Genomic DNA, 56409 nt, shown 5'->3' on the forward strand with positions numbered 1-56409 from the left:
GTCGATTAATCTTTGAGCATTGTCCTCACAGGCCACTGTACATCAGTGATGTGATCCAGCACCATCTAGTGCTCATTACAGGAAACATCATCATCATCATCAGTTTATCAAACAAACCTCATGGTCATTAAATGTGTTTCTGAGCTGAAAGAGGCTCAGGAACAAAGACCAACACACATTTACTGGAGACTGAAACAGCAGCTGAGGATCCAGTGAAGACACTGGGACCAAACTGATTCATGAAGCAGAGATTTTATTCAGGATTCACAGGAAACTGCAGCAGCCAGGATCTGGTTTCATGGGCAACAAACAACAGGATCCATGAAAAATGTCAAAGTGAACCAGGAAAACAACCAACCATTTTACTTGATGTCAAAAATATGAGCACACATGTCATTAATATGCTGATCCACAATTTAAATGCATTGATAACACACCATCTGTGAGCTGAACAACCAATCAATCAATCACCAATTCATCAATCAGCTACAAGTAAAAATGAACCATAGCAAGAATCAATGAATATTCCAAGACAGATCAATAATAAACTGATATACAAAATATGATGAAGTCTCCATCAATAATCAATCATAAACAAACTGAATATATCAATCATCCAATCATGAAGCAGATCAAAGATATTGATCAAAGGTTTAAATTGAATCTAAAAATGAAAAAGGTCCAAATGTGCTGAAAAACAGTGAGAACAATGAAAGTGGATAAAGTTGTCAGGAGAACGCAGAGAGAACGTCAGAGAAACGTTGAGCTGACAGAACATAAAGACAGATCCATGGATGTTGGTCCAGCTCAGTGGGACTTTAGTTGGTCACATCAGGGAGGGAGCTGCTGTCACTGACTGTGGTGCTGAGCATCAAACACCAGGGGGGCCCTCACTCTGGCTCCCAGTCCACTCCTGTTAAAAGCCCATAACAATCTGTTTATCGTCACCGACACTTTGTTGTCCAGGAGAGTCAACATGTGTATTCAGGTTTCTGTGACCCCTACTGTCATTACTGAAAACCTTGTCAATACTCTTTAACTGCTTCACCAGCTGCTGTTAGATTACTGCTCATGTACTGCAGCACTGCTCTGGTTCCATCATCCACTCTCCTTTCTATCTCCTCCAGCTTCCTGACCTTCTCTGTGTCTCCTTTCTCCCTCATCCCCTCGATCAGGAAGTCCAAGTGGACATAAGTGGACACTGAATTCACATTCAGAGCGAACTGCTCCAGCCTGACAACATGTTGGTAGGCCTCTTCAAGCAGCTGGTTCTTCTCTGTTTTCAGTGTTTCCATTTTCTCTTCAAGAGTTTCCAACAGGCTCTTCTTCATTTCCCTCTGTGACAAATTCTTTTCATACTCGTACTTCACATGTTGTAAAGTCTTTTTAACTTTCCTGGTCTTGGTCACATAGATCCTCTTTTCTTTAACATGATCTGACACAGGACACTGCCTACTACATGAAGTACAGTGACCTCTTTTCATGACCTCACAGTGTTTAGGACTCTGGGCCATTGTGCATCCAGGATAGTGACAGTTCTCCTCACAGACAGAACAGGTAACAGCTGCTGCTGCATAAAACTGCTTCAACCTCCACTTCCAACATCAATATCTTCTTTATCTTTGTAGACCTCATCCACTTCTATTGTGAACTTCTTGTTCTCTTCATCTCTTCTTCATGTTTCTTCAGAGCTTCCTGAGTCTGTTTGATTTCTGTCTGTTTGAGTTCGATCGACTTGATTCTGTCCTGCAGGTTTTGGATACAGGCTGTCAGTCTGATGCGTGAATTCAACACTTCCACTGTCTTCGTCACCTCTGAGGTCCACATGTTCCACAAACTTTGTGAACTGGTCCATTCCTCTGTCTGTTACTCTCCATGTCGTCTCTAATCCAGTCATCTTCCTCTGTTCTCTCTTCATTCTGACAGTTATCAACACAAAGTGAACAGGCTGATTCTTCTCATTTCTGACACATTTAATTTTTGCATCTTCAAGAGCTTGAAGAGCATTTTGAGGTTTTCTTCCATCACAGTGTGTGATCAGAGCTACGATCTTGTTCTCCAGGTCTTTTCCAAACAGAGACGTCACTGAGTTGAGACGTACATCAGTCGGTCACTCAGTCGATTATCAGTGGCCTTCATCACCAGACCCACTGCATTTAGTTCATGAACTCCCCTCTGAGCGAACAAGTCCAATAACCTTTGACTGATACATCATGTTCGATCCCTCTGGTGTCTCCATATCCAGGAGTATCGATGATGGTCAGAGAGTACGGCAGAGTTTCACCTTCAAAACCAAAGATCTCGTACACGATCACATCTGATGTCTGACTTTCTGTCTGACGTCTGTTTTCTTTCTCCACGATCTCAAACCAGATGTTGTGGTCAAACTTCACTCCAATGGTGTAATTGAACAAACTGTTGATCAGAGTAGATTTTCCTGCTCCTGTTTCACCAACAAGTAAGATGGTTTTGTTTACTTTGTTGAAATTTCTCTCACCAACAGTTTTTCTGGTCAGAGTTCCAAACTTCTGTTCCTGTGGTCTCAGCTGGTAGACAGCAGGAGATCCTGGACAGCAGAGAACTTTGGGAGATGAGCTTCTTGTAGTTTTCTGAGGTGTTACTGATTCTGGAGGAAAAACAGAGAACTTACTCAGGACATACAGTGTTTAACACTAACACTTGTTAGATGCATATAAACATCCTTATACAACTTCAACAATCATTTGACACCAAGACAAAAGAAAATAATCCAGATTAGATGTAATTTCCATTAAGTCTTGAGAATTTAATCTGTACATTTTTAATCTGTAAATGGTCATTTTTCAAAACACTATAGGCAGCTTCATAAACAGTCATTATCTCAGAAGACAGAATAGGAAATACAATATAGAATAATATTAATATAATAAGAGTAATATAATTTCTGTTCATAAAGTAAGTAAACATAACATTTATTTCCCAGTGTACCTGATAAAGTTTATATTTCTAATGTACAGTGCTGCTCAAGTTCACATAGCCTTGGGAAAATTGTGAAATACTGGCCACTTTTGGAAAACTTTGTGGATTGTGCATAAAGCATAGTGGTCAGATAAATCTATTTATCATCATTTATTATTAGTGTCTTTTAAAATCACAGTGATAACTGAAATCTGACAGATAGTCCTGTTCAAAACTTTGCATTTCCTTGTACGTTTGGGCTGACAACATATACACAAGTTGACAAACAGATTTAAATGGCCTTTAAGTTTCCACACGTGAGTTGTCTGATGGTGATTAGTGTCTGTGTATAAATAGTCAGCGAGTGTCTCAGCTCTTGAGAGACCTGTTTACATTTCATCATCCAGAGATGCACTGACTTTGCTGTGACTCAGGAAAAACAACAGAACTGTCAAAGTACCTGCAAGAAAAGACTGAGACTCAGTCAGTTATTTAAAAGTCAGAAAATTATATAAAAGGATATACAAAGTTTAGCAAATGCCAATCAGTACTGTTCAATGTCTGATAAAAAAGTGGAAAATGAAGGGATCTGTTGATAACAGGTAGACCAAAAACATTCACTGTAAATTTGTATGGATGCAAAGAAAAACCCACAAGCAACTTCAGTTGAAATAGAAGCTTCTCTGCAAAGAAGCTGTGTGGCTCTTTCACAAGATGCACAATAAGAAAGTACTTCATGGTTGAGAAAAAAAAAAAATCACTGCTGCACAAAAGACAACACAGCACCTAAAACACTTTCAAGCAAGTGAGAACGTACACCAGAAACTGAAAAATACATGTAAATTCTTGACACGTTGACATAAGAGATTGTAGATGAAAATTATGAACAGAACGTTAAGCTTTTGAAAAAAAAAAAAAAAAACAGTCAGGATGAGATAAATGTATTAATTTAATTATTAATTAATTAATTAATTGAAACAGGATGTCCACCAAATGCTACGACATAATCAGCAACAGAAGAAAAAGTACAGGGTGAGTGTCCAAAACCCTTAGCTAATTGAGTGCACTATATTAGTCCACTATGTGGTGCTGCACTATATAGTGATTGAGGGGTTGGGCTCTAGGTTGGACATTCAGACACAGCCCTCGATTTAAAAAGACACAAAAAATAATCAATGTGATGATAAATTGATTAATTGATTTTTCTGACAAGTTGACACCTGCCAACCCAAACACTAACAGCAGTAATCACTGCTCACTGCTCCTTTAATGTGGTTACTGTGCAAAGTGTGAACCACTCCACTGTTTTGCAGTCAAGTATGGATGGACACCAGCATCTCTAGTGTTTTTTTTTTAAGTTCATCCTTATTTGTACATCACTAACTGAATTTTCTTGTACAGGTGTAAGGGAATGTAGGTCATGCTAAGGTAATATCAGTGTAGAGCAGAAGTAAAACAATTTACACTTTGTTATATTCCCACAACATGAGGCTGCCGCTGAATAAAGCAGGTAACTCATGAAATCAGCAAGTATTTTTATTTTAAGGTGCAATGTATGAGATGTGAAAGATTTAGCAGCATCTAGTGGTGAGACTGCAGATGTGTGAGGGAGGGTACAGTCGCTGTCACTTTCATAACAAAGCACTATTTTCTGTCTAGAGCCAGTGTTTGGTTTGTCCATTCTGGGATACTGTAGAAATATGGCAAGAAAACATGGCTGCCTCCATGAAAGGAGACCTGCTCTCTCTGTAAATTTAATGGCTCATTCTTAGATTAAGATGCAGCTTATAATGTACACAACAAAGAAATATAAATCATAGGGACTAAATAACAACAGGGTAACACCTAATGAATATACAGACTAATACATTGACAAGCTAAGAAGCTAACAAATGAGCAGGCTAACACACAACAGGCTAGCATGTCGTATCTATTGGAAATCCTTCTTCTTCTCCTCTTTCGGCTGCTCCCTTCAGGGGTCACCAGAGAGAACCTCAACATCTTCAGCTCTGCTACCTCAGCTCTGCCTCCTGTCTTTTTCTCAGTGCCACTGTCTCTAAACCAGACAACATTGCTGCTCTCACCACTGTCTTGTCACCTTTCCTTTCATTCTTGCTGACACTCTTTTGTCACACATCACACCTGACACTTTCCTCCACCGTTACACCTGCTTGCACACGTCTCTTCACTTCTTTTCCACACTCTCCGTTGCTCTGGACTGTTGACCCTAGGTACTTAAAATCCTCCACCTTCTTCACCTCTACTCCCTGTAACCTCACCGTTCTACTGGAGTCCTTTCCATCCCTGTCCCTAATCACCCTAACCTGCTGCACATCCTTCCTGTCTCTGTGTCTCGCCAACCTGTACAAATCCACCTCTCCCTCCTTAGTGTCCCAACCTTTCATACAAATCCTCATACCGCCCTTTGTTTGGCCTTTGCCACCTCTACTTCACCTTACGCTGCATCTCCCTGTACTCCTGTCTGTTCGCTTCTCGTCCTCTCAGTGTCCCACTTCTTCTTAGCTAACCTTTTCCTCTTAACACACTCCTGAACTTCCTCATTCCACCCACCAAGTCCCTCCTTATCTGCTTTCCTCATTCCAGATGACACACCAAGTACCCTCCTACTGTCTCCTTGATCACTTAGCTGTAGCTGTCCAGTCATCTGGAAGAACCTCCTGACCTCCAGAGCTGTTTCAGCTCCTCCCGAAAGCCACACAACACTCTTCCTTTTTCAACTTCCCCACTTGGTCCTCTGCTCTGCCCTTGTCCTCATCATCTCTTACTCACCACCAGAGTCATCATCCCACACACCACCATCCTATGCTGTCTGGCTTACACTCTCCCCAGCCACTACTTTGCAGTCACTGATCTCTTTCAGGTTGGAATGTCTGCACAAGATGTAGTCCAACTTGTGTGCTCCTGCCTCCACTCTTATATGTCGCCCTATGCTCCTCCCTTTTCTGGAAAAATGTGTTGACTACAGCCATTTCCATCCTTCTTGCAAAGTCTACCACCATCTGTCCTTCTGCATTCCTGTCCTGCATACCAAACTTACCCATCACTTCCTCGTCACCTGTTTCCCTCACCAACATTGAGGGAAACAGTTGAAGTCTGCCCCAATCACCACTCTCTCACCACTAGGGATACCCTGGATCACCTCATCCATCTCCCTCCAGAATTTCCTCCTTCTCTTCTAACTCACATCCTACCTGTGGGGCATAACCACTGACAACATTCAACATCACACCTTCACCTTCCAGCTTCAGACTCATCACCCTCTCTGACACTCTCTTCACCTCCAGAACATTCATAGCAAAATCCTCTTTCAGGATAACTCCTCCTCCATTCCTCTTTCCATCCACACCATGACAAAACAGCTTGAACCCTGCTCCTAATTTATAGGCCTCGCTGCTATTTGTGATTTGCATGTTTGATTTGGCTAAAATTTTACATATCGGATGACCTTCCTGACACAACCCTCTGCATTTACACCCGGACCTTGGGACCAGCACATGAAGACAGTGGATTGTTGCCCCCCTGTGGTTGCATTTCATATCTATTGGAAATATTCCTACAATAGTGTATATAATTCTTCTTCTTCTGCAGTTAACACATTAAATTAGACATTTCTCTGACATCACTGTTGTTTTATCCTTCATGATTATCCATCGACTACTGTGATTAGTTTATTGGTTAAGCTGAAAAGTAGTTCCCACAAGTGTAATGGTTAGGACTCTGGACTCTGAACCCTGAGGTGGGCTACTGGCTAGGGGAGTCGGACTTGTAACCTGAAATTGCAGGTTTTACCTCTCAGGTCTGCAGTTAATTTTCAGTGGCACAAAATGAACAGCCGCGTCCTGTACCACCTTCAATTGAGTTGAATGAGGTGAGACCCTTGAGCAAGGCACCGGACCCCAACTGCTTGGTGTGTGTGTTCAATGCTATGTGTGTGCACTTGGAATTGGGTTAAATGCAGAGCACAAATGCTGAATATGGGTCAACATACTTGGCCATATAAGTCACTTTCACTAGTTGTGTTAATGTTACTCACTGTGTTGCCATGGTGATGCCTGCTGGGAGGATCAAACTGATGGCGTCTGAAATATCAGAAATCTTCATCACAGCTTCAATCCGTCTCAATGAAATTATCTTAAAAACTAAGATTATAATAATTACAGTTTGAATCTGAAACACTGACTTGAATTATTTACAGGCAATCAGTCACTTTCCAGGGGACTTTTACAGTCCATAGTCCTCGTTTTATTCTTGAGCCTTCAGTTTCTGCCGAATGCACAGACACAGACACAGACACAGACACAGACACAGACCGACACGACACAGACACAGACACAGACACAGACACAGACACAGACACAGATTTATTCATTGCTCTCTGATTTGGAAAATTATCATTGGAAAGCTCAGAAAAACAAATACACAAAACATTGTGTCATAAGGAAATGTTCCCTTTAAACATCAGTCAAATGTCAATGACAGACTTCAGTTTTTGATTTTGAAAAATTTACAAATATTTTTTAAAATAGTTTTTAATTTGATAACAATTTAAAATTCAATCTACAACGTAACTATGCAAAAGGTGAAGGGCTCTGAATATTTTCTGACGCAGCTTGTAACAACTACAGTGCAAAGGTTTTAGTCACTAAAAATACACAGGTGGTGCTTTCAATATAAATTAAATACATTCATCAAAACTGACCTTCATCCAAGGAAGTGAAGTAAGGGAACATACCTCAATCTAATCAGTATCTCAGCTCTCCCCCGTAGATCCAGACTGCCCCAGTGTTCTGTCTCTACATGTGGTCCCAGACTGACTCCTCTGTGGGGTCAGACCATCTGCTGCAGGACTCCTGCTTCTTCTTGCCTCTGAAATAGTTCGTCATGAACTCTAGTGGGCACAGTTCTCTTAAGTTTGTTATGTTCCATCTCCTGCTTTGTGGCCTATGTTAGTGTCTGATCCTTCCTGCTTCACAGAGATCTTACCTGGTGCTGTTGGTTTGGTGAAGCTCAGTGAGCTGAGGAGCAGAAGGAGCAGAGAGGAGTCAGGTCAGAGTCACAAGCTTATATCAGCAGCAGGGACGGTCACATGACTCTGTGTCACGTGATTTCCCTGAAACTGTCCTGACCTCTCCTCCCTCCACCACTGCCTCATTCCTTCACTTTCCTTTTCTACCTCTGCCAAACACACAACAGGCAGCAGCAGATAAACCAAATGTCCATGGAGCTGAAACTCTGCAGGTTTCCTACAGTGTCTGTGGAAACCATCAGGGACAACTGTGAAGCTGCTGCTCACAGACAGAAGCTCCAACAGAGCACAGTTCACCTGCACAGACTCTTCACACACAAACTGCTGATGGACTGATGGTTGGAAACCCTCCAATTCAAACTGCTGCAGCTTCATAACCACAGGGGGGACTCAGCTACAGCTGCACCATCAGCTTCTTCCTCCACTTCATCTCACAAAGGACCTGGACTCTGGGTCCCACAGAAAATGATCATCAGTCACTGATCACTCAGGTTCTCTCCCTGCATTTCATCTGCCTGGAACAGAACCATTGGACCTGACACACCTTCCACTGTTCTCATGTCTCTGTAAACACACCACGGTGATGTTATGTCTCCTCTTTGGGTGCAGCTCATAATTACTCCCTGAGATTCCTGAAGAACCAGACGATCGACATATCAGGAACTATATTTGGTTCATTTCCAGCCCATGCTTGTCCACACCTGTTTGTTCTGATGTTCTGCTCTGACGGAAGCTTCTGATACAAATGTCAAATGTTTTTCTTTGTTGGAGGAATTTAACCAGTGAAAACCCCTAAAGACATGAGCTGAACCACGTCCATGAGTTTCTGTTTCACCTGGTCTCTGACTCGGTTTAGACTGCATATGGAAACATTCATTCTACACTGGTCGGCTGTTGTCAGACCATAGTCATACCTCAACAGGTTCCTACTGCACCTACCAGGATATAGGTCAGGATTATTATCACGCTATAATGTCTTTATTGTCAACAGTTACAGAGATAAACACAGAGCGTTCCAGCTTCTCACACTAAAACTACAGGCTGAGTTTAGGAAACGACTGTGGCTCATCAATGAAACACAGAATGATTCAGTGGACACGTCTCTCCTGTGGGAGCTCTGATGGTTCCTGAGCCTCCCGTCCACCCCGATCTCCTGAGGACTCTAAACCAGGTTCTAGCCTGGACCCTTAAACCAGCTCCAGGTCCTCAAACAGGCCTTTGGATGTGTAGACGTGTCCCTCACATCAATGGTACTGAACCACAGAAACACACGTAAACAAACACACACTTCATATTTCATTCTATATGTGTAGTTTAAACAGAGTTCACAGTCTAATCTATCATCTAATGAAACACAACACCTGCTACAGCTTCATTTGCCTTCATGTAGAAAAGAAAAGCCAACACATCTGACTCCCTGTTCAGGTAAACACCTGTCCAGGTGCAACACACAGACTGCCAGGAGACTGGCTAGGTACATGCATCCATCAGCTGCAGCTCTGATCCAGTACAGGCTGTTACCTACAGCTGCTTTAGAGCTGAAACCACATTAGTCCTGTTCTCAGATCTCTGCACTGGCTTCCTGTCCCTCAGAGAACAGACTTTAAAACAGTCCTGCTTGTGTATAAGTCTCTTCATGGCTCAGCACCACAGAACATCTCTGACATGTTGGTGCCATATAAACCATCATGGACTCTGAGACCATCAGGGACAGGCCTTCTGCTCGTGCCCAGAGTCAGGACTAAACAGGGAGAAGCAGCGTTTCAGTTTTATGCAGCTAAAACCTGGAATAGTCTCCTGATGATGTTAGACAGGCCTCATCTCTGACAATGTTTAAGTCCAAGATAGAAACTTTTTAGTTCAGCATATGAGAACTGAAAGTTTTTTTATCTGCACTCACTCTCCTTCAATTTAATTTTCTACTATTTGCTGTTTTCTTATTTTGATTTTTACATTTGTACTTTAACTTGTCTTTTATTTCTGTAAATCTATACATAGATAAATAGATATGTAAATAACTTTCATATTCCTCTGTCTCAAACAACAAGTCTGAGGCCAAACCAATGTCTGTGGTAACTTCCACCCTCCACCCTTGGGAGGAGAACAAAGCAGAAGTCACTGTCAGAGTGTTGATGTCACACACCCATATATATTTTTACCACATAAGCCATAATACACTGTGGAGGGTGGTGATGGTTTCACTTTGAAATGAAGTCGTCACAACTCCAGAGGAGTAACCAGGTCAGCAGCCAAATGCAGACAGACCAGAGGCAGGATGGCAGAAACACTGGGTTTATTTCAGGCCTCTGGTTACTCTGACTCCTGTTACGCCCCAGCCTAGGGGTTGCCGGAGCGTAACACGATTGTGGAGTTTTCCTCCAAACCTCTTCCACTCTCAACAAACACGAACTAGACGAACTACAATTAACAAGAATATTTATTCTGTCAAAATACAGAATACAAAACAGAATGTACAAAACAAACAAAACGCTAATTTAGCCCTACTCAAACAAAAACGCTCCGTGAGCCCTACGATCTCACAATCAAAAGAAACAACACAAAATCACAGGTCGCTAGCCTGGAAACTCCTAAAACAAACAGGAGAAAACAAAACACAAACGTAACCTAAGTGTCTAAATATTTCTAATCGAAAACAACGAAAACTACTACGAACACTAAACCTACAAAACGAAACAAAACCTAATCTCTAACTAACTAACTCTAAATCGAAATCTCTATCAAAATAGCTGGGAATGGCAAAGGTGGGAGAATAGCTCTCCTGAGCAGCAGTCCGTGGGCTTCTTATCGTTCTTCCGGGAAGTGTTGGACCAATCGCGGAAGTCCAATCCACGGGATTCCTACGTCCACGCCCACTCCATCCTCTGTCACACCCACACACATGTAATGGGGAGGGCCAATAACCCACAACACACACACACACACACACATAATGACCCTAGGGTCATAACACTCCGCCTCTGTCCTGCTGTCCATCAGTGCTGAACTGAGCTTCTTCCTGCCTTTACAAACTACATTTCCTCTGACTTAACTTCTGAGGATATTTCAGTAACTCACAGACCTTGGCACGCTTTGTGTCGGTGCACACAGCAGCAACATGCACCCACCACACCAAGGAGACGCCTCCTACCTGGAAACACTTTGGCTGCAACAGTACGGTGACCTCAGCAGGTCAAACATCATGTTGGCAGAGAGAATGATTTCCCTGAAACTGTCCTGACCTCTCCTCCCTCCACCACTGCCTCATTCCTTCACTTCCCTTTTCTACCTGTGCCCAACACAACAGGCAGCAGCAGATAAACCAAATGTCCATGGAGCTGAAACTCTGCAGGTTTCCTACAGTGTCTGTGGAAACCATCAGGGACAAACTGTGAAGCTGCTGCTCACAGACAGAAGCTCCAACAGAGCACAGTTCACCTGCACAGACTCTTCACACACAAACTGCTGATGGACTGATGGTTGGAAACCCTCCCATTCAAACTGCTGCAGCTTCATAACCACAGGGGGGACTCAGCTACAGCTGCACCATCAGCTTCTTCCTCCACTTCATCTCACAAAGGACCTGGACACAATAAAAACCCATCAGTGATGCCAAACCCAAGAGTTTGTTCTGATTTCTCAAACATGTCCGACAGTCCCAAACTGTCAGGTTCTGTGTATGTGTGATGACAATTCTTCTACAATGAAACACGTTATTGATGACTTTTTTTTTTCAATTCAAATATCCGTCCATCCATCATCTATATCATCCGCTTTTTCCTAATCAGGGTCCCAGGGATCTGCTGGAGCCTATCCCAGCTCTCTTTGATTGAAAAGCAGGGGTAGACCTTGGACAGGTCACCAGTCCATCACAGTCAATGCAAACAGTTAATTAATTAGTATTCAACATTTTAGTAGATTACCCAGATTTATGTGTTTACTTTGAAAAGGCAACTGGACAGTGACAGCTTGAGTCAAGTGGGTACATGGATGGATCACAGAACAGGCCCACCAGGGGCCCAGGGGGACTGGAGGCCTGTAGACCAGTCACAAAGGGATGGTTAACCTTTAATGAGGGAGTCAATCAAATGAGAACAAAAAGCCATAAAATAAGAAAAAAATAGAAGCAAGCAACTGTAAACAGAGAAAAACAAACCCCAAACACATCAAAACGACCACAAACATATGCAAAATGACATGAAGAGATAGAAAACATAAAAAAGAAGATGCAAAGAAACTTAAAAAGAGACAGAAAAACAAATAATAATGGAAATAAATGAACGGAAAGAGATGCAAAGCAAGCACAAGACGACATAGTTTAACATGAGGCGGAGAGCGCTAGCTAAAGTTATTAACATGGGCTCCAGGATAGCTTAGAAGAGAGCGACCACTTACGGTGTTCTACTGTGACTTTATTAAAAACTGAGAAAACCATACAAAGCCAGGTCTCCACGGCGCTAAGTCTATTATTCATACATGAACATATAGAGTATAGTCCGTTTATCGTGTACCAAGAGCACAGTGAAGCGTGTACACACGTCTCTCTCCGTGGCACTACTACATTTTACAGTCAGTGACCTATAACCTTACAGTGTAATCACAAAGAGTCTGACTACAAATCATGTGGTTTGCTCAATATGTGAGTCCTAGAGGGTTGGAGGCCTTTTACATGTCTCAGTGGCAGCCCTCATTCAGGGGCCCATTGTCTAGGAACCTGCCCGTTTGGGCATGGTCTCCACTGTGTTGGAATCACATTACTGAAACAGAAGGACACATGTACATTGTGGAAACAGTGCATACTGAAGAACATATATGGCAGTTGAATCTAGATGGAAGAGACACTCCACTGTCTCTAACAAAGCTTTACACCCAGTTTAATGGTATATGTCAAAGGAACTCCACTACCTGAGTTTTAATGTCATAGCAGCTGCCAGGTCCAGCCACAATAAGCAGCACACACACAAAGGGAGCTCAGCCAAGCATTAAAAATCCAGTTTTTTAGTGGAGACTGTTTACTTAAGACGGTACATCTTGAAAACTGTCCACAGTGAGTCTGTTGGATTTCCTACTGCATTCTTTTCATATCCTGCCCCCATTTGGGTCAAACAAGGTGACACAACATGCACAGAAGATGGATGATTTTCCAATTTGGTTTTGCTAGTTACGTGTTTTAACGCATTTATTCATCTATCAGTTGTAAAGAGACAGCGATAATGGTCCATATATGATCCTCAGGATCATATGTTGCTGAATCCACCAACACTTCCTTGAATATGGTTTCCATCACAGAAGAAAAATATTGTTTGATGGTTTTGCAATACAAGATTAAGAAAACATGTTGTAGGTGTTTTCAGTGACAACTACAATTTTTAGAAGATATTGTCTTGTTTTATTACTTTTTAATAAAATTTTATTTACATTATTTAAATCTGTAAAAGATAACTTTTCTATTTTCAATTTACAGTTCTGGCATGTTTGCTCAAGTCATGGTTTGTTTTTGCACTTTTCCTTTTCCTCCTCTGAATATGACAATATTGATGTGTGACACCTCCAAAGTAATAAATGTTGCTATTTTTAACAATAAATGTCTGTTATACTTACACCCAGTTTGCACTGGTTTGGAAATGCACTGCCCCTTCGTTGCCTTGGGAAGTGTGGTCTGCTGTCCAATACATCACAGTTCATCTTCCAACCTCTTCATGATTCCCAGGATGAATTAATAACAATTGATTAAGTCATTTTATAACTGTTCATAATATTTCATGTATTTTAACAAGTAATTATTAAGAACAATATCATTTACTGATTTAGGTCACTAATTTATTTACTAATAATATATTAAGATGAGTTTGAAATGAAATGTTGAAATGTTTTGGGAGAATATTTAAGGTTTAAACTATAAAAATAGACATTTATAGGTTTTTTTAACACATCAAAAAAAAGCAGTCTCCTAACATGACTACTGTACATCAAATATGTCATTTTACAATTATTATAACAACAAGAACGTGGATGACATTATTGGAATTACATTCTAACACCTTGTTAAACAAATATCCAGTGTTTTTGTGCTCTACCATGAAAAACCACTGTCTGTCTGACGCTAAGTCACATCCAAACAGGATTCTGCTTTGCTGTTTACAGTGACAGACTCCTGGTTATATCAGCAAACCAACAAGTGTTTGTCACCAAGTCAACCAGACACAATTACCACACAAACTCTCTCTGATCCTTTCAATTCTCCTGTAAAGCAAACAGCCAACCTGTTTCCTGTTTCAGAGTAAACACGAGGCTGTGAGTAGCCAGAGGACGTTAGCCGGGCAGCATTAGCGCTAACTATGCAGCTAACGTGGCTAACGTCAACACGTCCGTGTTATAAGGAAACAGAAATAAAATTAATTAAATTAATAATATAATAGAAATACTATTTTATATATCTACTAAAGGATACAGGTCAGTTTAACCTGTTTAGGGAATACTGCTTTATAAGTTGGGTTTTTTCACCGTAATTCTGGAGCCTTCGACCAGTTGGACGGCGATGCTAACTCTGCCTAGCATGGCTAGCTTTACCGTATTCTCCACATGCTCTTGTACATTTGTGTTTCTTAATGTTTTCAGATAAATGTTTAACGTCCCTAATTCCTGTCACAGTCCTGCTGTGTCTGTCCCTCCCGTGTTAGAAAGCAGGGGAAGCCAAACACGGAGTTAGCTAGCCGAGCCTTTCTGCTGGACCAGTTACGACTCAACCTTCTCACAGACGTTTGACCTTTTTCTCTAAATTGTTGTTTGATTGTGATGTCGGGTCGATCTGGACCGAGCTCTTTAACCTGTCAGTTCTTCTTTCAAACGGATTCTGAAGAACAGATTTTACTGAATTAGGACAAACCTGAAGTTGCGACTCTCGGGTACCGGCGGCCATCATTGGCGGTCACTGTCGCTGCTCTGATTGGCTGGGCGGTAAAATTGCCGCCTCAAATTAGCCGACGCTGATTGGCTGAATCCTGTTGCTATGTGCATATCTGAGAGTTTTGATTGGCTGTTCTGTGTCAGTGACTGGGCGATGTTTAGTTCAGCTGCTGCAGGTTTTTACCACAAATACTGATTTATATTTAATATATTACACGTTTTTAACACAATATTTTCTAATACTCATACTTGAAATAGTAATAATAACTTTTAATTATGTTTATTTAACAAACAAATGATTTTTAAAAAGTTTCACGTGTGGGCAGGACCAGCCTCCACTGGCTGATGGTGCTGAGAACAGACTCCTGTTGTTACAGTCAACACCAGAGCAGCTTCTGTGCTCAGCTCGTCTCCTCTGGGTTCATCCTCTCGGTGCCGGAGCCAGGGTCCAATAATGGCGGACAGCGGAGTTCTGCGGAACTTTTCCGTTGGCGGAGTCTGGGTAGAGGGACTCGTCTCTTGTCGGCGTAGACAAGAGCAGAAAGTGAAAAACCGGTCGTTTCTCAACTTGTTTTCAAAAACCAGGAAAAACAGGAGGCACATCTCTGTAGACACCAGACAGACATATGAATGGACCAAAACGTCGATTAATCTTTGAGCATTGTCCTCACAGGCCACTGTACATCAGTGATGTGATCCAGCACCATCTAGTGCTCATTACAGGAAACATCATCATCATCATCAGTTTATCAAACAAACCTCATGGTCATTAAATGTGTTTCTGAGCTGAAAGAGGCTCAGGAACAAAGACCAACACACATTTACTGGAGACTGAAACAGCAGCTGAGGATCCAGTGAAGACACTGGGACCAAACTGATTCATGAAGCAGAGATTTTATTCAGGATTCACAGGAAACTGCAGCAGCCAGGATCTGGTTTCATGGGCAACAAACAACAGGATCCATGAAAAATGTCAAAGTGAACCAGGAAAACAACCAACCATTTTACTTGATGTCAAAAATATGAGCACACATGTCATTAATATGCTGATCCACAATTTAAATGCATTGATAACACACCATCTGTGAGCTGAACAACCAATCAATCAATCACCAATTCATCAATCAGCTACAAGTAAAAATGAACCATAGCAAGAATCAATGAATATTCCAAGACAGATCAATAATAAACTGATATACAAAATATGATGAAGTCTCCATCAATAATCAATCATAAACAAACTGAATATATATCAATCATCCAATCATGAAGCAGATCAAAGATATTGATCAAAGGTTTAAATTGAATCTAAAAATGAAAAAGGTCCAAATGTGCTGAAAAACAGTGAGAACAATGAAAGTGGATAAAGTTGTCAGGAGAACGCAGAGAGAACGTCAGAGAAACGTTGAGCTGACAGAACATAAAGACAGATCCATGGATGTTGGTCCAGCTCAGTGGGACTTTAGTTGGTCACATCAGGGAGGGAGCTGCTGTCACTGACTGTGGTGCTGAGCATCAAACACCAGGGGGGCCCTCACTCTGGCTCCCAGTCCACTCCTTGTTAAAAGCCCATAACAATCTGTTTATCGTCACCGACACTTTGTTGTCCAGGAGAGTCAACATGTGTATTCAGGTTTCTGTGACCCCCTACTGTCATTACTGAAAACCTTGTCAATACTTCTTTAACTGCTTCACCAGCTGCTGTTAGATTACTGCTCATGTACTGCAGCACTGCTCTGGTTCCATCATCCACTCTCCTTTCTATCTCCTCCAGCTTCCTGACCTTCTCTGTGTCTCCTTTCTCCCTCATCCCCTCGATCAGGAAGTCCAAGTGGACATAAGTGGACACTGAATTCACATTCAGAGCGAACTGCTCCAGCCTGACAACATGTTGGTAGGCCTCTTCAAGCAGCTGGTTCTTCTCTGTTTTCAGTGTTTCCATTTTCTCTTCAAGAGTTTCCAACAGGCTCTTCTTCATTTCCCTCTGTGACAAATTCTTTTCATACTCGTACTTCACATGTTGTAAAGTCTTTTTAACTTTCCTGGTCTTGGTCACATAGATCCTCTTTTCTTTAACATGATCTGACACAGGACACTGCCTACTACATGAAGTACAGTGACCTCTTTTCATGACCTCACAGTGTTTAGGACTCTGGGCCATTGTGCATCCAGGATAGTGACAGTTCTCCTCACAGACAGAACAGGTAACAGCTGCTGCATAAAACTGCTTCAACCTCCACTTCCTAACATCAATAAGTTCTTTATCTTTGTAGACCTCATCCACTTCTATTGTGAACATCTTGTTATCTTTCATCTCTTCTTCATGTTTCTTCAGAGCTTCCTGAGTCTGTGTAATTTCTGTCTGTTTGAGTTCGATTAACTTGATTCTGTCCTGCAGGTTTTGGATACAGGCTGTCAGGCTGATGCGTGAATTCAACACTTCCACTGTCTTCGTCAGCCTCTGAGGTCCACACTGTTCCACAAACTTTGTCAACTGGTCCATTCCTCTGTCCGTTACTCTCCATGCCGTCTCTAATCCAAAGTCATCTTCCTCTGTTCTCTCTTCATTCTGACAGTTATCAAACAGAAAGTGAACAGGCTGATTCTTCTCATTTCTGACACATTTAATTTTTGCATCTTCAAGAGCTTGAAGAGCATTTTGAGGTTTTCTTCCATCACAGTGTGTGATCAGAGCTACGATCTTGTTCTCCAGGTCTTTTCCAAACAGAGACGTCACTGAGTTGCAGACGTACATCAGTCGGTCACTCAGTCGATTATCAGTGGCCTTCATCACCAGACCCACTGCATTTAGTTCATGAACTCCGTCCTCTGAGCGGAACAAGTCCAATAACCTTTGTTTGACCATCTCATCATGTTCGATCCCTCTGGTGTCTCCATATCCAGGAGTATCGATGATGGTCAGAGAGTACGGCAGAGTTTCACCTTCAAAACCAAAGATCTCGTACACGATCACATCTGATGTCTGACTTTCTGTCTGACGTCTGTTTTCTTTCTCCACGATCTCAAACCAGATGTTGTGGTCAAACTTCACTCCAATGGTGTAATTGAACAAACTGTTGATCAGAGTAGATTTTCCTGCTCCTGTTTCACCAACAAGTAAGATGGTTTTGTTTACTTTGTTGAAATTTCTCTCACCAACAGTTTTTCTGGTCAGAGTTCCAAACTTCTGTTCCTGTGGTCTCAGCTGGTAGACAGCAGGAGATCCTGGACACAGCAGAGAACTTTGGGAGATGAGCTTCTTGTAGTTTTCTGAGGTGTTACTGATTCTGGAGGAAAAACAGAGAACTTACTCAGGACATACAGTGTTTAACACTAACACTTGTTAGATGCATATAAACATCCTTATACAACTTCAACAATCATTTGACACCAAGACAAAAGAAAATAATCCAGATTAGATGTAATTTCCATTAAGTCTTGAGAATTTAATCTGTACATTTTTAATCTGTAAATGGTCATTTTTCAAAACACTATAGGCAGCTTCATAAACAGTCATTATCTCAGAAGACAGAATAGGAAATACAATATAGAATAATATTAATATAATAAGAGTAATATAATTTCTGTTCATAAAGTAAGTAAACATAACATTTATTTCCCAGTGTACCTGATAAAGTTTATATTTCTAATGTACAGTGCTGCTCAAGTTCACATAGCCTTGGGAAAATATGTGAAATACTGGCCACTTTTGGAAAACTTTGTGGATTGTGCATAAAGCATAGTGGTCAGATAAATCTATTTATCATCATTTATTATTAGTGTCTTTTAAAATCACAGTGATAACTGAAATCTGACAGATAGTCCTGTTCAAAACTTTGCATTTCCTTGTACGTTTGGGCTGACAACATATACACAAGTTGACAAACAGATTTAAATGGCCTTTAAGTTTCCACACGTGAGTTGTCTGATGGTGATTAGTGTCTGTGTATAAATAGTCAGCGAGTGTCTCAGCTCTTGAGAGACCTGTTTACATTTCATCATCCAGAGATGCACTGACTTTGCTGTGACTCAGGAAAAACAACAGAACTGTCAAAGTACCTGCAAGAAAAGACTGAGACTCAGTCAGTTATTTAAAAGTCAGAAAATTATATAAAAGGATATACAAAGTTTAGCAAATGCCAATCAGTACTGTTCAATGTCTGATAAAAAAGTGGAAAATGAAGGGATCTGTTGATAACAGGTAGACCAAAAACATTCACTGTAAATTTGTATGGATGCAAAGAAAAACCCACAAGCAACTTCAGTTGAAATAGAAGCTTCTCTGCAAAGAAGCTGTGTGGCTCTTTCACAAGATGCACAATAAGAAAGTACTTCATGGTTGAGAAAAAAAAAAAATCACTGCTGCACAAAAGACAACACAGCACCTAAAACACTTTCAAGCAAGTGAGAACGTACACCAGAAACTGAAAAATACATGTAAATTCTTGACACGTTGACATAAGAGATTGTAGATGAAAATTATGAACAGAACGTTAAGCTTTTGAAAAAAAAAAAAAAAAACAGTCAGGATGAGATAAATGTATTAATTTAATTATTAATTAATTAATTAATTGAAACAGGATGTCCACCAAATGCTACGACATAATCAGCAACAGAAGAAAAAGTACAGGGTGAGTGTCCAAAACCCTTAGCTAATTGAGTGCACTATATTAGTCCACTATGTGGTGCTGCACTATATAGTGATTGAGGGGTTGGGCTCTAGGTTGGACATTCAGACACAGCCCTCGATTTAAAAAGACACAAAAAATAAATCAATGTGATGATAAATTGATTAATTGATTTTTCTGACAAGTTGACACCTGCCAACCCAAACACTAACAGCAGTAATCACTGCTCACTGCTCCTTTAATGTGGTTACTGTGCAAAGTGTGAACCACTCCACTGTTTTGCAGTCAAGTATGGATGGACACCAGCATCTCTAGTGTTTTTTTTTCTAAGTTCATCCTTATTTGTACATCACTAACTGAATTTTCTTGTACAGGTGTAAGGGAATGTAGGTCATGCTAAGGTAATATCAGTGTAGAGCAGAAGTAAAACAATTTACACTTTGTTATATTCCCACAACATGAGGCTGCCGCTGAATAAAGCAGGTAACTCATGAAATCAGCAAGTATTTTTATTTTAAGGTGCAATGTATGAGATGTGAAAGATTTAGCAGCATCTAGTGGTGAGACTGCAGATGTGTGAGGGAGGGTACAGTCGCTGTCACTTTCATAACAAAGCACTATTTTCTGTCTAGAGCCAGTGTTTGGTTTGTCCATTCTGGGATACTGTAGAAATATGGCAAGAAAACATGGCTGCCTCCATGAAAGGAGACCTGCTCTCTCTGTAAATTTAATGGCTCATTCTTAGATTAAGATGCAGCTTATAATGTACACAACAAAGAAATATAAATCATAGGGACTAAATAACCAACAGGGTAACACACTAATGAATATACAGACTAATACATTGACAAGCTAAGAAGCTAACAAATGAGCAGGCTAACACACAACAGGCTAGCATGTCGTATCTATTGGAAATCTTCTTCTTCTCCTCCTTTCGGCTGCTCCCTTCAGGGGTCACCAGAGAGAACCTCAACATCTTCAGCTCTGCTACCTCCAGCTCTGCCTCCTGTCTTTTTCTCAGTGCCACTGTCTCTAAACCAGACAACATTGCTGCTCTCACCACTGTCTTGTCCACCTTTCCTTTCATTCTTGCTGACACTCTTTTGTCACACATCACACCTGACACTTTCCTCCACCCGTTACAACCTGCTTGCACACGTCTCTTCACTTCTTTTCCACACTCTCCGTTGCTCTGGACTGTTGACCCTAGGTACTTAAAATCCTCCACCTTCTTCACCTCTACTCCCTGTAACCTCACCGTTCTACTTGAGTCCTTTCCATCCCTGTCCCTAATCACCCTAACCTGCTGCACATCCTTCCTGTCTCTGTGTCTCGCCAACCTGTACAAATCCACCTCTCCCTCCTTAGTGTCCAACCTTTCATACAAATCCTCATACGCCCTTTGTTTGGCCTTTGCCACCTCTACCTTCACCTTACGCTGCATCTCCCTGTACTCCTGTCTGTTCTCTTCTGTCCTCTCAGTGTCCCACTTCTTCTTAGCTAACCTTTTCCTCTTAACACACTCCTGAACTTCCTCATTCCACCACCAAGTCTCCTTATCTGCTTTCCTCATTCCAGATGACACACCAAGTACCCTCCTACCTGTCTCCTTGATCACTTTAGCTGTAGCTGTCCAGTCATCTGGAAGAACCTCCTGACCTCCCAGAGCCTGTTTCAGCTCCTCCCTGAAAGCCACACAACACTCTTCCTTTTTCAACTTCCACCACTTGGTCCTCTGCTCTGCCCTTGTCCTCATCATCTTACTCACCACCAGAGTCATCCCACACACCACCATCCTATGCTGTCTGGCTACACTCTCCCCAGCCACTACTTTGCAGTCACTGATCTCTTTCAGGTTGGAATGTCTGCACAAGATGTAGTCAACTTGTGTGCTCCTGCCTCCACTCTTATATGTCGCCCTATGCTCCTCCCTTTTCTGGAAAAATGTGTTGACTACAGCCATTTCCATCCTTCTTGCAAAGTCTACCACCATCTGTCCTTCTGCATTCCTGTCCTGCATACCAAACTTACCCATCACTTCCTCGTCACCTGTTTCCCTCACCAACATTGAGGGAAACAGTTGAAGTCTGCCCCAATCACCACTCTCTCACCACTAGGGATACCCTGGATCACCTCATCCATCTCCCTCCAGAATTTCTCCTTCTCTTCTAACTCACATCCTACCTGTGGGGCATAACCACTGACAACATTCAACATCACACCTTCACCTTCCAGCTTCAGACTCATCACCCTCTCTGACACTCTCTTCACCTCCAGAACATTCATAGCAAAATCCTCTTTCAGGATAACTCCTCCTCCATTCCTCTTTCCATCCACACCATGACAAAACAGCTTGAACCCTGCTCCTAATTTATAGGCCTCGCTGCTATTTGTGATTTGCATGTTTGATTTGGCTAAAATTTTACATCGGATGACCTTCCTGACACAACCCTCTGCATTTACCCGGACTTGGGACCAGCACATGAAGACATTGGATTGTGCCCCCCTGTGGTTGCATTTCATATCTATTGGAAATATTCCTACAATAGTGTATAATTCTTCTTCTGCAGTTACCACATTAAATTAGACATTTCTCTGACATCACTGTTGTTTATCCTTCATGATTTTATCCAATAGATTAATGTGATTAGTTTTATTGGTTAGCTGAAAAGTAGTTCCCACAAGTGTAATGGTTAGCACTCTGGACTCTGAACCCTGAGCGTGGGCTAATGGCTAGGGAGTCGGACTTGTAACCTGAAAATTGCAGGTTTGACTCTCAGGTCTGGCAGTAATTGTCAGTGGCACAAAATGAACAGCCAGCGTCCTGTACCACCTTCAATTGAGTTGACTGAGGTGAGACCCTTGAGCAAGGCACCGGACCCCCAACTGCTTGGTGTGTGTGTTCAATGCTATGTGTGTGCACTTGGAATTGGGTTAAATGCAGAGCACAAATGCTGAATATGGGTCAACATACTTGGCCATATAAGTCACTTTCACTAGTTGTGTTAATGTTACTCACTGTGTTGCCATGGTGATGCCTGCTGGGAGGATCAAACTGATGGCGTCTGAAAATATCAGAAAATCTTCATCACAGCTTCATCCGTCTCAATGAAATTATCTTAAAAACTAAGATTATAATAATTACAGTTGAATCTGAAACACTGACTTGAATTATTTACAGGCAATCAGTCACTTTCCAGGGGACTTTTACAGTCCATAGTCCTCGTTTTATTCTTGAGCCTTCAGTTTCTGCCGAATGCACAGACACAGACACAGACACAGACACAGACACAGACACAGACACAGACACAGACACAGACACAGACAGACACAGACACAGATTTAATTCATTGCTCTCTGATTTGGAAAATTATCATTTGGAAAGCTCAGAAAAACAAATACACAAAAACATTGTGTCATAAGGAAATGTTCCCTTTAAACATCAGTCAAATGTCAATGACAGACTTCAGTTTTTGATTTTTGAAAAATTTACAAAATATTTTTTAAAATAGTTTTTAATTTGATAAACAATTTAAAATTCAATCTACAACGTAACTATGCAAAAGGTGAAGGGCTCTGAATATTTTCTGACGCAGCTGTAACAACTACAGTGCAAAGGTTTTAGTCACTAAAAATACACAGGTGGTGCTTTCAATATAAATTAAATACATTCATCAAAACTGACCTTCATCCAAAGTGAAGTAAAGGGAACATACCTCAATCTAATCAGTATCTCCAGCTCTCCCCCGTAGATCCAGACTGCCCCAGTGTTTCTGTCTCTACATGTGGTCCCAGACTGACTCCTCTGTGGGGTCAGACCATCTGCTGCAGGACTCCTGCTTCTTCTTGCCTCTGAAATAGTTCGTCATGAACTCTAGTGGGCACAGTTCTCTTAAGTTTGTTATGTTTCCATCTCCTGCTTGTGGCCTATGTTAGTGTCTGATCCTTCCTGCTTCACAGAGATCTTACCTGGTGCTGTTGGTTTGGTGAAGCTCAGTGATGCTGAGGAGCAGAAGGAGCAGAGAGGAGTCAGGTCAGAGTCACAAGCTTTATATCAGCAGCAGGGACGGTCACATGACTCTGTGGTCACGTGATTTCCCTGAAACTGTCCTGACCTCTCCTCCCTCCACCACTGCCTCATTCCTTCACTTTCCTTTTCTACCTCTGCCAAACACAACAGGCAGCAGCAGATAAACCAAATGTCCATGGAGCTGAAACTCTGCAGGTTTCCTACAGTGTCCGTGGAAACCATCAGGGACAAACTGTGAAGCTGCTGCTCACAGACAGAAGCTCCAACAGAGCACAGTTCACCTGCACAGACTCTTCACACACAAACTGCTGATGGACTGATGGTTGGAAACCCTCCCATTCAAACTGCTGCAGCTTCATAACCACAGGGGGGACTCAGCTACAGCTGCACCATCAGCTTCTTCCTCCACTTCATCTCACAAAGGACCTGGACTCTGGGTCCCACAGAAAATGATCATCAGTCACTGATCACTCAGGTTCTCTCCCTGCATTTCATCTGACTGGAACAGAACCATTGGACCTGACACAGCTTCCACTGTTCTCATGTCTCTGTAAACACACCACGGTGATGTTATGTCTCCTCTTTGGGTGCAGCTCATAATTACTCCCTGAGATTCCTGAAGAACCAGACGATCGACATATCAGGAACTATATTTGGTTCATTTCCAGCCCATGCTTGTCCACACCTGTTTGTTCTGATGTTCTGCTCTGACGGAAGCTTCTGATACAAATGTCAAATGTTTTTCTTTGTTGGAGGAATTTAACCAGTGAAAACCCCTAAAGACATGAGCTGAACCACGTCCATGAGTTTCTGTTTCACCTGGTCTCTGACTCGGTTTAGACTGCATATGGAAACATTCATTCTACACTGGTCGGCTGTTGTCAGACCATAGTCATACCTCAACAGGTTCCTACTGCACCTACCAGGATATAGGTCAGGATTATTATCACGCTATAATGTCTTTATTGTCAACAGTTACAGAGATAAACACAGAGCGTTCCAGCTTCTCACACTAAAACTACAGGCTGAGTTTAGGAAACGACTGTGGCTCATCAATGAAACACAGAATGATTCAGTGGGACACGTCTCTCCTGTGGGAGCTCTGATGGTTCCTGAGCCTCCCGTCCACCCCGATCTCCTGAGGACTCTAAACCAGGTTCTAGCCTGGACCCTTAAACCAGCTCCAGGTCCTCAAACAGGCCTTTGGATGTGTAGACGTGTCCTCACATCAATGGTACTGAACCACAGAAACACACGTAAACAAACACACACTTCATATTTCATTCTATATGTGTAGTTTAAACAGAGTTCACAGTCTAATCTATCATCTAATGAAACACAACAACCTGCTACAGCTTCATTTGCCTTCATGTAGAAAAGAAAAGCCAACACATCTGACTCCCTGTTCAGGTAAACACCTGTCCAGGTGCAACACACAGACTGCCAGGAGACTGGCTAGGTACATGCATCCATCAGCTGCAGCTCTGATCCAGTACAGGCTGTTACCTACAGCTGCTTTAGAGCTGAAACCACATTAGTCCTGTTCTCAGATCTCTGCACTGGCTTCCTGTCCCTCAGAGAACAGACTTTAAAACAGTCCTGCTTGTGTATAAGTCTCTTCATGGCTCAGCACCACAGAACATCTCTGACATGTTGGTGCCATATAAACCATCATGGACTCTGAGACCATCAGGGACAGGCCTTCTGCTCGTGCCCAGAGTCAGGACTAAACAGGGAGAAGCAGCGTTTCAGTTTTATGCAGCTAAAACCTGGAATAGTCTCCTGATGATGTTAGACAGGCCTCATCTCTGACAATGTTTAAGTCCAAGATAGAAACTTTTTAGTTCAGCATATGAGAACTGAAAGTTTTTTTATCTGCACTCACTCTCCTTCAATTTAATTTTCTACTATTTGCTGTTTCTTATTTTGATTTTTACATTTGTACTTTAACTTGTCTTTTATTTCTGTAAATCTATACATAGATAAATAGATATGTAAATAACTTTCATATTCCTCTGTCTCAAACAACAAGTCTGAGGCCAAACCAATGTCTGTGGTAACTTCCACCCTCGGGCAGTAAAACAAAGCAGAAGTCACTGTCAGAGTGTTAAATGTCACACACACATTTATATTTTTACCACATAAGCCATAATACACTGTGGAGGGTGGTGATGGTTTCACTCTGAAATGAAGTCGTCACAACTCCAGAGGAGTAACCAGGTCAGCAGCCAAATGCAGGCAGACCAGAGGCAGGATGGCAGAAACACTGGGTTTATTTCAGGCCTCTGGTTACTCTGACTCCGTCTCTGTCCTGCTGTCCATCAGTGCTGAACTGAGCTTCTTCCTGCCTTTACAAACTACATTTCCTCTGACTTAACTTCTGAGGATATTTCAGTAACTCACAGACCTTGGCACACTTTGTGTCGGTGCACACTGCAGCAACATGCACCCACCACAACAAGGAGACGCCTCCTACCTGGAAACACTTTGGCTGCAACAGTACGGTGACCTCAGCAGGTCAAACATCATGTTGGCAGAGAGAATGATTTCCCTGAAACTGTCCTGACCTCTCCTCCCTCCACCACTGCCTCATTCCTTCACTTTCCTTTTCTACCTGTGCCAAAAACAACAGGCAGCAGCAGATAAACCAAATGTCCATGGAGCTGATCGTCTTTTCCAGGATATTGGATACTAGAGCTGCTGAAAACGACTCATTTTGGTGTCAATTGGTGACGGAAACTTATATGAACCTCAGGATCACATGTTTCCGAATCCACCAAAACATCCTTGAATATGGTTTCCATCACAGAAGAGAAGGAAAAATATTGTTTGATGCTTTTGCACTATAAGATTAAGAAAATATGTGTTTACAGTGACAACCACAGTTTTTAGAAGATATTGTCTTGTTGTTTTATCACTTTTTAATAAGAGTAAAATTTTATATACATTATTTAAATCTGTAAAAGATCACTTTTCTATTTTCAATTTACAGTTCTGGCATGTTTGCTCAAATCATGGCTTGTTTTTGCACTTTTCCTTTTCCTCCTCTGAATATGACAATATTGATGTGTGACACCTCCAAAGTCATAAATGTTGCTATTTTTAACAATAAATGTCTGTTATACTTACACCCAGTTTGCACTGGTTTGGAAATGCACTGCCCCTTCGTTGCCTTGGGAAGTGTGGTCTGCTGTCCAACACATCACAGTTCATCTTCCAACCTCTTCATGATTCCCAGGATGAATTAATAACAATTGATTAAGTTATTTTATAATTGTTCATAATATTTCATGTATTTTAACAAGAAATTATTAAGAACAATATCATTTACTGATTTAGGTCACTAATTTATTTACTAATAATATATTAAGATGTATTTGCAATGAAATTAAAGTGTTTTGGGGCATATTTAAGGTTTAAACTATAAAAATAGACATTTATAGGTTTCTTTAAAACATCCAAAAAAAGCAATCTCCTAACATGACTACGATACATCAAATATGTCATTTTACAATTATTATAACAACAAGAACGTGGATGACATTATTGGAATTACATTCTAGCACCTTGTTAAACAAATATCCAGTGTTTTTGTGCTCTACCATGAAAAACCACTGTCTGTCTGATGCTAAGTCACATCCAAACAGGATTCTGCTTTGCTGTTTACAGTGACAGACTCCTGGTTATATCAGCAAACCAACAAGTGTTTGTCACCAAGTCAACCAGACACAATTACCACACAAACTCTCTCTGATCCTTTCAATTCTCCTGTAAAGCAAACAGCCAACCTGTTTCCTGTTTCAGAGTAAACACGAGGCTGTGAGTAGCCAGAGGACGTTAGCCGGGCAGCATTAGCGCTAACTATGCAGCTAACGTGGCTAACGTCAACACGTCCGTGTTATAAGGAAACAGAAATAAAATTAATTAAATTAATAATATCATAGAAATACTATTTTATATATCTACTAAAGGATACAGGTCAGTTTAACCTGTTTAGGGAATGCTGTTTTATAAGTTGGGTTTTTCACCGTAATTCTGGAGCCTTCGACCAGTTGGGTGGCGATGCTAACTCTGCCTAGCATGGCTAGCTTTACCGTATTCTCCACATGCTCTTGTACATTTGTGTTTCTTAATGTTTTCAGATAAATGTTTAACGTCCCTAATTCCTGTCACAGTCCTGCTGTGTCTGTCCCTCCCGTGTTAGAAAGCAAGGGAAGCCAAACACGGAGTTAGCTAGCCAAGCCTTTCTGCTGGACCAGTTACGACTCAAACTTCTCACAGACGTTTGACCTTTTTCTCTAAATTGTTGTTTGATTGTGGTGTCGGGTCGATCTGGACCGAGCTCTTTAACCTGTCAGTTCTTCTTTCAAACGGATTCTGAAGAACAGATTTTACTGAATTAGGACAAACCCGAAGTTGCGACTCTCGGGTACCGGCGGCCATCATTGGCGGTCGCTGTCGCTCCTCTGATTGGCTGGGCGGTAAAATTGCCGCCTCAGATTAGCCGACGCTGATTGGCTGAATCCTGTTGCTATGTGCATATCTGAGAGTTTTGATTGGCTGTTCTGTGTCACTGACTGGGTGATGTTTAGTTCAATAATGGCGGACAGCGGATTGTGCCGAACTTTTCCGTGGGCGGAGTTTGGGCAGAGCCAGAGGAGGGACTCGCCTCTTGTCTACGTAGACAAGAGCAGGAAGTGGAAAACCGGTCGCTACACTAAAACTTGTCTACAAAAAACAGGAAAAACAAGAGATGGCACATCTCTACCTCGCTTGGTGTCTCTGCAGACACCAGACAGACATAAATGTACCAAAACGGCCAAAACGTCGATTAATGTTTGAGCTTTGTCCTCACAGGCCACCATACAACAGTGATGTGGTCCAGCACCATCTAGTGCTCATTGCAGGAAACATCATCATCATCATCATCATCATCATCATCATCATCATCACCAGTTTATCAAACAAACCTGATGGTCATAAAATGTGTTTCTGAGCTGAAAGAGGCTCAGGAACAAAGACCAACACACATTTACTGGAGACTGAAACAGCAGCCGAGGATCCAGTGAAGACACTGGGACCAAACTGATTCATGAAGCAGAGATTTTATTCAGGATTCACAGGAAACTGCAGCAGCCAGGATCTGGTTTCATGGGCAACAACAGGATCCATGAAAAATGTCAAAGTGAACCAGGAAAACAACCAACCATTTTACTTGATGTCAAAAATATGAGCACACATGTCATTAATATGCTGATCCACAATTTAAATGCATTGATAACACACCATCTGTGAGCTGAACAACCAATCAATCAATCACCAGTTCATCAATCAACTTCAAGCATCAAACACCAGGGGGCGCTGTCACTCTGACTCCCAGTCCACTCCTCGTTAAAAGTCCATCACAATCTGTTTATCGTCACCGACACTTTGTTGTCCAGGAGAGTCCACGTGTATTCAGGTTTCTGTGACCCCCTACTGTCATTACTGAGACCAGGTTTCTAGTTTACATAGTGTTTAAGAGAATACGAGCTGATTACATTTCTTCATTACAGTGACATCACACTGACTGACAGGACAATGAATGAACCTTTGTGGTGTTTAAACATCTGTATGGACAGATCACATCTGGTTGGTTACACTGATGATTCATCAGGCTGTTTTAGAAAACCATGTAAAAACCCCTTTAACTGCTTCACCAGCTGCTGTTAGTCTACCCCAAATGTATTTAAACACTGCTTTTATTTTGTTATCCACTCTCCTTTCCATCTCCTCCAGCTTCCTGACCTTCTCTGTGTCTCCTTTCTCCTTCATCCTCTGGATCAGGAAGTCCAAGTGGACATAAGTGGACACTGAAGCCACATTCAGAGCGATCTGCTCCAGCCTGAAAACATGTTGGTAGGCCTCTTCAAGCAGCTGATTTTTAACTGCTGTCAGGTTTCTCATTTCTCTTCCTAGAGTTTCCAACAGGATCATCTTCATTTGCCACTGGTTCTTCTCTGTTTTCAGTGTTTCCATTTTCTCTTCAAGAGTTTTCAACAGGCTCAGGTTCTTCTCACTTTCAGCTTTATTCTCTTCATACTTTGCGTTCACCTCTTCTAAGGTTTTCTCAACTTTCCTGGTCTTGGTCACATAGATCCACTTTTCTTTAACATGAGCTGACACAGGACACTTCCCACTACATGAAGTACAGCGACCTCCTTCCATGACCACACAGTCTTTAGGACTCCAGGTCATTGTGCATCCAGGATAGTGACAGTTCTCCTCACAGACAGAACAGGTAACAGCTGCTTGATAAAACACCAAAAACAAGAACATCCACATCCCACCATCAATAGGTTCTTTATCTTTGTAGACCTCATCCACTTCTATTGTGAACTTCTCCTTCTTCTTCATCTCTTCTTCATGTTTCTTCAGAGCTTCCTGAGTCTGTTTGATTTCTGTCTGTTTGAGTTCGATCAACTTGATTCTGTCCTGCAGGTTTTGGATACAGGCTGTCAGGCTGATGCGTAAATTCAACACTTCCACTGTCTTCGTGAGCCTCTGAGGTTCACATTGTTCCAGATATTTTGTAAACTGGTCCATTCCTCTGTCTGTTACTCTCCATGCCGTATGTAAACCAATGTCATCTTCCTCTGTTCTCTCTTCATTCTGACAGTTATTGAACAGAAAGTAAACAGGCTGATTCTCCTCATTTCTGACACATATAATTTTTGCAGCTTCAAGAGCTTGAAGAGCATTTTGAGGTTTTCTTCCATCAGAGTGTGTGATCAGAGCTACGATCTTGTTCTCCAGGTCTTTTCCAAACAGAGACGTCACTGAGTTTAAGACGTACAGTCGGTCACTCAGCTGATTATCAGTTGCCTTCATCACCAGACCCACTGCATTTAGTTCATGAACTCCGTCCTCTGAGCGGAACAAGTCCAATAACCTTTGACTGATGATGACGTCATGTTCGATCCCTCTGAGAGTACGGCAGAGTTTCACCTTCAAAACCAAAGATCTCGTACACAATCACATCTGATGTCTGACTTTCTGACTGACGTCTGTTTTCTCTCTCCACGATCTCAAACCAGATGTTGTCTTCAAACTTCACTCCAATGGTGTAATTGAACAAACTGTTGATCAGAGCAGATTTTCCTGCTCCTGATTCACCAACAAGTAAGATGGTTTTGTTTGTCTTCTTCTGATTTTTCTCACCAACAGTTTTTCTGGTCAGAGTTCCAAACTTCTGTTCCTGTGGTCTCAGCTGGTGGACAGCAGGAGATCCTGGACACAGCAGAGAACTTTTGGAGATGAGGTTCTTGTATGGGTTATCAAAGCTGTAGAAGAAGAAGAGATTTGATCAAGACTCACATCTTCTGGTTTGATTTAATTTTGTGATTATATCATCGATCAATCAATCAACTTCTAATGGAGACCATTCCAATTCATCACGTTTTAAACTAAATATTAGTTGTTTTAATAATTTGGTATTAATCTAAATGTCTGTGGAGATTCTCAGTTGTCCAGGTGAAGTTATCTAGAGGTTGAGTCTTGGCAACTGGATTTCTAGTTTTTAGGTCAAAATGTTTCACTGCTCATCCAAGTAGCTGCATCAGTCTGAGAGGAAGCTGGTATGGATCCTAAAATTCATCTTTCAGACCAGGTGTGAAGTGAAACCAACTCAGGACTGTGGGTCTAATGACTCTCACCTGATTTCCATAGCTCACCTAGTGAGCCTATGGGACTAGGGGGGAGTGAATCCAACCTGGAAGATAAACTGGAGTTTAAACTTCAGTTTTTGTATCAGTTCATCCTCGTTGCTCTGCTGTTTTTCCTGCTGATATCATCAGTTCTTCTCTCAGTCCAATATTCATGTTACAAACTTTAGAGCTGACCCTTTGCTTCTCTGTAACTGAGTCACTGTAAATAACTAACGTTCATCTTCATGAGCTTGATGTGTTGATGACCTGATGTTCTCAGTGAATGAAGAACTGGTGGATCTTTGTCCAGTCAAACAAGTGGCAGAATGAAGTGAATTGATTCCATGAGAAAAATCAATAAAGTTATTAAATATCATATAAAGGGACGAGTCTCTGAGTCTTAGTGGGAGGACAAAGCAGGTTTGATCAGTAATTTAAGAATCAAAGTCACAGTCATGATGAATCTTCATCTCACCACACAGTCGTCAGACGGCAGCTACTGGCCAGATCCTTTCCCGCTCTGCCCAGCTTGTTGTTCCTCAGGTCCAGGTGTCTCAGACTGGAGGACTGGGAGCTGAGAACTGAGGCCAGAACTTCACAGCTTCTCTCTGACAGGTCACAGCCGCGCAGCCTTAAACAGGGAGATATAACCACATGTTACTTCACAATACAAACAGGGGCAGGATTTCATCTCTACCATACTGACAATCTGCTGCTGGACTGAAATACCAGCTTTGAACTTTGATATTCTGACTTTACAAATCACTGGATCCTGACCTGAGGGTTTCCAGTTTACAGTGTGGACTCTTCAGTCCAGAAGAGACCAGCCTCAGTCCTGAGTCCTGCAGGTTGTTGTCACTCAGGTCCAGGTGTCTCAGTCTGGAGGACTGGGAGCTGAGAACTGAGACCAGAGCTTCACAGCTTCTCTCTGACAGGCCACAGCTGCTCAGCCTGGAAGAGATGTGGTGAAGAGAAATGGGAACTTAAAAGACATTTTTGTGTTTTTTGTCACATTATTTCCAGGTTCACTTACACAGCTTTGGTGGAGACCTGGACCACTGGCAGTAGATTCAGAAGAGCCTCCTCTGAAGCACAGTATTTCTTCAGGTCAAACACGTCCAGATGTTTTCCTGGTGACAGCAGGATGAAGACCAGAGCTGACCACTGAGCAGGAGACAGTTCACATTCGGAAACGGTTCCTGATCGCAGGAACAGTTGGACCTCCTCCACTGGAGAACAGTCCTGCAGCTCATTGAAACACTGGATCAGGCTGATGCTTCTCTCTGGAGATGGATTTTCTCTGATCCTCTTCTTCACATGTTCCACTATCACCTGACTGGTCTGTGGGCTAATTTCTGTCTGTGTCAGCTGATTGTTCTGCAGTGAAAGACCAAGGACAAAGCAAAGGAACAGGTCCAGGTGTCCATCTGGACTCTGTACGACCTCGTCAATGAGTCCGGTATTAATATTGGAGCAGACCATAAAGACAGCAGCCAGAAACTCCATGATGCTCTGATGGACGAAGCGAAACGCCTTGTTCCCGTCCTTCTTCATCTGATGCTCCTCTCTGAAGATCTGTGAGAAGACCTCTGCAGACACTAAGACTTCTTTTAAATCACTGCTGCTGTCTGTCAGATCTTCCTCCCAGAAAACCAGGTTGCCTTTGTCCAGCTGCTGAAAAGCCAGTTTCATAAGTGTCTTCATGTACCAAGAGCTTTTTTCTGTGCCGTACTTTGGTTTCATGTGTCTGATCTGGCCCAGCAGGAGTTCTGTGTACATCTCAGTCAGGGTCCTGGGCAGCTGCCCCCCCCCCTCTGGTTTCCAACAGATCCTTCAGAACTGTAGCAGTGATCCAGCAGACGACCGGGATGTGGCACATGATGTGGAGGCTTTGTGAGGTCTTGAGGTGGGAGATGATTCTGCTGGCCCTCTCCTCATCTCTAAACCTCTTCCTGAAGTACTGCTCCTTCTGTGGGTCGGTGAACCCTCTGACCTCTGTCACCATGTCGACACACTCAGGAGGGATCTGATTGGCTGCCGCAGGTTGTGTGGTTATCCAGAGGCGAGCGGAGGGAAGCAGATTCCCCCTGATGAGGTTTGTCAGCAGCACATCCACTGAGGTGGACTCGGTCACATCAATAGCCAGCTTCTCCTTGGCAGTGAAGTCCAGCTGCAGGCGGCTCTGGTCCAGTCCATCCAGCACGAACAGAACTTTGTATTCACTCCTGTCAAAGTTTGAGTTTCCTGACGTCTGCAGTGTTGTGAAGATGTTGTTAAGAACTTCCTGTTGCATGTGCACAGTTTCAGGGACACATCTGTGAATAAGTTCTGCAAAACCACAGGGTTCCCCCCTCAGTGCATTCAGGCTGGCGAACGTGAGGGGGAACACAAGATCCACGTCTTCACTGTCTCTTTTTTCAGCCCAGTCCAGCACAAACTTGTGCACCAGAAAGGTTTTCCCGATTCCTGCGACCCCAGTGGTCAGCACTGTCCTTACATTCTTCTTTCCAGACGGGTGTGTGAGGATGTGGCTGATTCCAGGTTCTGCAGGTGTTCCAGATGTCAGGTCCATCTGCCAGGGCTGCCTGCTGATGTGTGTGTCTTCCCCAATTGTGACGTGCAGCTCAGCATAGACGTCGTCCAGACCTTTCTCATCCTTCTTTAGTGTCCACCCTTCCTGAACACACCTGAAGCTGCTCTGGAGGTTGGACTGCAGCCGTGTTTGGTCCCGTCTGATGGTTTGGAGACACTTTGGCTGTTGCACCACGTCTGTGTCCAACAATGAAACACACAGAAAAACTGTGTTGAGCTTTTCTACCAACCAGGCTTAAATAGAAGCTTTAAGGAATATTTACAATTATGCATGACAGGGACCAGGAGAGTCAACAACAAACCAACAACCCTATAGAGGACAAGCAGTAACTAATGGATGGTTAATAGTAAACCTCTGATTCTCGTGGCTTCAGTGCAACATGAATGTTGATCACTGATGTTCCAACCAGTTAACCAGACTTCAAGCCTGTCTAACTGACAAAGGCCTGGATGACCAGTAACTTTTTACTTTTAAACTCAGAGAAAACAGAAGTCATTATATTTAGGCCAAAAAATCTCAGAAATAACTTTTCTAAAATTATAGCTACTCTAGATGGCATAGCCCTGGCCTCCAGCACTACTGTAAAAAACCTTGGAGTTATTTTTGACCAGGACATGTTCTTTAACTCACACATAAAACAAATCTCTAGAACTGCATTCTTTCACCTGCGCAACATTTCCAAAATTAGGAACATCCTGTCTCAAAATGATGCAGAAAAACTAGTCCATGCATTTGTTAAATTCAAGGCTAGATTACTGTAACTCATTACTATCTGGATGTCCCAATATCTCCATAAAAAGCCTCCAATTAATCCAGAATGCTGCAGCCAGAGTCCTGACAGGAACTAGCAAGAGAGATCATATTTCTCCTATATTAGCTTCTCTTCACTGGCTCACTGGCTAAAATATAGAATAGAATTTAAAATCCTTCTTCTCACATACAAATACCTTCATAATCAAGCTCCTTCATACCTTAAAGACCTCATAGTACCATATTATCCCAATAGACCACTTCGCTCTCAGAGTGCAGGTCTACTTGTGGTTCCCAGAGTTTCCAAAAGCAGAATGGGAGGCAGAGCCTTTAGTTATCAAGCTCCTCTCCTATGGAACCAGCTCTCAGCCTGGGTTCAGGAGGCAGACACTCTCTGTACTTTTAAGGCTAGACTTAAAACCTTCCTCTTTGACAAAGCTTATAGTTAGGGCTGGCCTCAGGTAACCCTGAACCATCCCTTAGTCATGGTGCTATAGGCCTAGACTGCCCGAAGACCATCGGTGCACTGAGCTCCCCTACCCTAACCCTCCCCTCCCTTCCCTTCTCCTCCCCACTCACATGTGTATTCCACCATTGAATGTCTCTAACCTTGTGCTCTCTCTCTCTCTGTTCTCTCTGTACCTTCTGCAGGTGTCCCTGGTCCTGGAGCTGTTTATCACTGATGTGCAGTTACTGGTCCCACCAACCTGCAGTGTCTATTTGATGTTTATTGTTGCTGTTCTTTTCTCTCTGCTCTATCCACTCACCCCAACCGGTCGAGGCAGATGGCCGCCCAAACTGAGCCCGGTTCTGTTGGAGGTTTTTTCTTCTGGTAAAGGGAGTTTTTCTTCTCCACTGTCGCCAAGTGCTTGCTCATAAGGGAATTGTTGGGTTTTTAGTTTTAGTTTTTGTAAAGTGCCTTGAGATGATTTGTATTGTGATTTGGCGCTATACAAATAAAATTGAATTGTATTGAATTAACACTGACACAGATGTTAAAACAGCAGCTCACCTTGTGCTCCTGTGCTGATGATCGACAGTTTCTCCACCAGGTCGTTCCTGTTGATCTTCTTCAACATCGTCTTCATCACCTCCACAGACCCCTGGTTGTGGTTCTGGACCATCTTGTCCACCGTTTCCTGTCGGTCTGCTTTGTCCAGATGACTCTTTGGTATAGCTGAGGAACCTTCCAGGATGTCCGGCTGCTGCAGGCACCACTTGAACTTCCTGAATTCTTCATCTCCCAGCTCTTCCAGTGTGTTTAAAAGCAGCTCTTTAACAGCCATTGGTCATTCAGTGCTGTGTGGACTCAGCTGCTCTCTGCAAACGTTCTGTCTTAGAGAACCTGCAAGTTCTTGTATTGTTTCACCTGCAAATGATCCACAAACTGTGAAGCCCCAAACTTGTCCTCTAGAGCAATAAACTAAAAGAGACTTGACCAAAAGTCAGTAATGTAGGGGGTGGATGAGTGGGCTGCATGGATGTGGGGTCATAGAGACCAAAGTGAAACTACAGCCATGATGCAGAAGGCTGTGGGCAGGGGAACGTCTGCTGCTGACTGCAGTGTAACAGTCTGCAACCCTGCAGATAGAAAAGGACCAGCCCACAGCAGAGGGACCATCAAAGCCCCGTCTCCTGTGGATTCTTACAGTCCAGAGTCTGAGCGGTCTAAATCTGAGCATCAGCTTCTTCAGGACAGTGTGTGTCTCTGCTTCTGTTTTAGTTTTACAGGAATGAAAAACTTCACTGTGTATTTTCATGAAATTAACCAACTTGAAGCTGAACTGTGTGTGTTGTGCTGTGCTTCCTGTTCATAATCATGACATCACTTCCTGCTGTGGCTGTTTGGCTTTGATGGAAAATGCAGTTTAACAAAGACGTAACAGCAACAGTCCCACAGTGCACAAACACACAAACAGCCGAAGCTGTTTCCTAAAGAGAAACATGTCAGAGACAATAATTCTCTGCTGTAAAACACAAGTTTCACTTACCAACATTATTTCATGTCCTCACACCAGCAGGGAGCTTGTTTCTTTAAATCCATCTTATAAAAGCTAAAACACTAAAGAGTCGACAACTAAACCTCTTTCCTCAGTCCAGTCAAACATGTTTCCCTCCAAAGTTTCTACTTTACTGCAAAATGATGTTTCCTCTGTTGGTGTCACTTCCTCATTGTTAGTCAGTGTCAACAGTCTGAGGTCAGACCAACAGGACCCACCCTCATCTGATTTAGAGCGTCAGCACTTACCTGCCTACCTGCTGTCATGTGACCACACAGGTGTGACACACTCCAGAAATATGCAAACACACAGTTTAATGTATGGTGTGTTTTTACTTCATGCATCATGCTAGTTCTCTGAAATCATGTGACCACAGAACACACCCACTTTCCCACCTCACACGTCTGCATGTTACATGATTTCTTCTTCTTCTCCCCTCACATGTATATTCCACCATTGAATGTCACTAACCTTGTGCTCCCTCTCTCTCTCTCTGTTCTCTCTGTACCTTCTGCAGGTGTCCCTGGTCCTGGACCTGTATATTGCTGATGTGCAGTTACTGGTCCCACCAACCTTCAGTGTCTATTTGTTGTTTGTTGTTGCTGTTCTCTTCTCTCTCCTCTATCCACTCACCCCAACCGGTCGAGGCAGATGGCAAGATGCAGATAAAAGCAGGAAAGAGGAAGTGAAAACACAGAAATGGGAGAAGACGCTCATCAATAGAGCCGAGAGAAGGAGATGAGCTCTGCAGAAAACCAGCAGAACCTTCCTGGTTTAACTCGTCAGCATGAAGCCAAACACACTTCACCTCTTCTGACTCACATAGATGGGACCACAGGGAGAGTTTGCTCCATCACTCACTGTAGGTAAGAAAACCCAGACTGTCTGATCTATCACACTGGTTCGGTCTTTGGCATACTCGTCACCTCGGTGTGTCGGCCAGAACACCACTTAAAGCCCAGATATCCCCAAGGATAAATAAGAGTCGCTGAGTTGCAGTTAAGGCGCTTTAATAATCCAATGTTAGTGACATAGTCTGGATGGGTGTACTTGTGGTTTTCCTAAGAACAAAGGAAATACAACTACAGTGAATATTAATAATGAGACATACGTAGCAATATGTACATTATAAAGTACCAACCAGTATACATAAGTGGTGAATACAAAATAACAGGTTAATGGATGAATAAAGCGACAGAAGTGGTTGCATGTAAAGTGGTTCGAAGTTACCATACAAACACCGTGATCACTTCCTGTAACTTATACAATTAAACGAAATGCTCTTATTTTGAAGGACTAACCGGATATGCCACTTCCGGTGGAAACAAACTCTAGCTTAGCAGTATGTAACGATTAACTCGTACTAACATCGTCAATTATGAAATATATCCAGAAAAACACCACACATTTTGTAGAAAAGCCCCAACAATTCGACCAGGGAAGCTTTAAGCACGTTATGAACCGTGCACAATGGAAAAGGAAACTGAAATCAGTCCGTACCAAGTCAACCAATCAGCCTGCATGAAACCGAAAATAACTTGCACGGCGAAACGTGGACTAAACCCTGTAAACTATTAACTAACGACTTTACAGGTTTCCACATACAGCTGCTTTATAATAACAATAGTAGAGCCAACAATAATACTTACAGACAATAATACTTACAGGTCATTTCGCACAAATCAAATATCTCTACCACAACTGCAGACATGGACCGCTCCACAACCAAACTGCACACCTGATGAGTGACGTCAGCACATCACGCGTGACCTTAAAGAGCCCTTACGTGGTTGTTGAGCCCAGAGCTGAGCTTGACTCCATGAGCTGGACTGGTCTGTGTTCAGGCAGACTAGAGGTGAGGTCTAACCAGTCTGACCATCATGGAGCTCAGTGTGTCAACCTGACTTTGACTGCAGGCAGCTTGGCTCTGGGGCTCCATCAGTCCTCCAGGGGGTTTTTGGTCAAACACAGAGACACAACATGCACAGAAGATGGATGATTTTCCAGGTTGGTTTTGTTAGTTACATGTTTTAATGCATTTATTCATCCGTCAGTTGGAAAGAGCGTTAATGGTCCATATATGAACATCAGGACCACATATGTTGATGAACCCACCAACTCATCCTTGAATATGGTTCCATCACAGAAGAGAAACAAATATTGTTTGATGCTTTTTGCATTATAAGATGAAGAAAACATGTTGTAGGTGTTTACAGTGACAACCACAGTTTTTAGAAGATATTTTCTTGTTTTATCACTTTTTAATAACAGTACATTTTTATTTCCATTATTTAAATCTGTAAAAGATAACTTTTCTATTTCCAATTTACAGTTCTGGCATGTTTGTTCAAGTCATGGCTTGTTCTTGCACTTTTCCTTTTCCTCCTCTGAATATGACAATATTGATGTGTGACACCTCCAAAGTCATAAATGTTGCTATTTTTAACAATAAATGTCTGTTATAGAATATTTGAGGTTTAAACTATAAAAACAGACATTTATAGGTATTTTTAACACATGCAAAAAAAAAAAAAAAAAAAACAATCTCCCTGTCATTTTACAATTATTATAACAACAAGAACATATGTCACCAGTCAGGCTGACCTCATGAAGAAGGTGAAGCTGCACCTCACAGTTAATCTGAAGCTACATCAGCAGCTGGTTGGTTTAGTCCAGAGACTGAAAACAAGTAGCCTGGGGAGACTCCAGGAAGTCACTGCACCCGCCCCCTTAAAACCCCAGGTCTGATTAAACTGGAGACTCTGCGACAGGAGAAAAGTAACATGGTGAGACAAACTGTTCCTCCAGACAAACCCAGTGGCTTCGTGCTGGTGGAAGAAGCTTTTCATGAAAACTGAATTTGTGTCTCCGGCTCAGACGAACCAGCAGCAGCTGGAGGCCGAGCGCCTGAATAAGGAGCTGCTGGAGCACCGAGCCGAGCTGGCTCTCCTCCGCAGCACCCTGGCAAATAAGGACAAGGTGAGACCGTGGACCAGATCTCTGATCTCATCTCTACGATGAGTCGTCTTTTCGCCCACGTATTCATTCTCACCTGGTTTTGTTCAGGAGGGCTCTCAGGTGAGCGGCAGCCTGGCAGCTTTGCAGGCGGAGCGAGATGTTCTGCTGCGCTCGCTCAGAGAGAAGGACGCTGAGCTGTCCTCGCTGAGGCAGCAGACGCAGCAGCAGCAGAGCTCCCTGGACCTGGAGAAAGACCGGATCAACGGGGAGCTGGAGGCTCTGAGAGCCCAGCTACAGCAGCAGGTAACGGCGTCGGTGTCTGCAGGAACTGTTTCAGCTCTAAATATTATCTTGGTACACACTCACACATGTGTGTTTTCTGCTTCATTCCTGCAGCTTGCCATCAACGCAGAGCAGAAGCTGGAGATCGACAGGCTGAAACGAGAGCTGGACTCCACACGAGCAGAGCTGGCACGGGCCAACGGCGTCCTGCAGAGCAGAGAGATGGTAGGATTTCTTCTCCTCATGAGCCTCACACAGTCCAGGTCATCTCGGAGGTTAATACACTCATTCATGCTTTGCTCCTCAGAGTGGCACCCAGCTGAGCGGCACCGTGGCCGGTCTGCAGGCGGAGAGGGAGGTGCTGCTGCGCTCGGTCAGGGATCAGGAGGCCGAGCTGAAGTCCCTCAGACAGCAGGTGCAGCTCCACCAGAGCTCCCTGGACCAGGAGAGGCAGAGGAGCAGCATGGAGCTGGGAAGCCTGCACTCCCAGTTACAGCAGCAGGTGCTGCGTCTCTGTCACATGTAGATACGTTGATGTGGTTTGATGCCACCTAGTGGTTTGTCCTGGAGCCGCGTCGATGCCTGGGAGACTCTCGAAGGTGAAGGTGGTACCCAGGTACTGTTTGGCTCCCAGTGGTGACCCCATCCACACCCTGACACCAACCTGGTATCCTGCCTACACCTGAGCTGCAGCTTCTAGTCAGCTCCATCTGAGTGACCTTTGACCTGCTGCCTCACACCAAACACCAGCAGCCACACATCATTTCTGCTCCTTGAGTTAACATGAAGTCTCAGATTGTCAACAAACTACATAAGAACATGAATCCAGACATACAGATTCTATTCAACCCAAACCAAACATACATGGGAACATTAGTTAAAAAGGAAAATCATCTTTTCTGAGTGACATCTGAAATCTATAGATCTATAGTCTATATGTGTTTTCACTGTTTGGGATATCTCTACACTGGCTTCAGCCTCAGACTGTGGCCTGGTTTATACCTGCACAGTAAAGCTCTTATGTTTATGTGTGTGTGTGTGTGTGTGAGAACAGGCCTGTCGTGAAGGTGAACTGGCCCACAAGCTGCAGGAGGAGCAGTTCAGTTTGCTTCAATGTGCTGTGGTGGAGGCCGAGGGCATCATACTGGACGCTGTGGCCAAACTGGACGACCCCATTCACGTCCGCTGCATCAGCTCACCTGGTGAATAAAACAAACAAACATATTCTCATCATAGTTTCATCTGTTGAAGAAAAACTGACCAACACTGGCAAAGAAAATAACTGAAAGCTAATTATTGATGACGTGATCAAACTAAAATCAACATCCTTAAAATACCAAAAGGCAGATCATAGAAATAAATAGAATAGAACATAAATACTCAGGAAAAGACACACCTGTCACTTCAAAACAAGATATGAAACAGCAAATATTCACATTTAAGAATTTTAGTTACTGACTTTTAATTATTTGTGTTTTAATCTAATTAATGAAGAAAATAAATGAGTCCTGAAGCTTTTTCTCACCACTTCTCTCTGTTCTGCAGATTATTTGGTGAATCGAGCTGAAGTCACTTTGGCTTCTATCGACAAAATGCAGCAGAGTCACCTGGTCTACCTGGGAAACAGGAACTGTGTGTGTGTGTGAGTGAGTGTGTGTGTGTGTGTGTGTGTGTGTCCCTCACGATGAGGTGATGACAGTATCTAATGTTGATGTGTCGTCTCCAGATGCCAGTGGTTTGCTCAGAGCGGTCACCCAGTTCTCCCACCTCGCTGCTGATACGATTGTCAACGGAGCAGCAACGTCACACTCTGCTCCCACCGACCAGGCCGACCGTGAGACACACACACACACACACCACACACCACACACCACACACCACACCACACACGCGCACACGCGCACACACGCACACACGCACACACGCACACACGCACACACACCTGTTCTGATGGTCACGTGTTCTGGCTGTCAGAGAATCAGCTGATCGTGTCGTGGGTGAAAACGGAACCTTCGAGGAGCTCATCGCCTGTTCCCATGAGATCGCCGGGAGCACCGCCCAGTTAGTCGCCGCCTCAAAGGTACAGAACCTGCTGCTTTGTCTAATCACCGGTTAACTCAGACACCTGATACGTAACTTCAGGCAGAAACGGGGTCAGAGTTCGGTCCAGGTTCAGTAAAAGGTCCGGCTCAGAATCACGACCATTTCAGGTCAGGTGACAAGTAGCAGGATTCAGGTCAGGGAGGAGTTTCAGAACCATCAGAACTTCAGAACTCATTTTTGAATCCGGTAAGAGGTTGCAGACAAGGGTTGAGGTCAGAAACTTTCAGAATTGCTACTCGGTTTGGATCAGACCGTGAGTACCAGACAGGAGTTAAGTCAGAAAAGGTCAATCCTGAGCCTTAGTTCAATCAGGTCTGGCAGGCAAGAAGGCAGGGTCAGAAAACAGTCCAGGTGCAAGATCAGGGATCAGAGCCACAGTCATGGCTTAGTCAGAATCCGTCCAGTAACAGGGGTCAGTAGAAGATCAATAGGCAGAATCAGATCCAGAAAACAGAATCAGAGCACAGTCCGGGTCAGAGAGCAGGTACAGGCCGACGTCAGGCAGAAAGGCTGGAGACTGATCACTCAAGGTAACAGGTGCTCATATCCTGCAACAGGTGAACCAGATCCTGGTAATTGCCAGGCAGACACAGGTGAAACCAATAAAACTGATTAATCCAAGTTACCAGAAAGTAACTGAGGGAGCACAGGAAATGAATATCAAAATAAAAGTCTGGAGCAGCAAGTCCAAGAACCAGGATCCTAATGATGAATTATGAGTTTTGCATATTTGTTCAGCTGACACACATGAAAATCACTAAAACTAGTGACTATAATCAGCCACATGGCGACTACAGGTGCAGTGTGATTTAGGATTTTTACTTCCAGGTGAAGGCGGACCGCAACAACAAGAAGCTGGACACGCTGCAGCAGGCGTCCCGGCACGTCAACGACATGGCTGCTGTGGTCGTCACCTCCACCAAACATGGGCAGCAGCAGATCTCGAATCACGGTGAGAGAAGGAGCTGACACCGGTTTACAGCATCCACACCAGGAGCTGCCAACATGAAACCTGTTTTATTTTTATTGGATGTTTAGTTTGGGAGCAGGGAAAACGCTAAACACACAACAGCAACATATTATTACCTGATAAAGTTGAACTCCAGCCACAGACCAACCTGCTGGTCCATGTGGACCAGTGTCTGAGTCCACCTGTTGAGTCTCAGCCCAGTGTTCCCTCAGTTTGAGCTCTGGGTTTGGTCTCCACCACCTCCTGAGGGAAACCTCTGGATCTTTAGCTGCTAAATGCTCCACTATGTTCACCAGCTGCTGTTTCATCAGTGAGAGCAGGCACAGAAAAGTTTGGTGATTTAAAACCAAAACAATGAACCAAAAGACACTAAAATGATCTGCAGAGAGAAACTACAGTCGTGATTATTCTGGGATGGTTCATCACTCGACACCTCTCACATTATTACTCCAGTTTCATCCACTGTTGTTTTGACCAGTGCAGCGTTAAAGCTGCTGTTGCTGATGCTGCTGTTGTTGCAGGTGTTATGGACTTCTCTGGCCTGTCTCTGATCAAGCTGAAAAAAGAGGAAATGGAGACTCAGGTCAGTTTTTCATTTTATTCACATTTTGTCTGGAAGTTTCTGCAGCTGACAGGGAGCATGGAAGTAGCTCAACAAATAGAAATTTATAACCACGTGTTGAGTCAAATACAAGACTTTAATGTAAAATGTGCATCAGAACAGAAACAGTAATATTTCTAATGAATTTTGTGATTAGTTTCTAAATTTAATCTTCTGTCCTAACACAGTGTAAAGTGGCTGCTACATGATTATGTTGAGGATTTTGGAAACAAATAAGAGTCAATTATTATTTTAAGATCATTTCTCACCTGTTTTTGTTGCTTGTTGTGACATTTCTTTGATGAAAACACCTAAAAGCATCACACACGTCTGGTGTCTGAATCCTGCTGCAATGTGGCGACAGCAGAGAAGCCTCTAACCAGCCAGATGTTCTTATGGCTTCAGTTTTAAGGACCTGCTCCTCTTCTGCTGTGGCTTCGTTGCACCTGATTGGAAAATAGCACCATCATGTGGACAAACCAACTAATGTTCCCACAGTGACAGAAATGTGCATGAGTTTCACTTCCTGCTGCTGATTTTCTCACCTGCTGTGTGACTGTGTCAGGTCAAGGTGCTGCAGCTGGAGAGCCAGCTGGAGCAGGAGCGAGTCCGTCTGGGGGAGCTGAGGAAGAGGCACTACGAGCTCGGAGGCCCCGGGTCAGACGGAGAAACAGCGGACGACGCCGAGAGCTTCCCACCGCCGCCGCCACCCACCCTGCTGGACTCCACGCCGTTACCTCAGTCTTTCTCACAGACGCAGCCTTATCTGAACACCCAGAGCTTCACACCGACCAACACCTTCGCTCCGACTCCACAGTCGTCCTTCCCCCTGTCTCAGTCCTTCCCCGTGTCTCAGTCCTTCCCCCTGTCTCAGTCCTTCCCCCTGTCTCAGTCCTACACACTAACAAGTGTCCACACTCCCTCACAGCCCTACGTCCCTGCTCAGCCTTTCACACCAAACCCAGCCCAGAGTTACCTCAAACCTCAGGCTTTTCCACTGTCACAGTCCTCGACTCTCACGTCCACGTCTCCCAGCCTCCCCCAGCCCCAGCCCGCCCCCCACAGCAGCTCAGAGGCCACAAAACCAGCCTCAAAGAAACACAACATCTTCACCAAATCTGGAAACCTGCTGAAGAACGCGGTGAGTGCTGCCTCTCGTCTGCTACAGCTCAATGTTCATCACAAGCTGAGTAAGAGACGTGTTCATGAGTCTGTTTCTGGTCCGATTACAGTTCAAAGTTGAATTTGACTCATTTTCCACGGTGTGAAAATCAAACGTCCCCACATTGAATCAAACACCAGTGATGAGCAGCAACATGTGATTCTGACCTATAGAGTCTAGAGCTATAACACAGGGTGTTGGCATCTTCACCTCATGGTTCAGCAGCAGCACAGCTGGACACATGTTGTTGCTGAGACCTGAAGGAAGCTCAGCTGTGATGCTGCTGGGTTTCTGAGCTGAAAGAGGCTCAGGAACAAAGACCAACACACATTTACTGGAGACTGAAACAGCAGCTGAGGATCCAGTGAAGACACTGGGACCAAACTGATTCATGAAGCAGAGATTTTATTCAGGAGTCACAGGAAACTGCAGCAGCCAGGATCTGGTTTCATGGGCAACAACAGGATCCATGAAAAATGTCAAAGTGAACCAGGAAAACAACCAACCATTTTACTTGATGTCAAAAATATGAGCACACATGTCATTAATATGCTGGTCCACAATTTAAATGCATTGATAACACACCATCTGTGAGCTGAACAACCAATCAACTAAAATCAAACACTAATATTAGCAAGAATCAATGAATATTTCAAGTCGATACAATAATAAACTGATATAGAACATATGAGGAAGTCTTGATCAGCAATCAATCATAAGCAAATGATGAATATATATCAATCATGAAGCAGATCAAAGATATTGATCAAAGTTTACAAATATAAAGTGTTTGAAAAGTTTCCTAATGAAGATGATAATCAGAAAACAATGAGCCTTCAGCCCATGATAGACAAAATATATATTTATAAAACACAAGGAGCTTTTATCAGGTCAAGGGTCAGATGGATTGAAGGAGGTGAGGAAAACTATTTTTGTGGTCTTGAAAAAAGAAGACAGGAGAAAAACAATATTAAATCTTTGCTATTTAAGGACATAGAAACCACTGATGAAAAATTCATCTCCTCAGAAATGTGTTCATTTTATCTTCAGCTTTATAGCTCTGAATTCTCTAAAGCCTGTCAAACATTTTTTAATGACGTAGCAAAATTTACACCCCAACTAGACGATGACTGTAAACAAAGATGTGACAACCCTCTAATGACTGAAGAGCTGGATGCAGTAATTGGACGTCTCTCTCTTAACAAAGCTCCTGGTTCAGATGGTCTCAGACCGTTTTCAGATTTCTACAAAGCCTTTGATTCCATGGAACATCCTTTTATCCTTTCAACACTTGAACATTTTGGTTTCAAAGCTCGATTTAGGAACTTGATTAAAGGACTTTATTGGAATATTAGTAGTGCAGTATTATTACCCAATGGCACCACCCCTGGGTTCGAGATTGTCCCATCTCTCCATATTTATTTATATTGGTCACTGAAACATTGGCAATTTACATGAAAAATTGTAACGATATTAAGAAACTAAATGTGTTGGGCACCAATATTATTATCAGCCAACTAGGAGATGGCAGCAATATTTCTCAAAGATAGATGACATTTCTTCATTACACTGACTGACAGGACAATGAATGAACCTTTGTGGTGTTTAAACATCTGTATGGACAGATCACATCTGGTTGGCTACACTGATGATTGATCAGGTTTTTTAGAAACCTTTGTAAATACTCCTTTAACTGCTTCACCAGCTACTGTTAGTTTACCCCACATGTACTCCAGAGCTCCTTTGGTTCTTTTATCCACTCTCCTTTCCATCTCCTCCAGCTTCCTGACCTTCTCTGTGTCTCCTTTCTCCTTCATCCCCTGGATCAGGAAGTCCAAGTGGACATAAGTGGACACTGAAGCCACATTCAGAGCGATCTGCTCCAGACTGACAACATGTTGGTAGGCCTCATCAAGCAGCTGATTTTTAACTGCTGTCAGGTTTCTCATTTCTCTTCCTAGAGTTTCCAACAGGCTCATTTTCATTTCCCTCTGTGACAAATTCTTTTCATACTTGTATTTCACATCTTGTAAAGTCTTTTTAACTTTCACTGTCTTGGTCACATAGATCCACTTTTCTTTAACATGATCTGACACAGGACACTTCCCACTACATGAAGTACAGTGACCTCCTTTCATGACCTCACAGCTTTTAGGACTCCAGGCCACTGTGCATCCAGGATAGTGACAGTTCTCCTCACAGACAAAACAGGTAACAGCTGCTTCATAAAACCCCAACCACATCCCACCATCAATAGGTTCTTTATCTTTGTAGACCTCATTCACTTCTATTGTGAACTTCTCGTTCTCCTTCATCTCTTCTTCATGTTTCTTCAGAGCTTCCTGAGTCTGTTTGATTTCTGTCTGTTTGAGTTCGATTAACTTGATTCTGTCCTGCAGGTTTTGGATACAGGCTGTCAGTCTGATGTGTAAATTCAACACTTTCACTGTCTTCGTCAGCCTCTGAGGTTCACATTGTTCCAGAAAGTTTGTGAACTGGTTCATTCCTCTGTCTGTTACTCTCCATGCCGTGTCTAAGCCAAAGTCATCTTCCTCTGTTCTCTCTTCATTCTGACAGTTATTGAAAACAAAGTGAACAGGCTGATTCTTCTCATTTCTGGCACATATAATTTTTGCAGTTTCAAGAGCTTGAAGAGCATTTTGAGGTTTTCTTCCATCAGAGTGTGTGATCAGAGCTACGATCTTGTTCTCCAGGTCTTTTCCAAACAGAGACGTCACTGAGTTGAAGACGTACATCAGTCGGTCACTCAGTCGATTATCAGTGGCCTTCATCACCAGACCCACTGCATTTAGTTCATGAACTCCGTCCTCTGAGCGGAACAAGTCCAATAACCTTTGACTGATGGTGACGTCATGTTCGATCCCTCTGGTGTCTCCAAATCCAGGAGTATCGATGATGGTCAGAGAGTACGGCAGAGTTTCACCTTCAAAACCAAAGATCTCGTACACGATCACATCTGATGTCTGACTTTCTGTCTGACTTCTGTTTTCTTTCTCCACGGTCTCAAACCAGATGTTGTGGTCAAACTTCACTCCAATGGTGTAATTGAACAAACTGTTGATCAGAGTAGATTTTCCTGCTCCTGATTCACCAACAAGTAAGATGGTTTTGTTTGTCTTCTTCTGATTTTTCTCACCAACAGTTTTTCTGGTCAGAGTTCCAAACTTCTGTTCCTGTGGTCTCAGCTGGTAGACAGCAGGAGATCCTGAACGCAGCAGAGAACTTTTGGAGATGAGGTTCTTGTATTTGGATGAGCTGGTACTGATCCTGCAGAAAAAAACAGAGAATTTACTTACTTTTACTTACTTAACACGTAAATCAGGAAAGACTGATTCTTAAAGCAGGGGAAAGAAAGAGACATTAGTTTGAACTCTTAGTGAAATCAAATCAAGTTAGACATCTGGATTTCTTTAAACAGAGACAATTGATGTGAGGTGCCATTTCATGACAGGGGGTAGAGACCATATCTCAAAGCCCTTTGTGATTGAGAAAGACAAATGATGGCACCCTAAAGAACACACAACCTGGGAACATGGATTAGATCTCAGATCCCTGACAGAGATCCGATGCTCATGCAGAGAGCCAGTCAGCGTGTCCAACACACATGGTTGAGGGAAACAAGGTTCCCTAAACAATCTAAACAAATCTTCATTTAACAGGAGTTGTAGGACATGTTCCATTATACATCCATTCTACGGTTTAAACGACTGACCAGCTTGTCAATGACTCTGGATGTTTCTATCTGGTATTGCTCCCGGTTTTTCAGTGTTACTTTATCTGTAGCTCCGAAAACACTTTGCACTTCTCAGCCTGCTGCAGTTCATCTTCATACGACTGACTGGCAAACACTGAAAATGGTCTTTGTGTCATGCTTCTAGCTAGTTTTTATGTTGACCTTGGCTTCAAAAACACCAACCACTGGAGTCCGAGGATATGAAGAAAAAAGGAAGATTTATTGTGAGAATACACGGAGAGGGAGAGTCAGTGAGTGGGCGACCAGCGAGTGTAGGTCCAGGACCGGATGTGGTGTATGGAGTGGGGGGTTCCTCTGAGGGCCGGAACACGGTACCGCCGGGTCGGTCCTCAGAGATGGTGTGTGTGATCCGAAGGGTGTCCGCAGAGCAACATCTGACGGGTAACGTCCCTGTGGTCTGACAGGGATCCAGGCGACCAGCCGCACGAAAACTGTAGGAAGGTAAGGACACGGGTTAGCAGAAAGAAACCCTTTATTATCTGATGTGACGCACCTGTGCTTCTCTGGCACACGGAGAGTCCAGTGCGTCCCTCTTCCTCTCTCACACAACTAGCGAGGTTTGGACCGTCGTAGTCCGTAACTAACTTAAAATCCAAACAGAGAAAGCGTCCCCCTCATCGAGGTCCTCTCCTTCCCGGGATCCTCCCTACACCGGGGAAGCTTCTCTCTTCATTAACAGTCCCAATTAGTCAAATAAGCCAAAAACACAAATACTTGCTGTGACCAGGATGATCCCTCTGATCCTTCCAGCAGCCACCACTGGGTAAGGCTCCTCACTTCAGACGATCCAACGTCCTTCCAAGGCAAGATAGCAGACAACCCGAAGGCTAGTGACGGCACGGTCTCTGCTATATGAACAGAAAGTCTTCAAGGTCCACAGGTGAAGCGAATCAGTAATCACTAAGCACCCAGACTGAGTGACATCCACTTCCCCATTGACCCTTCACAATAAAATACAGGATTCGGGAAAATAATTTCCCGAATGTCACACTTTGGAGCTTTCAGAGTGGTCTAAAAGTGATAAAACCCATGACCTCTAAGACTAAAAGGGAAGGTCGAACGAAAACGGCGTAAATCAAAGCTCCAGGTTCATCATGACATTTATAAGCAGTAGAAAGGTATACAGGTATAAATAATGTGTATTAACACTAGAAGTCATTAACAATTTCTTCATCTGCAGTTACATTAAATCAGACATTTCTCTGACATCACTGTTGTTTATCCTTCATGACTTAATCTAATTGATTATTGTGATTAGTTTTATTGATTAGTTGTGTTGATGTTACTCACTGTGTTGCCATGGTGATGCCTGCTGGGAGGATCAAACTGATGGAGTCTGGGAAAAAGATATCAAAATATCAGAAACTAATTGCGCACACACACACACGCACACGCACACACACACACCTTTATAAGTCTGATCTAATTCAGTTCTCTCTGCATTATGTCCTTCACACATTGAATAAGCAAGAGTGTAGACCTGTAGCAAATTTAACATGAACATGAAGGTTTATTATGTCTAGTTTATGAAGATCATAAACCATCTTAATAATTTGGGGCACCAGATCCTTTTTTTGTGGATCAACCAGTCAATGAGTAATATAGGATATCATACAGGATGAGGCAGAGTTCTCCCGATTCAGTGACGTATTTACTGTGTGAAATAACAAATATACCAGTCAGTTGTCTTTTTAAGATTTATTCAGCTATTTCCAATATTTCCACGGGGGAAACGGACGGAGAACTGGTCAGAGAAATGAGCTGAATTAAAGAATAAAACAGAACAGTCTAACAGCAGGTTGTTTGCAGTGGTGGAAAAGAAATCTTGGAATTAATTTATGTTCAGTGTTTGAGTCTGAGGTCTAAACATAGTTTAGGAGGAAGCTCTAGTAATTATGGAGACCAACTGAGATTAGTGTGAGACAACCAGCACAGCCACAGGTTACTTGCTTGTCCTTGGGTTTACTGGGGCTCGGTCCGTTTGTATGTGGGCTGGTCCGACTGCAGTCTGATGGCAAGAGTAGCAGAGAGTAGACGTTCCCCGGAGTCTTGGGCTTCGGGTCTGGGTCCATTCATCGCCTTTTCTCGCTCTCCTCCTGGCTGCTGCAGGGTCGGCTCATGGAGCTGGTTGATGTGAGATGGTCAGCTGGAGGACAGTCACATGCAGGGAGGATGTCTTTGTTTCTCCTCTGCTGGGCAGTAAAACAATCCCTACCTCATGGTTCTCCTGTAGCTCTTTCTGAGAGTCCTTCTCCTTAGAGCAAGTGGCTCTTGAGAGTCTGGAAATCTCTTAACTTTCTTTGAATCTGTCTGGAACACTGTCCATTTCTGTTCTCTTTGGGGTGTTCAGCTCCCCAGAGTTCAGTTCCAAGAGTTCATTCTCAAGCCTGCTTCCAGTTCTCATTCAGTTCTTGTTCTTTTTCTCTGTGATGTGATGGGCAGTCTCACTAATCTCTGTGAATTAAGAGATTATCCTATTCTTTAAATGTTGTATGTTTTAAGGTTGATTCCTAAGATGGGAACATAATTTCTTTTTCCACCCAGCAAAGTTTAAACATGACAAACTTAACTAATCAGAGTCAGTCTGAATAGTTCAGCACAACATAAATGAATTCAATAAAACTTCATAGTTATATAGAGATTAACTACAAGCAGGAATAACAATAATAGCACAGCTTTTATATCACACCATAGTCTGACAATGATGCTCTGTAGGTCTGGTCACACATGTTACATGTTTATCAACCAAAGCAGGAAACTAAGGACAGGATATGAAGACCAGTTCATAAGTCATTGTATAGGTTTCAGGTCTTGTCTGAAAAGTTAAGTTATTATTAGTCTCTCGAAAACGCATTACCCACCCAACAGTGAACACACACACCATGAACACACACCCGGAGCAGTGGGGAGCAGTTGGGGGTTCGGTGCCTTGCTCAAGGGTCTCGCCTCAGTCTTCATCAGTCGCCTCAGTATTGATGGCAGGAGGTGAGCAGGGGGAGTCTGTTCATTAAGAGGGGTCTCTTTGTGAGGGCCGCTGGCCTGCTTTTTGTCAAAAGGGGAGTCTTGACCTTTGCAGTACTTGTACTATCCCTGGTTGTTTATCTTAGTGGTCCACAGAGTTTCATAGTCATAAAGTGTCAGAGGATATCACTCCTGCCTCACTCAGTAATGTGACCATATTCTCCTGCCTTTGGTTCGCTACATATCCCCCACTCAATTCAGCTGGTCACTCAACAGTGAGCTGGTGAATACTAAGATTAGTATGGCTTCTACCAATTGGGCCTGAGGCCAAAATCAAACAAAAGGGGACAAAGAGTTAGTAAGGAAGGAAGAGAGAAAAAAAATCTAAAATGTAGGTTTGCTCTAAATGTAGCTAAGTCAAAGTTTGGGCAATTTGGTTTCCACAGAAGATTGTTCTTCCCTGTGGGAATCAACTGTCAGGTAGTCAGTTAGATGTGAGCATAGACTTGTGAGGTGAATGCTGCATTTATACATCTATGACTAAATTTGAGGATTTTGTGCTGACTTAGTGGTCAAAAAATTCACAGGACTGTAGTCCGGTCAGTGGTGTGAGTGAGAGTGAGCAAGCTTGTTGGTAAAGAACCCACTAATCAGTTATCTTTTGTTCGACTGTCAAGCTCAGTGGATTTGAAACTGAATCTTTTTCAGCTTTTCTGGAATATATATGTAGGGACATATACAGTATATATATCCTGTCGGAGCAGTGTGAAGTCTCTCTGAACACTGATGTTGACGCTCATAGAAATCAGGGAAATCTTTGCAGATAGAACTCGATGAATCTCAAGTAAGAATGGATGTCCTGGGATCCCTCTGGACCAGGATCAAAGCATTTGATGTGTCGTGCAAGTTTATCAAGGTCACACATGGTGGTACGCTGATCAGTATGATCAGGAAGGAATGCAGTGCACGTTGGTGATGAAATCACAGGACGATCATGGATCCTTAAAGAAGCATGCTGAGGGGACAGCTGTGCACCTGCTCGTTGGGTTTTAAGGTCCACTTACCTCAGTAAGCTGATGTTCTGTTGCAGGCAGCTCCTCTCTGCGTTGGAGAAGTGTCTGCTTAAGATCATAATTTTCTTTTCTTAAGTCATCTCTTCCTGTTGCCTCTAGCTGAAGGTTAGCTCCTCATAGAGTCTTTGTGCACTGTGTTGTGCATTTTCTGACAGCAGGATTTCTTTCAGATATTCAACCTCTTGTTTGCGTTCGTGGACTGAAAATCAGACGGACTGCTGTTTTGAATCTGTTCTGCGTATCCCAGTAACAGATCTTCAGTCAAATTCATTAACACTACTTCATACTCTGACAGGGTGTTATCCCGGCTGGGCGACATCTTTGTGGTCACGTCTCGTGGGCTCATCCCAATGAGAAGTGCCATTTTGTTATTTTGCTTTTCTGAATTTTTAATTCAAGAAGAATGTGATTTTCTTTGTTCTTTAGATTTGGTTTATAGATCTAAATGTGTTATTTAAATTTAAGGACAAAATTTGACTAATTAGGAATTATCAGTCATTTGTTTGTTTCTATGCTAGCACTAGCAAAAGAATGAGCAGCTAATGTTGGATTAGCACTGTTGGATCAGTGGTATAAACAGCATCAGCAACAGCTTTTCTATCCTCTAGCTTTAGCTTAGCATGGCTAGCATTAGCTTATTATGGATAGCATTAGTTTATCATTGATAGCATTAGCATGAACATCAATGAGCTAAGTTGCTACAATGTACAATAATTGGAGCTTGTTCATAAACCTGAGAAGTTGTGTACAAGTTAACACAATAGCTGGAAGGAGGAATTGTTAATATTCCTGATTCCAAAAGTTTAAAATGTTAAAATAATATTATCAATATTCAAAACAAATACACTGTATAATAATTTGGTTTAAGTTGATAAACCGGATGGAAATTCTTAAGGGGGTTGAGGTTATACACAATACTGAGCTGATAACAGCAGTGCAATGTTCATCGATGGATGAATTAACCTCTGCAAATTTATATACACTCCTACAGTGGGTTAACTCAAACCAGCATGGAGCTCTCCCTCACAGTAACTCACTACACTGACCACTAGGTGGACAGCTGTTTTGGTTTGGAAGAGTTCAAACAAAAGTCAGACGTCCACAGAGTGACGATGTCATCAAAAGGAGGCGTTTAGTACCGCCCCTTTAAGTCTGGCTCTTTGGCCGTTCCTTCAGAGGTCAGTCTCTTCTGGCACTCAAAGGGTGAACAGCTAAAGTCAGCAGCTTTCACAGCAGCAAGAAAGACACAACGCAGCTTCAATAAACAGTCTCAGCATAACATTAACTTTCAGGAACATCGTCTGTTCCTTTGACGGGACAAAGTTTCATCAAAAGGTTTAACTTAATACATTTTTTATGAACAAAAGAGAGTGACAGCTCTCATCACAGGATTGAAGATCATGTTAAAGCATTTATTTCACCGCCTGTGGTAACAAATGCACATTAACAGCGTTTTAGCCTTTAGACTCAGTTTGATGCATCATAAGGTAAAAGGGCAACGCCCATATTAAGCTTGACACTATGCTCACATCAACTCACAGCAGCAGACAGTGGTTAGTTTAACCAATAGGTCTGGTTTATCATCCAAAGCAGGAATATAAGGACAGGATATGAAGACCAGGTCATAGTCTTTATGACAGGAGGTGAGCAGGGTGAACCTGTTCGTTAAGAGGGTTCTCTTTGTGAGGGCCGTTGGCCGAGACTTTGTCAAAAGAGGAGTCTTGACCTTTGCAGTACTTGTACCATCCCCAGTCGTTTATCTTAGTGGTTCACAGAGTTTCGTAGTCATAAATTATCATAGGATATCACTCCTGCCTCACCTGACCATATTCTCCTGCCTTTACTTCGCTACATATCCCCCACTCAATTCAGCTGGTTGCTCAACAGTGACTGCTGTTCTTGGTCACATTCTGCTGATGAAGGTACAGAGATCTTACCTGGTGCTGTTGGTTTGGTGAAGCTCAGTGATGCTGAGGAGCAGAAGGAGCAGAGAGGAGTCAGAGTCACAGGCTTTATATCAGCAGCAGGGAGGGTCACATGACTCTGCGGTCACGTGATTTCCCCGAAACTGGCTGACTTCATAGAAGCTGCAGCCCCCTCTCCCATCTCTCCTCCCCCCATCATCACAACAACTGCTGCCTCATTCCTTCACTTTCCTTTTCTACCTCTGCCAAACACAACAGGCAGCAGCAGATAAACCAAATGTCCATGGAGCTGAAACTCTGCAGGTTTCCTACAGTGTCTGTGGAAACCATCAGGGACAAACTGTGAAACATGTTGTCTGACAGTCCCAGTGAATCTGTGATAAACATTTCAGAGAACATTTCTACACCTGGAGCAGACAGACACCAAATACACACGAGAAACAAAACCAACAAAGAAGAAAAACACAGACAATGTGAGGACACATTGTGTCAGTGCTCGTGTTTACAGTTTCCAGACATGTTTCCTGAAGGTCACATATTATACAGTTTTTTGGGGAAAGAATTTAGGCCCCGTAGTCACTTATATATGTTTGTTGTATTGTCATGATGAAATATCTTTCAGATCGTCTTTTCCAGGATATTGGATACTAGAGCTGCTGAAAACGACTCATTTTGGTGTCAATTGGTGACGGAAACTTATATGAACCTCAGGATCACACGTTTCAGAATCCACCAAAACTTTCTTGAATATGGTTCCATCACAGAAGAGAAAGAAATATTGTTTGATGCTTTTTGCACTATAAGATTAAAAAAATATGTGTTTACAGTGACAACCACAGTTTTTAGAAGATATTTTCTTGTTGTTTTATCACTTTTTAATAACAGTACATTTTTATTTATATTATTTAAATCTGTAAAAGATAACTTTTCTATTTTCAATTTACAGTTCTGGCATGTTTGTTCAAGTCATGGCTTGTTCTTGCACTTTTCCTTTTCCTCCTCTGAATATGACAATATTGATGTGTGACACCTCCAAAGTAATAAATGTTGCTATTTTTAACAATAAATGTCTGTTATAGAATATTTGAGGTTTAAACTATAAAAACAGACATTTATAGGTATTTTTAACACATGCAAAAAAAAAAAAAAACAATCTCCCTGTCATTTTACAATTATTATAACAACAAGAACATATGTGACCAGTCACGCTGACCTCATGAAGAAGGTGAAGCTGCACCTCACAGTTAATCTGAAGCTACATCAGCAGCTGGTTGGTTTAGTCCAGAGACTGAAAACAAGTAGCCTGGGGAGACTCCAGGTAGTCACTGCACCCGCCCCCTTAAAACCCCAGGTCTGATTAAACTGGAGACTCTGCGACAGGAGAAAAGTAACATGGTGAGACAAACTGTTCATCCAGACAAACCCAGTGGCTTCGTGCTGGTGGAAGAAGGACAAATAAGGACAAGGTGAGACTGTGGACCAGATCTCTGATCTCATCTCTACGATGAGTCGTCTTTTCGCCCACGTATTCATTCTCACCTGGTTTTGTCCAGGAGGGCTCTCAGGTGAGCGGCAGCCTGGCAGCTTTGCAGGCGGAGCGAGATGTTCTGCTGCGCTCGCTCAGAGAGAAGGACGCTGAGCTGTCCTCGCTGAGGCAGCAGACGCAGCAGCGGCAGAGCTCCCTGGACCTGGAGAGAGACCGGATCAACAGGGAGCTGGAGGCTCTGAGAGCCCAGCTACAGCAGCAGGTAACGGCGTCGGTGTCTTCAGGAACTGTTTCAGCTCTAAATATTATCTTGGTACACACTCACAAATGTGTGTTTTCTGCTTCATTCCTGCAGCTTGCCATCAACGCAGAGCAGAAGCTGGAGATCGACAGGCTGAAACGAGAGCTGGACTCCACACGAGCAGAGCTGGCACGGGCCAACGGCGTCCTGCAGAGCAGAGAGATGGTAGGATTTCTTCTCCTCATGAGCCTCACACAGTCCAGGTCATCTTGGAGGGTAATACACTCATTCATGCTTTG

The 56409-nt window shown here is 42.9% G+C and overlaps 6 protein-coding genes and 1 long non-coding RNA gene across 8 annotated transcripts; 2 read left to right on the plus strand and 5 right to left on the minus strand.

Moving 5' to 3' along the window:
- Positions 1–236: 236 nt before the first annotated feature.
- Positions 237–23538, minus strand: LOC113124756 (uncharacterized). 2 transcript variants are annotated; one of them, XM_033325463.1, is made up of 5 exons: positions 23232–23538; positions 22682–22764; positions 22535–22580; positions 16487–18174; positions 237–913 (listed from the first exon to the last, which is right to left on the minus strand). In XM_033325463.1, exons 3-5 carry the CDS (start codon positions 22543–22545, stop codon positions 891–893), a joined length of 1722 nt encoding a protein of 573 aa, XP_033181354.1. In that variant the 5' UTR covers positions 22546–22580; positions 22682–22764; positions 23232–23538; the 3' UTR covers positions 237–890. The 2 variants fall into 2 exon arrangements, 1 of the variants encoding a protein (XP_033181354.1); XR_003295008.1 differs by lacking the exons at positions 16487–18174; positions 22535–22580; positions 22682–22764; positions 23232–23538 and adding an exon at positions 955–1014.
- LOC113124216 (uncharacterized) lies at positions 2573–7223 on the minus strand. The gene is made up of 3 exons (XR_003295011.1): positions 7139–7223; positions 6992–7037; positions 2573–2626 (listed from the first exon to the last, which is right to left on the minus strand). It is a non-coding gene; the product is annotated as an uncharacterized LOC113124216 (long non-coding RNA).
- Positions 15766–53031, minus strand: LOC113124206 (uncharacterized). The gene is made up of 5 exons (XM_026296733.2): positions 51319–53031; positions 49715–49760; positions 46251–47937; positions 28975–29142; positions 15766–16444 (listed from the first exon to the last, which is right to left on the minus strand). The coding sequence occupies exons 1-3, from the start codon at positions 51380–51382 to the stop codon at positions 46290–46292; spliced, it is 1758 nt and encodes a 585-aa protein (XP_026152518.1). The 5' UTR covers positions 51383–53031; the 3' UTR covers positions 15766–16444; positions 28975–29142; positions 46251–46289.
- On the minus strand, positions 30495–33041 carry LOC113124759 (NACHT, LRR and PYD domains-containing protein 3-like). Its single transcript, XM_026297858.2, has 4 exons — positions 32264–33041; positions 32008–32181; positions 31706–31861; positions 30495–30867 (listed from the first exon to the last, which is right to left on the minus strand). Exons 1-4 carry the CDS (start codon positions 33007–33009, stop codon positions 30495–30497), a joined length of 1449 nt encoding a protein of 482 aa, XP_026153643.1. The 5' UTR covers positions 33010–33041.
- LOC113124209 (NACHT, LRR and PYD domains-containing protein 3-like) lies at positions 32982–37146 on the minus strand. Its single transcript, XM_026296739.2, has 3 exons — positions 36565–37146; positions 35586–35942; positions 32982–33999 (listed from the first exon to the last, which is right to left on the minus strand). Exons 2-3 carry the CDS (start codon positions 35857–35859, stop codon positions 33011–33013), a joined length of 1263 nt encoding a protein of 420 aa, XP_026152524.1. The 5' UTR covers positions 35860–35942; positions 36565–37146; the 3' UTR covers positions 32982–33010.
- LOC113124764 (huntingtin-interacting protein 1-related protein-like) lies at positions 37305–41722 on the plus strand. Its single transcript, XM_033325464.1, has 8 exons — positions 37305–37439; positions 39168–39359; positions 39451–39552; positions 39640–39834; positions 39928–40038; positions 40121–40315; positions 40868–41015; positions 41359–41722. The coding sequence occupies exons 2-8, from the start codon at positions 39357–39359 to the stop codon at positions 41457–41459; spliced, it is 855 nt and encodes a 284-aa protein (XP_033181355.1). The 5' UTR covers positions 37305–37439; positions 39168–39356; the 3' UTR covers positions 41460–41722.
- LOC113124213 (neurofilament heavy polypeptide-like) lies at positions 41498–45760 on the plus strand. The gene is made up of 6 exons (XM_033325488.1): positions 41498–41502; positions 41612–41647; positions 41788–41893; positions 42745–42868; positions 43408–43469; positions 44053–45760. Exons 1-6 carry the CDS (start codon positions 41498–41500, stop codon positions 44728–44730), a joined length of 1011 nt encoding a protein of 336 aa, XP_033181379.1. The 3' UTR covers positions 44731–45760.
- Positions 53032–56409: the final 3378 nt, after the last annotated feature.

This window comes from Mastacembelus armatus, chromosome 12, assembly GCF_900324485.2.
Source record: "Mastacembelus armatus chromosome 12, fMasArm1.2, whole genome shotgun sequence".
Classification (NCBI taxonomy): domain Eukaryota; kingdom Metazoa; phylum Chordata; class Actinopteri; order Synbranchiformes; family Mastacembelidae; genus Mastacembelus; species Mastacembelus armatus.

Coding starts and splice junctions, on each gene's coding strand:
- LOC113124756 (XM_033325463.1), bottom strand. Junction 914..16,486: donor TGACTCTCCTGGACAACAAA/GTGTCGGTGACG, acceptor GGCTTTTAACAG/GAGTGGACTGGGAGCCAGAG.
- LOC113124206 (XM_026296733.2), bottom strand. CDS start 51,382: ATGAAGACTGAGGCGAGACCCTTGAGCAAGGCACCGAACCCCCAACTG. Junction 49,761..51,318: donor ACTGCTCCCCACTGCTCCGG/GTGTGTGTTCAT, acceptor TCTTTTTCCCAG/ACTCCATCAGTTTGATCCTC. Junction 47,938..49,714: donor GGCATCACCATGGCAACACA/GTGAGTAACATC, acceptor TTTTTTCTGCAG/GATCAGTACCAGCTCATCCA.
- LOC113124759 (XM_026297858.2), bottom strand. CDS start 33,009: ATGTACACAGAACTCCTGCTGGGCCAGATCAGACACATGAAACCAAAG. Junction 32,182..32,263: donor CAGGTCTCCACCAAAGCTGT/GTAAGTGAACCT, acceptor CATCTCTTCCAG/GCTGAGCAGCTGTGGCCTGT. Junction 31,862..32,007: donor TGTAAACTGGAAACCCTCAG/GTCAGGATCCAG, acceptor TCCCTGTTTAAG/GCTGCGCGGCTGTGACCTGT.
- LOC113124213 (XM_033325488.1), top strand. Junction 42,869..43,407: donor GCAGCAGATCTCGAATCACG/GTGAGAGAAGGA, acceptor CTGTTGTTGCAG/GTGTTATGGACTTCTCTGGC. Junction 43,470..44,052: donor AAGAGGAAATGGAGACTCAG/GTCAGTTTTTCA, acceptor TGACTGTGTCAG/GTCAAGGTGCTGCAGCTGGA.
- LOC113124209 (XM_026296739.2), bottom strand. CDS start 35,859: ATGGCTGTTAAAGAGCTGCTTTTAAACACACTGGAAGAGCTGGGAGAT. Junction 34,000..35,585: donor CATCAGCACAGGAGCACAAG/GTGAGCTGCTGT, acceptor TGTTGGACACAG/ACGTGGTGCAACAGCCAAAG.
- LOC113124764 (XM_033325464.1), top strand. Junction 39,553..39,639: donor CCCTGGCAAATAAGGACAAG/GTGAGACCGTGG, acceptor GGTTTTGTTCAG/GAGGGCTCTCAGGTGAGCGG. Junction 39,835..39,927: donor GAGCCCAGCTACAGCAGCAG/GTAACGGCGTCG, acceptor TCATTCCTGCAG/CTTGCCATCAACGCAGAGCA.